Source organism: Pongo abelii, chromosome 13 (assembly GCF_028885655.2).
Source record: "Pongo abelii isolate AG06213 chromosome 13, NHGRI_mPonAbe1-v2.0_pri, whole genome shotgun sequence".
Taxonomy (NCBI): domain Eukaryota; kingdom Metazoa; phylum Chordata; class Mammalia; order Primates; family Hominidae; genus Pongo; species Pongo abelii.
The window spans coordinates 50,797,513-50,869,601 of record NC_071998.2 but is presented as its reverse complement, the minus strand read 5'-3'; positions in this window follow the sequence as shown (position 1 = coordinate 50,869,601).

The following is a 72,089-nucleotide window of genomic DNA, read 5'->3' as shown; positions in this document are numbered from 1 at the left end:
GGTGTGTGATTAATGCCCCTGCTCTCCAATTTCAGCTGCTAAGGAGAACAGATGGGCCCAAATCAGACCTCACTTGATGCTGGGCTTTAAGTGATGTTGGGAAAACCTCATGAATCCTCAGGAATGAAATCTCTGCCACTCATCAGTGAAAGGAACAGGGAATTGGTAAAATGGTGGGAGAAGTTTTGTGGAATTATATGCAGCTAGAGAAGCAAGTCCTAGAAGGGCTATTAGAAAATTGTACATGATAAGAAGAAACAGGTCATAGGGAGGGGAAATGCAATTTAAAAGCATAACTTGCATCTAAGGAAAGTGGATCTTGTCCATCCTTTTACTGCTAAAGGAGTAATCTGTGTACCTTGAAAGGTTTGAGATTATAAAGGTAGTTCAGAATTGGGAGTTTGACAGTGAATCAATAATTCTCAATCCTGATACATTATTATCAGCTAGAGTGCTTTATAAGCTTGAGGAAGCAAGCTCAGATCCTATCCAGAAATTCTGATTTAATATGCCTGGAGTGGGGCTGGAGCAGTTTTACTCAGGCAACTATAACAGTGGTGTTCCTCCTTTATTTGGAATAAGGCCCTTCTGGGGTGCTTGTTAAGAATATGGATTCCAGCGTTTTATACACCAAGCTTGATTTAGGAAAAGGAATATACACAGCTATGTGTTGAAGTGCATGATGGTTAGTTTTATGTGTCAACTTGGCTAGGCCATAGTACCCAAGTATTTGGCCAAATACTAGTTTAGATATTACAGTAAAAGTATTTTTTAGATGAGGTTAGCAACAGTAGACTTTGAGTAAAGCAAATTGTCCTTTATAATGTGGACTAACCTTACCCAATCAGTTGAAGGCCTTAAGAGAAAAAAGACTGACCTCCCCCAATAAAGAGGGAAATCTGCCAGCCTGCCGGCCTACCTTATGGATTTTGGACTTGCCAGCCTCCACAGTTGTGTGAGCCAATTTCTTAAAATAAATTCCTTAGAAAGAGAGATTTATTTTAAGGAACTGGCTCACCCAATTGGCACACACACACACACACACACAATTAATTATATATGTACATCCTGTTGGTTCTGTTTCTCTGAGAACTCTGACTACTACAGAGTAATATACCCACCTTAGTGATCCACACCCTGTCAATAAAATTTTTTCCACAGAGTAAAATAATTTAGTTGAAGCATAAAATCAAAGCTATAGGTGACTATGGTGACTACTCCCCAACCCCAGAAAATGTAGATAAATCCTAGGGAGAACATACTTACCACAAAACATGAAATGGGAGTTCAAGCTAATGCTACATAGATTTTAAAGGGATGGGTAATAATAGCTAACATCTAATTACACCAGAAACTACCATCATCTTTAACTTTTTCCTTAATCTTAGCTTCCTTTTTCTTTTTATGCATAAACCTGTCTTCTGAGATTAGACTTAGTAACAAGATCATGTAATTAAAGGTCCAAGTTATCAGGATTTGCACTAATGCTGCATTCAACATGTATAGAAGATATGTGAATAAAATCTATATAGATACAGACACAGGTATAAGTATAGATATATATTCATCTAGAACTATATGAAGAGCTGTGCGGGTTACTTGAGAGTCATTCCTTGGGATGATCTCTCGCTGTTATTGTTTTATTCTCTTCTAACAAATATCACATTTTTAAAACCTGTCATGTCATGGATGTTCTTTTTCATTCACACAGCACATTTTCACTGGTGCATCCTCAAGTCTGATGCATGGCTTGGCCACAGGGAGGGGTGATGTTACTCTTGCCTGGGAGGAAACCAGGGAATGAATGGAAAAGAGAGATGACATCAAACAAATATTTGCAGTAATATGTGGTAATACGTATAAAAACTGGGAAAATGCCATGGGAGGCAAAGAAAGGAGTGAACAGGGAATATATTACAGAAGAGGTGACTTTGTAAACTGGGTTTTAAAATATGAGGAGTAGTTTTCCAGATGAAGGAGAGGGAAGGAATGACAGAGACAGAGGTGGTGACATCAGCAGTCAGAGGACATTTATGAATTTAAAAGAATAAGACTTGACAGATTCTGGATGTGGATCTGAGGAAAAAGAAAGAGTTCAGAGTGTCTTCTATAGAGACATATATCTTTTGATATTGATTTTAAATACAGGTAACTTTATGGGGTTAAGTTGGTAGAGATGGCATCTATTTCCTTAAATAAGGAGGGAATAATTATAAATTCCCTCCTTAAATAAAGAGGGAATAAATTTTGCTATTTTAATATTCCTTTCAGTTCCACAATCCTATGCCTCTATAGGAAGATAAATCTAATGAAATGAACAAAATTAAAGACTTGAGATAGCCTAGAAGAAATACATGAAAAGAGATCATTTGTTTTCTTGGCATTAACATTAAATATTCCTTAACCAAAAGGGAATTCCGGAAAAAAAGGAAAAAGTTGTATCAATGGTTCCAGTTAAACTAGGAGGAATGAACACAAGGATTTATCATTGCTTCCTCCTGAAAGTCTTTCAAAATAGCTATAATTGAATACAAAATAAAAACTGCAGTGACAAACGGAGCAGCAGAGGGGATGATGGCAGAAGAGGGATGTCAGCAAAGTTTTGAGGATGGTAGGCGGATAAGTCCACGGGAACTGATGGAATGGAGTAGAGAACACAGAAGCTGAGGCCTGAAAAATGTAAAGTGAATGAGAAGAAAGCCAGTCTGTGCCCCCAGAAGTCTGGAAGTGCCTACAAAGTAGGGTTGTCAGGAATTTCTGAAGGCTGGAGTCGGGCTGGAAACAGGGTTGGTTAAAAGTTGTATAAGGAGTTGTTAGAACTCCTATCCACTTCTCTGTTTGTGAGAGTGGGGCTCTTTACTTCCCTAACTAGACAAAAGTTAGTTAACCTCTGACCTGGGGAACCCTAACCACAGCTGTGGACAAGAGTGAGCCACTAGGCAGAAAAACAAAGGAGCATGTAAGAATGACACACCACCAGCCTTCCTGCTTTTCCCCTTCAGTTTCTGGAATGCTGGCATCCAAGCTGATTGCCCATCTCTCTCCTTCCTTCATTACCCTTGTTGCCCTTTGATTCATATGCCCAGGCAGAATATTAGAGAATTTCTCACTGGAGAAATCAATGGTCCAAGGAAAAAGATGTTAAGATATTAAACTGCGGAAGTCTCCTGAAGTCTGCTCACCACCACAGTCTCCTTCAGAGAAACCGACCAGACACTTGCTAAGATTGTCAGTGCCTCAGTGTTAAATATGAACGGGAATAAAGAATTGCCAGGCCATTTTTTTTTTTTGAGACAGAGTCTTGCTCTGTTGCCCAGGTTGGAGTGCAGTGGCGTGATCTCGGCTCACTGCAACCTCCGCCTCCCGGGTTCAAGCGATTCTCCTGCCTCAGCCTCCTGAGTAGCTGGGATTACAGGTGCGTGCCACCACACTCGGCTAATTTTTTTGTATTTTTAGTAGAGACAGGGTTTCACCGTGTTGGTCAGGCTGTTCTCGAACTCCTGACCTTGTGATCTGCCTGCCTCGGCCTCCCAAAGTACTGGGATTACAGGCATGAGCCACCACGCCTGGCTGAATTGCCAGGTTTTTAAGAGAACATCTAACATGAACAACAACATAGGTCAAAAAACATATGTATAAAACAAAAAAGATACAATGTAGCTATATAATATATAATAAAACAACAACAAAATATAGAATACAGAGAAAATGAAGAGAAAAGGGGGAAAGCACTCTAAAAAACTATAATATATTTGGAAAGATGAGGATGCTTCATTCAATAAGTAAAAAAAAAATATTGAGAATGAAAATTCAAAAAATATTCACACATAGTGAATTGGATCATGAAGAAATAAAAGTTACCAGCAATATAAAGCTAACTTTGGCAAAGAGATAGAATTCTTGAGGGAACTGTTAAAGGCATTGATGAGATCCAATGTCTTTCTAATAAATGGCCCAGAAAATGTGAGAGAAGATAGAGGGGAAGAAATAGAAAAACATTTTTCTAGGCTGAGGGGACTCTGAAGTTTTAAAATAAAATTGACTCACTTAGAAGGACTATTAAGGAGTGAGATTTTATATCTTTATATTTTCCTTTTTAAAACTTCACAAACAAAACATGCTTCTGAAAAAACAGAAAAGTGGCCTACACAGAAGGGGCAGTGAGTAAATTAGAAGATGAAATAATGTATACACATTCTGAGGACACGGATTTTGAAGCTGGTGTTCAGTATTCTTCAAAAACAAGAACCAAAATTAAAGCATCATCATATTCAGAAAAATACATGATTCCTATGTGTCCTTTATTAAGTATGCAAGGTGGTGTTTATTAAAATAAGACATGGGATAAATGGGTAAGCAAACCATAGTCTATACATACAATAGACTATTATGCAATCTTAAAAAGGAAGGAAATTCTGATATGTGCTGCAATGTGAATGGATCTTGAAGACATGCAGCGTGAAATAAGCCAGACAAAAAAGGACAAATATTGCATGATTCCACTTACACAAGCTACCTAGCACAGTCAAATTCATAAAGACAGAAAGCAGAATGGTGGTTGCCAGGGCCTGCAGGGAGGGGGATTGGGGAGTTACTGTCTAATGGGTGTGAAGTTTCAGTTTGGGGAGATTAAAATGTTCTGGAGCAGGATGGTGGTGATGATGGTAAGCAATGTGAATGTACTTAATATCATTGCACTGTGAAAACAATTAAAAGTGGTTAAAATGGTAAATTTAATTTTATATGTTATTTCACCACAATGATAGAAAGAATGAAAAAGAAGAAAAAAAAGAGCAAATGAACGCACCTATGAAAGGAAAATACATGTTATAGGGAAAAAATAATGAGTAAAAATGCTAGCAAAACTGATAGTTAATATAATTGCTAGTTTTTAGGTGGTGGAACTTAATGCTGTTCTTTAAAAAATTTTTTTAATAAAAGAGAAATAATTTTTTAAGTTTTATTTTTATTTAAATTTTTTTTAGGCCGGGCGCGGTGGATCATGCCTGCAATCTTAGCACTTTGGGAGGCAGAGGCAAGTGGATCACTTGAGGTCAGGAGCTTGAGACCAGTCTGGAAAACATGGTGATACCCAGCCTCTACTAAAAATACAAAAAATTAGCCAAGCGTGGTGGTGCATGCCTTTAATCCCAGCTACTTGGGAGGCTGAGGCAGGAGAATTGCTTGAATCCAGGAGGTGGTGGTTCCACTGAGTTGAGATCACGCCACTGCACTCCAGTTTGGGCAACAGAGAGAGAATCCATCTAAAAAAATAAAGTAAAATAAAATATTTTAAGAGAAGTCTATTAGGCTATATCAACATGGATTCAGCAGATAGTCTCAGCTGCCTGAAAGTATGATGTGAAAAAGCAGATGGTGGAAGTGCCCCAGGGTTGATCATGAGAATAATAGAAGATCAAGAGAGTGGAAGATTCTTGAAAGTTGGTGAGACCATGTTGATATGGCCTATTAATGGTTCAATTTTCATAGGGTTTCATGAAAAGCTAAAAGACATGGTCTAATTTTAGTGTCTCATGTACTGACTTGGAGGAACTGTTGTATGAAAATGGAGCTAAGGGCAGATCCATTGGGAGGAGAGAGTAGAATAAAGATACAAAAGGTTGGGATCAGAGAGGGACATTTTCTACTTTCAGACCCTGGCATAGAGCAATTCTGTTTGATAATGGGGTCCCAAGTTTAGAGACATGGGAGTTGAGAAAATCAAGAAGCCATGAAAAGATAATGGTAGAAAGGATCACCAATCTTGTCTGCAATGTTCCAGTAGGAATGAGCAGAGATGTGGAGGCAAGGAAGACTGCTGATTCAGAACCCCACATCTGAGAAGGAGGTGGCCGCGTGCCGGAAGATGGAGGAGCATGGCACCAGAGGGGAAAGCAAAGAGGAGTGGAAAGCAAGGGCCATATCAAAGGCAGCCTCCATTCATCTACTTTTGTGGAAAGTGATGACACTAGTGTGGTTTCAATGTCACAAGTAATTTGATAGTATTTGTAATCATAAATGCATATTTCAAAACATATGCATAGTATACTCATGTGTTAGGTTGAGTCATGTGAAATGCCAATATCATATGGTAATCGTAATGGAATTTTCAAGGCTTCCTCAATTTCTCCACCATTAGAGAAAAAAAGGTTTTAGGCACCTTCCACATATTTTCAGTATGTCAATTTAGATATGTGATATGCTCAAATTTTTTGTTCTAGTGCAATATGGGAAACATTTATTTCATGTATGGCTAGTAGTATGCACAGCAAGTGGGGTGTAAACAGCCAGGATTTTTGTCTTGTTTTAGTTCTATATCCCAGCTACTCAAAAGTGTTTTTGGAAAATTCTGAAAATAGGCTCTTCAAGTGGTTTGTTTCTAGACCGAATTGGAAATATAAACAAAGCAGCCTAATGAGAAATATTTCAACTTTTGGTTGAGTTCACTCTCTGTATATCAGACTCAAGTAACATTTATTAAGTACTTGAGCATTTTCTATTAGCCCATGTGCTAGCTTTTTTCAAATACACAATTTCTTTAATCTAACAACAACTCTTTTTGTAGTCTTACACTAGTGTTTAAGTACGATTTCCTCATTTTACAAATGAGGAAAAACGTTCAGAGAAGATGAGTGTGACTTTAGTCACATTATGGAACAGATAAAGAGTGGATCCAGGAATTAAACTCAGGTTTCTACTTTAAGTCTTGTATTCTTTCTACTAGTCCATGATCCTTATGTCTACATTTCTAAAGCAAAGTGAAAAATTACATCTAGGGTAAGATAAAAGCCCTGTGAAGAGAGAGACAGAATAGATATTTGTTATTTAATTAGATTATCATAGATAACATTGCTCTCTTCTGTCATGTAGAAATTAAACTATCTCTATGCATCATATTATACATGTCATAGTTTTGAACTAGAGGACACTGTCATTCAGAGAAGTGGTAAAGAAAATTGTCTCAGTATCTTGGACTATAGGAATAGAGTAGTTTAAGGGAATGGCATAGATGTAGAAGAAATACGAAAGCATGATGCAAGGAGCACATTGTATGACCTCTGTGACCTGTAAGTTTGGGAACACAATAAATGTGTGTGTGTTTCCTATGAATTTTAACGTGTAATTTGATACTAGCTACAAAATTTGAGTTTATGTAAAATGTATAAAATAGATTATGGTCATCTTACTGAAGTATTATTTAGTTTATATAAGTACCATCAACGTTTAAATATTATGTGGCTTATATCTAAATTTTAGAAGCACATCTGTTCTGGAAAGCAGCATGGACTTGTCCTATAGTGATGTGAAGCTACAGGTCTATATAAGCTTCTGGAGAGTGTAGATCTTTCTTATCTATCTTTATACTGAGATTCTTTATATATTATGGATCATGATTCCTTTGAGAATTTGGTGAAAGCTAGATAGACGCATAAACGCAAAGAATCTTGCATTCCAGCCAGGAATTTGTGAACTTATTGGCACCAAGCCATGGACCCTCTGGTTTAGGAACCACTTGGCACCAACCCTGTTGCTTAGTAAGTTTCATAGATATTTCTTTATGCTTCTCAACCTATGAGAATGAGATGTAAGAGTGTCATGTGGAGATGAACCCATCACTCCACAGCTCAACTCCCCCCACTCCTAATTTACTACAACTCTAATCCCATCCAAACCTCTCCTTCTGACTGAAGGTAAGGGGGGGGGTTATAATCTTTGTGAAAAAATTGTCAGTCCCTTTAATGAAACCATTTTGACACAGCTACTCTGGTTTGGAAATTTTTGAATTCGAGACAAGTAATAAAACTTCAAGTTTAAAAATATATCTCCAAGTAATATGAAGGGAGCATTTTCATTCTGTCTTGAACCTCATTGCATCATAAGCCCCATTTGCAGAGAACGGATCAAGATGGGGTGAAGTTTAGATGTGAGTCTGGGATTAAAAAAAATTAGAGCAAGTAGACAAGGTGCAGTGGCTCATGCCTACAATACCAGCACTTCGGGAAGCTGAGGGAGGAGTTTGAGCTCAGGAGTTCGAGACCAGCCTCGGCAACATGACAAAACCCTGTCTTTACAAAAAGTAAAAAAATTAGCCCTGTGCGGTGGTGTGCACCTGTAGTCCCAGCAACTGGGAAGGCTGAGATGGGAGGATCGCTGGAGCCTGGGAGGTAAAGGCTGCAGTGAGCAGAGATAGTGTCACTGCACTCTAGCCTGGGCAACAGAGTGAGACACTCACTGTCTCAAAAAAAGTTACAGGAAGTCTTTATATACATTAATTATGATAAAACCCCCTGCTTTTATATTTTGATATGACTGTGTGTCACAGCTCAAGTTAGCGGCAAGAGGAGTGATGGTAGAGAAAGCCAATGTATTAGATGCTGCCAACAATGTTTCTGGCATCAGAGGCTCACAGAGTGATCCCTTGCAAAGTTTGCTTTCAGGCTCAGGACTTGAACTGGCACCATGAAAAAACTTAACTTGTAAATACAAACTCTGAGGCCATTTTCAGTTTATGCTACATTAGCTCAAATTAATGGACAGCCTTTTGCGTAGTAGTACATCAATTGTTACAGCAGACATTACTATTTTTCACTCATATACCATTTCCCTCTCCTGGGCACAAGAGAGGATTGCACTTTCGACTCCCTTGAAGTTAGTTGAGACCGTTTGATTTTGTTTAGCCAATGAAATTTAAGTGAAAAGAAAACTAACACACATGATGCCCTACCTCCCTTCCCTTATGCCTCATTGACCTATGAAATTTCAGATAATGAAACTCCATCATCTTTGGTCTCCAAGTGAGGATGACATGGAGAAGAAGCCACTGCCAACCTGCAATGGATACATAGCAGAAGCAAGAAAAATACCTGGGTTGTTATATGCCGCTGACATCTAGAGTTACTTGTTACAGCGGCATAACCTAGCCTCTTATGCCTGCTATTGGTATATAGTAAACTTAATGTAACTTTTATTTAAACAATACAAATAATGAGTTGGTGAGTAGGTGGGACAGCATAAAAGGGGGAGCTAGTAGTGCCTTACCTTTAATAGCTTACTTTTAATGTTCCTCCCTAGAAACATCTCAGCCAGTTGTTCTGGGATTCTTGGCTATTCTACAAAGCAAATCTGTGTATGCAAACATATCCACAGAATGATGCCTTGGAGAATTCACAATAGCTAGACTGGCCCAGTGGCCCAGACAAATAAACACCATTTGCTTCCTTTTCTTTCTCATTTTCTCTGGGAGCTGGAAAGTACTCGAGTTTTTCAGCTTCCTCCATTGGGACAGTGGTGACAATGATCCTGTTGTTCTCTGGAGGCTCCATGTCATGGTTAAGTCACTTGAAACTATTTAATAATCTGTGCAGGTCCTGTTGGGTTGTGAAGTCCCAAAGCCACTTCCTTGTGCGTTATCTTCTACCTCCCTCATTTTTTTCCATAAACAGAAAAGCCTCTGTGGACGCTTATAAAGTGTATCCGTTACAGATTTGGCTGCAATGGGAAAGAAGCTGGGGAAAGTACTTTTCCCATTAGCAGACATGAATCTAACAAATCTTAATAAATGACAGCAACAGGTGATGGAGAGCTAATTCTTCGATTCCAACACTTGACCAGTACTGCCTTCTAATTTGACAGATGATATAGAGGTAGGGAGGCAAATGTTGTCATGAGAAGAACTTAGAATTTGGAATAAAATATCTTGTCTGAAAAGCAGTCGCTACTGCTTAACAGCTTTAAATACCTGTTTAAGGTTTCTCACCAGCACCAGTGGGTGCAGAGTCACCTGCCTTCCATGGCAACTCTGAAGATACATTTCGCAAATGGACCCTCATCCAATGCTTGTTTCATTTTCTTTCTTTTCTACTTAGTTGGAAAACATTATGGTAATTTAGGAGTCCAGACTTCTCCAGTCCTCAGGGGTCTCATTTTCCTTTAATGCCCAACTAGTCTTAGTCTGCGCCTCCATTCTTCCATAATTCAGAAAGTCCAGTCTTCCCTGATTCCACTCCTCAGGCTTTTCTAGCAATCCTTGAGGAATGTGTATGTATTTCACACTGCATCCTGGCTATGCTTTTCACCTTAGCCAGCTGTCTGGACCAGATTGCTGTCCTGATTTCCTGTAAGTTCCTCTCACTGTCATAGACCCATCTCCTCCAAGCTCTGGCACTTCATCCCTATAATACCTTTCTCTAAATGTCGGCCCAGGGCTATTCCTTTATTCCCTCAGCAAGCATAGACCAGGTTCTGACAAGATCATCTTGAAGGCTTAAGGACAGTAGGAAAAGATTTCAATATGGTGGTAGGTGGGGTGGTGGGGTGAGGAAGGGCTCACATGCCCATTGTGTTCTCATAATTCCCAGACTAAATCCTCTCCATAGGCAAGACTTTCCAAATTGTCTTTGCAGAAGCACCACCTGGGAATTGTGTCATAAAAACTGATTTGTCTATTAAACACAGACCTAGTGAATTAGAATTTATGAAGATGGGGGCCCAGAATGTATATTTTATTAAGCTTCCTATGAAGAACTTACAGGTTCTCTATTGAAACCTGGAAAAGAGTGTTTGGAAACATGTACCCTAGAGACATGTTGCAGGGACCAGCTTACATCCAACTAAAAATAGTGATTTAGTGATATCTTCCTTATCTACAGTCTGAGCCTCAACTTTTTTGGGATGAGACTAAGGAAACAAATGAAGTGAAAAATAACACTAGCAGCATCAACAACAACTCTTTATAATCCTCAAGTTGGAGCAAACATTGTTATTTGCTTACCCAATATTCATCTCCTCTCGTCTTTGCTCATGGAACCCTATTTGGTTGAGCAAAGGTGTGGCTACCTTCTGTTGATAAATTAGGATCGGTTCAAGTCAACGTTGACCATCCTGTTTCATCTTTGTCAGCCTCCCTTGCAGTTAGGGGTGGCTGTATGACTCAATTATGGGAAATAAGGTGGAAAGGGAAACTTCTATGGGAGGTGGGGAGGTCTCTGGGAAAACATTTGTCTTTCTACCTTGAATGTAGATATGATAATTGGATCTGTGACAATCATCTTCTGACCATGAAGGAAAGGAAAAGAAAATTAAAGAAACATGTCAGATCACTAGGCCAAAGTCAGCAGCTGCCAACCTTCAGTCTTCTTGTGACCAGAGAGAAATGAACCCCTATTTTAAGCCCCTATAGCTGTTGTTTTGTGTGGAAGCTAAAAGCATTTCCAATCTCAGACTATCCTTATAAGGATAATGTCATTTCAATGTTAACAACAATGATGACGGCCTTTTATGTTACATTACCTATTAGCTCCTTATTATTGCAAAATGTTTCCATTTTAGAGGAGAATCTTGGCTTTATCAAAAAATCACTCTTTTTTTTCAAGTTGATAAAAAGGTTTGTCCTTAAGTTTGCTCTGAAAGTGATTTGTCCTCTCCCTCTGCTATCAACTTTGACACAAGCCTTTTCTCTTTACTATTTCTTCTTCCTCCACATACACAGTCCCATCTATAGTTTCAGAAATTGCTGAAATATGTCTCAGACTAAGTATCTTTTATGCAAACATGTAACATGTAAAAATTTTCGCTGGCATTTTCCACAATCTCCTAAGAAATGTTCCCATGTCTATACACATATCCATCATCTTTTCCTCCTTTCCATATTGTAAAGCTAAGAGATCCTACAAACATGTGGGGAATTGGTCTACTTTAGGCATTTTAAAAACAAGTCTGTTTAGGCAGAGTTTAAGACAGCAACAACACATATTGAATTACTCTAAAGAAGTGTTATTCAAGGTCCAATCTAGAGAACATAATTTCCGCAAGGCACTCCTGAAAGAAAAACAAAAGTTTCTAGGACAAATAATGAGCAGCATCACATAATGTGTCTCACTTTTAGAGATTTTTGCAGTTCTTCATGTGTTGTTGGTGACCATGGGTCCTTTGGACCATGTTTCTCTTTTGCCTGGAACTCTCCTCCCCTTTCCTCCTTAACATAAACAGATTCTTCAATTCTCAGTGCCATTATGTCATCCTGATCTTGACTAGATCAAAATCTCTTATTGTGTATACTTCATAGCACCATAGAGATACTCGTGTACCCCTCCAAAACAGTATTACAATTAAAACTGTGCTTATTTATGTAATTATATGTGTCTACTTTTCCCTCTAGATTGTTATAAACTCTATGAAGTCAAGGACCATGCCTGTTTTTGTCCAGCCGAGTAGCTTTAGTATCTGAGGCATGGTGGGCACTTAATAAATAGCTATCAATGGAATGAATGACCACAGGAGACATATGTACATGTTAGTGGCTCAGGAATATCTTACAGTAAAGAAATATGATTAATTTCACTTAACTGTACATTTTCCACATTTGTCTGAACCACAGAACTATTTTTTTTCATGTAACTTCCATTAACATCCTGCAAAATAAGGTTCTGAAAATATATTAATAAACTCTTTTCTAAAGCAAATTGGCCATGCATGTTTCAAAGTCTGAAGGATGCTAAAAATTTATCTAGTTTAAACCATTTATTTGACAGAAAAGGAAAACAAGCCACAGTAATTAAGTGTCCTTTCTAAGAACACATGTATTAGGGTTTTACAGAGAGGCAGACCAGTAGGATGTATGGAAGGAGACTTACTAGGGAGAATTGACTCACAGGATTACAGAGGTGGGGAAGTCTTATGATAGGCCATATGCAAGCTGGAGCTTTCTCTGACTTTCAGAAAAGCCAGTGGCATGGCTAGTCTATAAGCCTTAAAACCCAGGAAGCCCATGATGCAGCCCCCAGTCCAAGGCCAAAGGCCCAAGATCCTCCAGAAGGCCACTGCCACAAGTTCCAGAGTCCCAAAGCCAAAGAACCTGGGGTGTGATGTCTAAGGGCAGGAGAAGGAAAGGAGCCCCACTGCAGAAGAGAGAGAGGGAGAGAGAGTCCCCCTTCTACCCATTTTTCCCAGCTGGGCCCCCAGCCCGTTGAATGACAACTGCAGGCATTGAGGGCCAGTCTTCCTCCCTCAGTGCACTGACCCCCAGTTGATCTCCTCTGAGACACCCTCAAAGACACACCCAGAAACAATGTGTCACCAGCCATCTAGGCATCCCTCAATTCAGTCAAGTCGACTCTTAAAACTTATCTTCACAACACATAACTGGTTATTGGCAGAAAAAAGACTAAGAATTAGCTCTTCTGATGCCTGCTCCAGTGATCTCTTCATGTCCTGTATTACTTTTCTAAACACAGAATTAGGTGAAATTCACTTGTAAAACAGATTAGAAAAAGGAATGACAGGTTGTTAGAAATTTCATTTAGAGCCATTCTCGTTCATCTTCCATTTCATTAAGGCATTTATTTGTTACTTACTCATGTAACATTTATTTAGACTTAGTCATTTAACATTAATGACTGTAGATTAAAATCCAAAGCATTTGACACAGAATTTAATCCTTAGAGAAGATATTCTTCAACATTAAGGAATATCAGCTCCCACTTTTCAATATACTCTTCTTCTTTGATTTCTTCTAATCTTACCAGCAATGAGAAGGCTCAAAGAAGACTCTGTACTTTCTTTTCTTGCCTCACACTGCCCCCGCCACCAATGTTTTTGCAGCAATTCTTTATGGAGATTTTTTTTAGATTAAATTTGCAGGTCCTCAATGAGTTCCTGACAACCTGACAAAATGAGTCAAGTTACTGAGTTGTCCATCAGTGGCACGCTGGTTCTCCAGCAGAGGCTGACTTTGTCGCCTCATTAGCCTGACTCAGATTTGGCAAGGGATTTTAAGTTCACCCACACTCTAGTGATTTATTTCAGAGATCTGGGCTAAAAAATTTGTTTCTCAGGCACTTCTTTCTTTTTTGCTTGTTTAAAAATTTTGTTTTAACTTTAAATTTTTTTTTAGAAATGGGGTCTTTCTATGTTGCCATGGTTGGTCTTGAATTCCTGGACTCAAGTGATCCTCCTGACTCAGCCTCCCAAGTAGCTGAGACTACAGGCATGGGCCACCACACCTGGCTCACAGGCACTTCTTTTGCAGAAAATTTAAAAGGCCCCAAATATATCTTTATTACATTTTATTTTTTATAGTGAGGATTGCTTATAAAAGATAGTATGATACAGAAAGATAAATGAGGAAACAGATAAGAAATGGAGATACAAAATAGTAGGAAGTAAAAAAGGGTCAAAGAATAAATGATAGGAAGTTACTGAAAAACCTCTTACCCCAAATCATAGAGAACATTTGCAGTGACATACGGGTTCTCTTACAATGGGGTCTTCTTCTCCGTTGCATCTAAGAGTCTACCGGTATATGACTGTCAGAGCTACTCTTTGGCCATATTTTAGAGTCTTTCACCCTATCTTAGTGTTCCTTTGCCAGCACTAGGATTTGTTCACCTCTCCATCCTCCACTGTCTCACTCCTCCCAACCCCCTTCATTCCCATGCATTGGGAAGCAGGATTAAGGAACTGTGGAAAGATATCACTCCAGTTTAGGAATCCAACTGTTACTTGAAAAATCATGATCCTCCAACTTCTTCTTTAGATTATAACTTAACTTAAAAAAACCCATTGGAATAATAGAACTGTTAAAAGTCATTGCCTTGACAAAGTCAGATATAATCTACACAGAAATCAATCCAACTTAGCCAATATATGAAGTCACTGCTATGTGCTAAATGGCAGTGAGAGAAACACACACAAGCAAATCAGAGCAATCAGGACAAAGCCTCGGGAGTTTACAATCTAAGGTGAAAAAGAGAGATGTGAACTAGTATTGAGTGGCATCTTCTATATGACGGACTCTAAGCCAAGTGAGCATTTCCTTTAAACTGCACAGTAACTTTTAGTACAGTGTTTAATTCCTAGGACAGTGCCTAGCGGAATATAAACATTTGTAAATATTTTCCAAATGAAGGCACGAATGTATACTCATATAAGGAATCTAATACTCAGAGGAGTAGTATGATTGTTTGTAGTTAAGTAGTAGTTACTATACAAACAATAATGGCTTGTCAATTATTGGGCTTTTTGAATGCCTGCACCTGTTAATACAGAAGTTCGCCCAACACAGCAGTCTGGTGTCTGGACTTTGGTGCTAAGCAGACATGGGTTTACATTTCTGCCCTACCAGAGTTACAAACATGGAACCACAGGACCAAGTGGCTTCAAGTCACTAAACTTCAATTTCGGCATATGTAAAATGCAGATGAGAGTACCTCTATTTCAGGGATTTTATGAGGATTAAATAAAGTAATATGTAAAGTGCTTGGCATAGAGCCTGGCACAGAGCAGTACCTAAATGAACAGATTAAAAGTGGAACCCAGCTCTTGTGGAATGAATAATAGTTCCCCAAAGATGCCTATATCCTAATCTCTAGAACTTGTGAATAGATTACTTTACATGACAAAAGGGACTTTTCCTGTGTGATTAAGTTAAGGCTCTTCAGATAGGGAGACTATCCTGTATTATCTGAGTGGACTTGAGGTAATGACATGGCTCTGGCTCTTTATAAGAGAGAGGGAGGAGGGTCAGAGTCAGAGGAGAGGTGAAAACAGAAGCCAAGGTCAAAGTGACATAGCCACTTTGGAAAAGGAACTGGGCAGTCTCTGGAAGCTGGGAAAAGCAATGAGCAAATTTGTTCCTAGAGCTTCCAGAGGGAACGAAACTCTGCTGACACCTTGATTTTGGCCCATTGAGACTCATTTTGGACTTCTGACCTTAGAATTGTAAGATAATAAATGTCATTACTTTAAGCCAGTAAGTCTGCGGCGATTTGTTACCATAGCCCTAGGAAACTAGTACATCGGCACATGCTCTTCTTTCCTTGACACCTTGCTGCCTTCTGCAAATTCAGAATTCACTAAGAAAGAAATCTGGTGGTCGGCAGCCTGGTGCTGTTTTTCTTTTGAATCCCTGTTCTGTTTCTCCTGCTGTTTGTTTCTCCTCTGGCTGTTTCTCCTTTCATGGGCAGAGGCCCTAGCAGGTCTGTGTGCTCTGTCTGATCGTCCCTTCTATGGCTGCTACTTTGGGAATTACGTGGAAAGAGACAGCAAAGGGATAAGAAAGAAGAAAAAAAAACATTGACAGAAGTAAGGAGATTTTTAATGAAAGGCAGATCCTCTGTATTTGTGGTTAATGTCTCTCTACGTTAGAAAATATATGCCTCCCTTGAAAGAGTTGTGTTTTTCTCCACCATTTTCCAAACATACCTCTCCACACCTTTCCCATCTCTCACTCAGACACAAACACAGAGCAATCTGGAGACTCTGGAAGGTTCATCTAATGGAGGCCTAACTTCTAACTCCCATAAAGATTTTTCTGTTGTGTTTTTTATAAAATGCCTCCTCAAAGAAAAAAGTTACTGTAATGAATATGAGAGGAAAGCTCCAGTCTTTAAAGATATTCATTCACTTATTTACTTATTAACTCAAGAAATATATTTTGGGAACTTCACATGTGCCAAACACTCTCATGAAGAATATAATGGTGAGTGAACGGCTCAGAGGGAGTTCCTTCCCTCATTTGCTTAAATTCTAATGAAAGACAGACCAGCACAAGTGATACACGTTAAATGTGTGTTAAAAGAACTGGAAATTATGCTGTATGTTCCTCAGCAAATGAACCAAGGGCTGATAGCTCATAGAGTGTGTGGAAAGTGGGGAGAGGGAGAGGGCTGCTTTAGGAAAGCTAAGGAAAGGTCTCAGACAGGTAAGCTGAGACTGTCTTAGAGAATGAGTAGGAGAAGCCTTGTAAAAATAAAGGTATTATAAAAAGTATTCCTGGCAGAGTGTAGCATGTGCAAAGGCCCTAAGGTAGATACAAATTTAGAATTTCCGGGAATTGAAAGAAGATGGTACAGTTAGAACACAGAGAGTAATAGCATGTTTTAAGGTGGGTTTGGAGCCATAGCAGTTTAGGTCATGGAGGGTCTTGTAGGCAATGGTAGAGAATTTTATTAATTTTGCATGCAGTAAAAAGCAATTAGATATTTTAAACAGGCAGTGACAAAAACTGATGCATGTTTGAACAGATCATGCCTGGTTGTTTTTTTTTTTTTTTTTTTTTTTTGAGATGGAGTTTTGCTCTTGTTGCCCAGGCTGGAGTGCAATGGCACGATCTTGGCTCACCGCAACCTCCGCCTCCCAGGTTCAAGCAGTTCTCCTGCCTCAGCCTCCCGAGTAGCTGGGATTACAGGCATGCACCACCACGCCCGGCTACTTTTGTATTTTTTTAGTAGAGATGGGGTTTCTCCATGTTGAGGCTAGTCTCAAACTTCTGACCTCCGGTGATCTGCCCGCCTCGGCCTCCCAAGCCTGTGGTTTTTTTTTTTTTTTAGAATGGATTTGAGAGGGACATGACTGGAAATGGGGAGACTAGTTTGCAGGCTGTTGCGGTATTGCAGACGAGCTGATGGAGGCTTGGGCGGAGGTGATGGAAGTGAAATATATTTCAAAATATAGTAGAATTAATTTGCAGATAGATTTGATATGGGGTCTCCTGGCTTGAGTACCAGGGTGGACGGAATGACGTTCTAACTGAGATGGGGAAGATAAAGTTGTAGAGGTGATAATTTTTACAAAGAGATTGGGAATTTTGTGTATTGAAGATTCAGACATCTGGGAGTTATCCAAGGAGAGCTGTCAAATTGGAAGCCGGATGTGTATATAAGCCTGGAATTCAAGGGACAAGCCTAGGCCAGAGAGATAAATGTGGAAATCATTAGCACACTTATGGTACTTAAAGCCAAATTATTTGTGATACACCTGCAGGATATGTGTAGAGCTGGAAGACAACCCAAGATGAAGTTCCCTGGAGAATTGTCACATTGAGATGTCAGGTAGAGGGGGATCACTAGTCATGAGAACAGAGAAAGAATGGTCCATGAGGGTGGAAGACACCAGGTATGCGAGGTAGGAGGCAGTCCAGAGAGCAGAGTGCTGGAGCAGGAGAGAGATGGCAACTGTGTTAGAAGATACTGAAGGATTGAGTGTCACAAGGACAGAGAAGTGTCTCTTGGACTGGCCAATGTGGCAATCATTGATAACCTTGATAAGACAGAGGTACACTTAGGTCGCACAGTAGATTGCAACGGGTAAAGGAGTGAATATAACATGAGGCAGTGCAGACAGCATTTGTATGTAAACAGCTTTTCCAAGAAATTTGATTAAGATAGGGGGAGATAAATGGGGCAGAAGCTGGCAGGGGCTATATGGTCAATGGAGATATTGTGTGTGTGTTTGTGCATGTGTGCGCACACGTGCGCATGTGTGTAAGATGGAAAATCCTAAAACATGTTTGTATGCTGAAGAAAATAAGTAAGCAGATGGAAAGACATTGATGATGCAGAAGAGAGAGTAGGTGACTGAAAGAGCAGAGTTCCTGAAAAGATCAGAAAGAATGTGAACTTGACCTTCATGATTAGGGACAGTAAGCAGGCAGGGGGAAGACAGGTGCCATCGATAGGAAGATGATGTTCCTACTTGATGGTTGCTATTCTTCAATTAATTGTAAAAAAATTATCAACTGGGTATGAGGGTAAAATAGGGTTAGTGGGAGGTTTGAGGAAAGAGGAGAAGAACGGAAATTTGTTTCAGGGAAACTGCTGTGAGACTATCAAAGAATCATAGCATTTTCAAGGAGTACTGACTGCAAATTTCAAGTGTGAGAATGAATTTAGAGTGAGCATGGTTTTACTTCAGGAATGTGATTTTTCTTCAGTAGTGGTCAGGAGGTTTAGTGGGATGTAGGAACAGAGAAGGAGAATGACATAGGTTGTCCCAAGTTTCAGCCTTGCCAGCAGCGTAAAATGCAGAGACATAAGGGAAACGTCGTTAAAAGTTTTTGCCAGGCAGTGATTGAAGAGAAAAACTGACGAATGCGAGCTAAGCAAGGGGGACACAGGGTAGTGATCCAGTGGGGTTGCCAGTGTCCTGCAGATCTTGATGGGCTGAGGGATGGTTTCACTGGGCAGTACCTGAATAAAGGGTGGTAGTTGGAGAGAAGGAAGTTTGAGATTTTAGAAATGGGGCAGTTTGGGGAGAAAACAGGCATGGAAAGGACACGAGTGGTTAAATAACAGTGAAAGGAAAGATTGTTATGGATGAAGAGTTCAAAGTGGCCAGGATGTTGAATGATTTGTTTTTGAAAATGTTGAAGTTATCAGGACACATGAAGAAGTTGGAGTTGAGACTCCTACAAGCTAGGAGCAGATTCTTCGGTCGACTAGGAGGAGTGATGAGAAAATTGACAGATAATGGCAAGAGGAGAGCTTGTAAGTGGTATCTGGATGATATATATGTCACAAAGGAATAGGAGGATATGTGCCTGTCTGCATACATATATATGTGCATGTGCATGTAGACATACATACATATGTGCATGTGTGTGTGTACATACATATGTATGTGCATGTGTGTATGTGTGTGTGTGTACATATATATGCATGTGCATGTGTGGATACAGAATTGGTAAAATAGTCTGGAAATTGTGATAGAGAACAAGCAAGAATTTTATACTACCTCTAATCAGGGCAATTTTTATAGCAACATATACAGAGTGAAAGAGAGTCACACCAACAAATATTGACCGTGCACATACAGATACTCTTCAGTGGCTGACCTATCTGATTTCCTCTGTTTAAAGTACCCACAAGATTCTGAGAACCTGGTGCCATTAAACATTTGAATTAGATAACTAACATCCCTTTAGCTGACTCTATGCTTACCAAGCAAGGTACTTATTATAATTTGACTTCCTAGGGAATTGTCAACAAGGAGAAGATGCACAGGGCAGGGTCTTACAAGTGTTATTCCAGAAGACATTAGCATTCTACCAGTAAAATGTCTCTTGTGAGTGTGTCTATGTAGGCCGACATGGTCAACTCAAGAAGGCAGAGAAGCTCTGATCTACAGAACTTCAGTCTGAAATGTGACAACTTTATCGTCTTTGCATATGGTTTTCCTGGAAAAATCTTTGCCCTACTCAGCACCTTTCTTTTAAACTTCAGTAGGGATTATATTATTTACTGGCATTAAAGAGGCAAGTTAGACTCATTCATTCAGGCCAACAATAGACTGTGTGCATTCTACATTTTACACAAGAGGCATGGAGAATGATCAGTTATGATCATCAACAGTCTTATTGAAACATTATTTTATGACCCCAAATACTTTCACCCTTCATCTTATAATGGCGAAACTTCTGCTGTTCAGTTCTTATAGAAATAAAATGAGTAAGCAAATAACATGGAGAAAGAGGGCAGATCTGTATTAGTTTGGGATTAAGTGAACTTCAGGCTCATGTCAGAGTTCTCAGCAACATTTCGCTTGACAGTTTAAAAAATTACCTAGTAATGCCTGCATAATTACTGTAAAAATAGAGAAGGGATGAAAAAATTGGCAGGGTATAAGAATATTGTTCTTAAGGCTGTAAAAATCCTTGTATGACCCAAGGACTGGCCATCATCCTTTCACTCCCATCATTCAGAAGCTTTTGGTCCCTAAATATTCAAGGAAATGTCATCTTCCAGTATTTTAAACAGAGTACATAGTGACCATTCAGAAGAAGAAACTATAGATTTCGGTCTCAGATTGGATTCTTTTGATATTCCCTTCCATGACTTCTCTTAATAAGTCATTATGGTAATCACATTTTAAAATACTTCTTCATATTTTTTCCTGTCAAAAGGATAGAAATAAATAACTGTGAGTCCTAGACCAAAAAAGAAAGCCACAGTATAAATCTATTATAGCAGCTGTGAGTCTGTGTGAGTGCCAGGGCAGAGGATAGTGGGGAGATAAATATTTTTGTTTTTGTAGTGTTCCCTTGCAAAATGGAGCTCAGAAGAGCCATCAGATCACAAAAACAAAACATATGCATTTATTCCAAGAATGCTTATTGAGCATGCAATGGAGTAAGACACTGTACTGATGTTGAGTATACAACAATACAGATAACCAACTTTGGAAAACTCTACCCTCTTAGAAAATCACATTTTGGTGAATGGCGCTGCTCTCAACCTCACTATACCAATGAGTGTGTATCCTGGAAGTTTCCCATACAGTGCTGTGAAACTCATGGAAATTAAAGATTTTCTTTTTTCGGGTTAAACACAAACTGGCTGTGTACTTTGTCTTTCTAGTTGAAAGACTTAAATGAAATAAGTGACTTTCAGGTTTACACATTAATAAAACTTGTGACCAACAAGCAGAAGGGGGTGATGGTATTATTTACTATAGAAAAAGAAGTGCATCTGGAGAGTAATGTGATTAGATCTATCATGGTAGCATGCAAGTAAATAGAAAGCAGCCATCAAATATGATTGAATCCTTTTCTCCGTAGTGATAACATTCTCTTCTGTTTTATTGAATCTTCCATTTCATTTTCTGAGAAAACAAGTCTTTTCTCTCTCTTTTGAACTTGCAAATTCTCAAACACATATAAGCATTGACTCTTTGTCCCTATTTCTCTGTCTCTGTCTCTTACACACACACACACACACACACACACACGCTTTCTGTTCCAGGCTAGCTACTTCAGTGATTCATCTCAAAGCTGCTATCTGGAAACAAAGCCCACTGTTTCTTGTTCTCATCAATCAACTTAAACTTCACTTTGAAGATAACTCAGAAAGTTCAGTGGAGTCATTTTCCTGGTTGCTGAAAATTCCATCACTGCATTTTAACAGCAGGATTCTCAAGCTGATAGCTTTGCTCCTGCAGTAACATGGGGACTGACTTCTTCTTTTTTCCCTTACTCACATGGTGAGGGTAACACGTTAGGAAATAAGGGAGGATATTGCTTCCACACTGTCTCATTGACATCATTTATAGATTCTGCATCAACACACAAGATTCTCTATGATAATGAAGAAGGTAATTAGTCTATACTTAGAAGTTAATAACAAATCTATAAAAGAAATTTTAGGATATTGACAGACTTTTCTTTAAGTGACATTTCTATGCATAGTTAATTGCTGATCTTGAATTGTGTCACTGGAAATGTATTCTTCTGATCTCTAGTAATTTCTCACCCAGAAACACTTAAAAAAATTAATACTAAATGTCTAGGTGTTCCCAGTGCAGCTGAGCTGTGCTGTAGTGGAAGAAAAGACAAACCATACAGGACACAGTTAACGCAGTTACTAGCAAATTACCACAATGTAACTGATGCACCACTGGGATCTACTTTGTGAGTGACAGGACATACTCACTCATCCTTCTTCCAAAGGCATTTCCACTGCAATTCCTTAAAAAAGTCAGCGAACTGGAAACAGCTCAGATTTCACTGCAAAAATGTGAATTGTGATATGTACCACACAAGATTAACAATGAGAAAAAACAGGAAGCAGGACAGATCCTTTTTTTTACTAAGTATATTCATGTAAATAAATAATGTCTTATATATGCCTGCAAGACTGTACTAAGGCTTGATACATGGCAATTCGACAGAATTTTAATAGAAAAGAATGTAAGGATTGCTATGGAATTACACTGGTATTATATTCACTAATACCAAATGCATTAGTTATGGTTAATATTATTACCATTACTGGCTAAATAGGGGTGCTCACACCTCCAATAATCTGCTTCACAGGTTTCATAGAGACTTTCTATCAAGTAAGAATAAAAAGTGAAATGCTTCCTGAGGCTCCGACTAGAGAGAAAGATAATGGTGTCAGGGATTGTGCATTAAGCTTGCAGCAATGTTCATTTCCTGCATTATGTTCCAGCTCGAATAACACAGCCATAGGCAAGTATGTCAGATGATTTTATTCCACAGCCTGAGCAAATGATGAAGAAGGGTCATCTATATAGTTAGATCGTGGTTGTCAGCCCCTGATTCAGACATAGCTCCGTCCATCCATTGGCTGCCTGCCTCTCCCTGCTATCAGTGGGAAGCCATTTGGATTCTGTATTGTGGTTCTCATGGTGTTAAACATGAGGATCCAGGAAAGGTTCACCACCTACCTCTGAGCTGATGCTTCAGAGCTGTACCTCAGTGCTGGTGCTAATGTTCTGTAGTCCTACCACTGTACCTACAGTCCTTCATTGTCCCCAGGGAAAGGACAAGCTGTTTTTCTGATGGTTACATGTCCCAAGAACCTGAGATTTCTGGCATCATATGATGGGTGTTATTTACTCACCTTAAGTATTGGCAGAGCATTTTTAATCTAAAACTCTGAAATGCAAAATGCTCCAAAATCTAAAACTTTTTGAGCACTGACAGTGCCACAAATGGAAAATTCTACACCTAACCTCATGTGATGGATTGCAGTTGAAACACAATCAAAGCTGTTTCATGCACAAAATTATGAAGAATATTATATAAAATTATCTCCTGTTTATGTGCATGAGGTATATATGAAACATAAATGAATTTTATGTTTAGATTTGGGTCCCATCTCCAAGATATTTAATTACACATATGCAAATATTCCAAAATCCAAAGAATCCAAAATCTGAAACACTTCTGTTCCCAAACATTTCTGATAAGGGATACTCAACTCGTATAAAGAAGCTGAGGCTTGGAAAGGTTTAGTAACATGTAAATAGCAAGTAGATGGCAAAGTTGAGAGTCAAATTCAGACTGATCTAAATATTCACACCTTAGCCACCACGTAATATTTCCTCCTGTATTCCTGAAACTGTTGCCTAGACCGCTGATTCTCATGTCTAACTGTACCTCAGAAACCCCAAGAAGCTTATTAAAAATAGTGATTCCTGAACATTCTTCCCTCAGATATTTTGCTTTAGTAAATCTGGAGTAGAGTCCTGGAATCTGATCTATTTTTAAGCGTCTCCAGATGATTCTGATGGATATCCAAGATCATGAATGGCTAATCTTGATCAGTGCAATAAGCAGGAAACTCAAATTGGTTTGCTTATTGTTTCTTTCAACAAATATTTGTTGAATTTTTACTATACACTAGGTGATATGGTTTGGCTCTGTGTCCCCACCCAAATCTTATCTCAAATTGTAATCTCCACGTGTGAGGGGAGAAGCCTGGTGGGAAGTGAATGGATCACGGGGGCAGCTGTCCCCCTTGCTGTTCTCATGATGGAGTTCTCACGAGATCTGATGGTTTAAAAGTGTGGCACTTCCCCTTTCATTCTCTCTCTTTCCTGCTGCCATGTAAGACATGCCTTGCTTCCCCTTCCCCTTCTGCCATGCCTATAAGTTTCCTGAGGCATCCCCAGCCAGGCGGGACTGTGAGTCAATGAAACCTCTTTTCTTTACAAATTACTCAATCTCAGGTAGTTCTTTGTAGCAGTGTGAAAACAGACTAACACAGAAAATTGGTACTGGGAGAAGTGGGGCATTGCTATAAAGATACCTGAAAATGTGGAAGTGACTTTGGAATTGGGTAACAGGCAGTGGTTGGAGCAGTTTGGAAGGCCCAGAAGAAGACAGAAAGATATGGGAAAGCTTGGAACCTCCTAGAGATTTGTTGAATGGTTTTGACCAAAATGCTGATAGTGATATGGACAATGAAGTCCAGGCTGAGGTGGTCTCAGATGGAGATGAGGAACTTATTGGGAACTGGAGCAAAGGCCACTCTTGCTATGCTTTAGCAAAGAGACTAGTGGCATTTTGCCCCTGCCCTAGAGATCTGTGAAACTTTGAAGATAAGAGATGATTTAGGGTATCCGGCAGAAGAAATTTCTGAACAGCAAAGCATTCAAGATGTGACCTGGCTTTTTCTAAAAGTGTACGCTTATATGCATGAAGAAAGAGATGGTCTGAAAGTGGAACTTACATTTAAAAGGGAAGCAGAGCATAAAAGTTTAGAAAATTTGTAGCCTGATCATGCAGTAGAAAAGAAAAACCCATTTTCTGGGGGAGAAATTCAAGCCAGCAGCAGAAATTTGCACAAGTAAGGAGGAGCTAAATGTTAATAGTCAAGACAATGGGGAAAATGTCTCCAGGGTATGTCAGAGATCTTCAAGGCAGCCTCTGCCATCACAGGCCCAGAGGCCTAGGAGAAAAAAGTGGTTTTGTTGGCCAGGCCCAGGGCCCTGCTGCTCTATGCAGCCTTGGGACATGGTACCCTGAGTCCCAGCTGTTTCTAGCTCTAGCCATGGCTAAAAGGGGCCAAGGTACAGCTTGGGCTGTGGCTTCACAGAGGGTGAAAGTCCCAAGGCTTCCACATGGTGTTGGGCCTGTGGGTACGCAGAAGGCAAGAGTTGAGGTTTGGGAACCTCTGCCTAGATTTCGGAGGATGTATGGAAATGCCTGAATGTCCAGGCAGACATCAACTGCAGGGGCAGAGCCCTCATGGAGAACCTCTGCTAGGGCAGTGCAGAAGGGAAATGTGGGGTTGGAGCTCCCAGAGTTCCTACTGGGGCATTGCCTTGTGGAGCTGTGAAAGGAGGGCTACCATCCTCCACATCCCAGAATGGTAGATCTACTGACAGCTTGCACCAGGCACCTGGAAAAGCAATAGGTACTCAGTGCCAGTTTGTGAAACAGCTGCAGGGGCTGTTCCCTGCCGAACCACGGCGGTGGAGCAGCCCAAGGCCTTGGGAGCCCACCCCTTGCATCAGTGTGGCCTGGATATAAGACATGGAGTCAAAGGAGATTTTGGAACTTTAAGATTTAATGGCTGCCCTGCTGGGTTTTTTCACTTGCATGGGGCCTGTAGCCTCTTTGTTTTGGCCAATTTCTCCCATTTGGAATCAGTGCATTTATCCAATGCCTGTACCCCTATTGTATCTTAGAAGTAACTAACTTGTTTTTAATTTTACAGGCTGATAGGTGGAAGAGACTTGCCTTGTCTCAGATAATACTTTGGACTTGGACTTTTGAGTTACTGCTGAAATGAGTTAAGACTTTGCAGAACTGCTGGGAAGGGATGATTGTGTTTTGCAATGTGAGAAGAACATGAGATCTGGGAGGGGTCAGCAGTGGAATGATATGGTTTGGCTCTGTGTCCCCATCTAAATATCTCAAATTTTAATCCCCATGTGTCAGGGGAGGACCTGGTGGGAAGTGATTGGATCATGGGGAAGACCTTCTGCCTTGCCGTTCTTGTCATAGAGTTCTTATAAGATCTGATGGTTTAAAAGTGTGGCAGTTCCCCCCTCACTTGTTTTCTCTCCTGCCACCATGTAAGACATGCTTTGCTTCACCTTCAGCTTCCACCATGATTATAAGTTTCCTGAGGCCTTCCTAGCCATGTGGAACTGTGAGTCAATTAACCCACTTTTCTTCATAAATAACCCAGTTTCAGTTAGTTCTTTATAGCAGTGTGAAAATGGTCTAATACACCAGGTATAGTTCTGGGTGCTTGAGTTACAGCTGGAAATAAATAAAATTCCTGCTCTTGTGAAACTTATATTCTAGTTGGATGAGTCAGACAGTGAAAAAACTGGCGATACATGCTATGCAGAAAAAGAAAACATGGGGAATAGAGAAGGATGAGGCAGTGTGTATGGAATTTCAGGTGGGATGGTTAGTGAAGGCTTCTTGATGATGTCACATCTGAGCAAAAGCCTGGATAAAGTGAAAGAGTAACTCACAGAGTAACTGAGCAGGTGTCCAGAGAGAACCTCAAGGGCAACAATCCTGAGGTGGGAGCGCACTTGGTATCTATAGGTGATATTAACAATGTGGCCATAATCAGGTGAGCAAGACTGGAGGAAAAATGATGAGAAATTAATCTGGAGAGGAGAAAGAATGTCCTCGCTGATTGAAGAAGTCAGCAGATTCATAGACAGATTCCAAAGAGGTTGCTATAAAAACCCCTTCTGGAAGTGAAACAAGGCTGTTCTATTTTTTTCCTCCAGCTGTTGTGGTGATTATAAGACGACAATTCAATCTGCCCTTTTTCTGAAAGTAGGCATCCCGAAACGTGGAATTCCAGAGCCCACAGGCTCATCTATGCCTGTTTGGGCTGCAAGAGTGAATTAGCTCAGCAGTACTGACAAAGGACCACCCCCTGGAATCATAGATAATGTTTATTGCCCAAGTAAAGATTCCAAGGGTACTTAAAATTCCATTTGAAATACCATTTGATTCTAGGTAGTGCTGAGAATCTTTGAGGGTTCTACACAGCAGTGAAAGAACATCAACAGAACAGTTCACAAATAGATCCTGGGGGATGCTCCTTCTTCCCTGGGGCAAGCTCTATAGCCGCATACACCCAGTCAGCATCTTCTGTCAGCTAGGACCCACTGAGTGCAAGTTCAACACTTCCACATGGCATCTCCTTGGGGGGTACCCATAGTGAGCTTGATGCTTTAAATTTCCACTCAAATTCTTTCAGACATCTTGGGGACTTTAATCACCACATATTACTAGAAGGATTTTGTAAAGTGTGCTTCCTCAAAACATTACAGGTTGAGTCCAAAAATAAACAGATTATTTTAGTCCATACTTACTCAAGGCTGTGGTAGGTACAAAGGCAGCTTCTCAGAGGTACTCTCAGAATTTAAGGGAAGGCTCAGGAAAAGTCAGCCTTTAAGAGTGGGATGGCATGCATGAGAGTGCATGTTTTACTCACAGAAGTGACTCACCCTCACATGGTTTCTATCTATTTTGCTGAGGAGATTCTACAGATTAGGATGGCTAACACCTTGTCCTGGGACTAAGTTGGAATTCCAGAAGGAATTTACCTAAGTACTAACATTACTCTCTGCATGCTTGAAGAGGCAATGCTATGGTGGCTACAGGGTGGTAGAATTCATGAAAACTGGAAAAAGGGAAGAGGACAGGAAGAATAAGTCTCTGTGTATCCAGTCCTGTCCAGAGAAAAGGAATCTAGCTAACTAGCATGAGTGCTCACTTATTCTTTACCTCTCTAGAATAGAAATGAGTATGTCCAGCCTTCAGGTCTTGAAAAGACTTTAAAATCATCCCACTCCCTTGACTCTTGCTCTCAGCCAAGCATGCAACAACTTCACAGAAGTTGGATATCACTGAAAATACACTGAGCAGTTAACCTTGATATTTCAGAGTTTTTGAGGGTTTTTTTATTTTTAATTTTTGCGTGTACATAATAGATGTATATATTTATGGGGCACATGAGATACTTTGATATAGGCATGAAATGGAATAATCACATCATGGTAAATGGGGTATATCCATCTTCTCAAGCATTCATCCTTTGTATTACAAACAATCCAGTTATACTCTTTTAGTTATTTAAAAATGTACACTGAAATTATAGTTGGCTGTAGTCACCATGTTGTGTAATCAAATACTAGATCTTATTCATTCTTTCTATTTTTTTTTGTACCCATTAACTATCGCTGCTTCCCACCCACTCCCCCTCTGCCTTTGCAGCCTCTGGTAGCCATCCTTTTGTGTGCTCTCTCTATCAGCTCAATTGCTTTGATTTTTAGCTTCCAGAAATAAGTGAGAAAATGCAAAGTTGTCTTTCTGTGCCTGTCTTATTTCACTTAACATAATGGCCTCCGGTTCCATCCATGTTGCTGCAGATGGCGTGATCTCTTTCTTTGTTATGGCTGAAAGTACTCCGTTGTATAGATGTACCACATTTTCTTCATCCATTCATCTGTTGTCAAACACTTAAGTTGCTTCCAAATCTTGGCTATTGTGAATAGTGCTGAAATAAATATGGGAGTGTGGATATCTCTTCAATACACAAATTTCCTTTCTTTTGAGTGTATACCTAGCAGTGGGATTTCCGGATTGTATGGTAGCTCTACTTTTCATTTTTTAAGGAAGCTTCAAACTGTTCTCCATAGTGGTTGTATTAATTTACATTCTGATCAACAGTGTGCAAGGATTCTCTTTTTTTTTTTTTTTTTTTTTTTTTTTTTTTTTTTTTTTGAGACGGAGTTTTGCTCTTGTTGCCCAGGCTGGAGTGCAATGGCGCAATCTCGACTCACTGCAACCTCTGCCTCCCAGGTTCAAGCAATTCTTCTACCTCAGCCTCCCAAGTAGCTGGGATTACAGGCATGCACCACCACGCCCAGCTAATTTTGTATTTTTAGTAGAGATGGGGTTTCACCATGTTGGTTGGGCTGGCTGGTCTTAAATTCCTGACCTCGGGTGATCTACCCGCCTTGGCCTTCCGAAGTGCTGGGATTACAGGCATGAGCCACTGGAGGCAGCCTCTCTCCAGTATTTGTTACTGCCTGTCTTTAGAATAAAAGCCACTTTCACTGGGGTGAGATGATATCTCATTGTAGTTTTGATTTGCATTTCTCTGATGATCAATGATGTTGAGCACATTTTCATATGCCTATTTGCCATTTGTATGTCTTCTTTTGAGAAATATCTATTGAAATCTTTTGCCCATTTTTTTCCTTATATACTCTCCCATCCAATCTTTTGCTCATTTTAAAATAAGAGCATTAGATTTTTTTCTTATAGAGTTGTTTGGGCTTCTTATATATTGTGCCTATTAATCCTTTGGCAGATGGGTAGTTTGTAAATATTTTCTCTCATTCTGTGGGTTGTCTCTTCACTTTGTTGATTGCCTCCTTTGCTGTGCAGAAGGTTTTAAACATGATGTAATCTCATTTTTGCATTTTTGCTTTCAATGCCTGTGCTTGTACAGTATTACTTAAGAAACTTTTGCCTAAATCAGTGTCTTAGAGAGTTTCCCCAATATTTTCTTGTAGTGGTTTCATAGGTTGAGGTCTTCGGTTTAAGTCTTTAATCCATTTTGATTTGATTTTTGTATATGGTGAGAGATAGGTGTCAAGTTTCATTTTTCTGCATATGGATATCCAGTTTTCCCAGCCCCATTTATCAAAGAGACTGTTTTCTTCAAGGTATGTTCTTCACACTTTTGTTGAAAATGAGTTCCTGTAGGTGTATGGATTTGTTTCTGGGTTCTCTATTCTGTTCCATTGTTCTATGTGTCTGTTTTTATGCCAGTACTATGCTGTTTTGGTTATTATAGCTCTGTAGTATAAATTGAAGAAATGTAATGTGAGTCCTCCAGTTTTGTTCATTTTTCCAATGATAGCTTTGGTTATTCCAGGTCTTTTATGGTTTCATATAAATTTGAGGATTGTGTTTTCTGTTTCTGTGAAGAAATATATTGGTATTTTGATAGGTATTGCATTGAGCCTGTAGATTGCTTTGGGCAGTGTGGGCATTTTAACAATATTGATTCTTCCAATCCATGATATGGAATATCTTTCAATTTTGTGGTGTCCTTTTCAATGTCTTTCATCAGTGCTCTGTAGTTTTCATTGTAGAGATCTTTCACTTCTTTGGTTAATTCCTAGGTATTTACTTTCATTTGTGGCTATTGTAAATGGGATTACTTTTTAAATTTCTTTTTCAGATTCTTCTCTGTTGGCATGTAGAAATGCTACTTATTTTTGTATGTTGATTTTGTGTACTGCAACTTTACTGAATTTGTTTATCACTTCTAATAGTTTCTCTAGATTTCATTTTCTCTAGACTTTCCGATTTATTGGCATACAGTAGCTCATAGTAGCAACTAATGATTCTTTGAATTTCTGCAGTATTAATTGTGGTGTCTCATTTTCATCTCTGATATTATCTATTTAGATATTCTTTCTTATTGCCTTAGTCTGTGTAAAGATTTGCCAATTTTTTTATCTTTTCAAAAAATCAAATTTTTATTTCATTATTCTTTTCTATTATTTTCTTCATTTCAATTTCATTTATTTCTGCTGTAATATTTATTATTTGTTTTCCTCCACTAATTTTGGATTTAGTTTGCTCTTGGTTTTATAGTTCTTTAAGATGCATCATTAGATTATTTATTTGAAGTTTTTCTTCTTTGACGTGGGCATATATGGCTATATATTTCCCTTTTAGTACTGCTTTCACTATATCCCATAGGTTTTGGTATGTTATGTTTCCATTATCTTTTGTTTCAAGAAATTTTTAAATTTTCTTCTTAATTTCTTCATTGACCCACAATTATTCAGGAGCATATTGTTTAATTTTCATGTGTTGTATAGTTTCCAAAATTCCTCTTGTTATGGATTTCTAGTTTTATACCATTGTGGTCAGAAAAGATGTTTGATTTATTTCAATTTTTGTGAGTGTTTTAAGACTTAGTTTGTGACCTAACATATGGCCTATCCTTGAGATGATCCATGTGCTGAGGAGAAAAGTGTGTGTGCTGTGGTCTTTGGATAAAATGTTCTGTAAATATCTATCAGGTTCATTTGTTCTATAGGGCAGATTAAGTCCAATGTTTCTTTGTTGATTTTCTGTCTGGAAGATTTGTCCAGTGCTGAAAGTGGGATGTTGTAGTCTTCAGCTATTATTGTATTGTCTCTCTCCTTAGCTCTAATAATATTTGTTTTGTATATCTGGATGCTCCACTGCTGGGTGCATATATATTTACAATTGTTATATCCTCTTGCTAAATTGACTCACTTATCATTATATAATTAGGCTTTTTGTCCGTTTTTACAGTTTTTGTCTTGAAATCTATTTTGTTTGATATAAGTATAGCTACCCCTGCTCTTTTATGGTTTCCATTAGCTTGGCATACTTTTTCTATCCCTTTGTTTTCCTCTGTGTGTGTCTTTATAGGTGAAGTGTGTTTCTTATTGGCAACAGATCATTGGGTACTTGTTTTTTTTAACCAATTCAGCCACTCTATCTTTTGATTAGACAGTTTAGTCCATTTACACTCATTGTTATTATTGATAAGTCAGGACTTACTCCTGCCATTTTGTTATTTGTTTTCTGGTTGTTTTGTGGTCTTCTCTTCCTTCTTTCCTTCCTTTCTGTCTTCCATTTAGTGAAGATGATTTTTTCTGGTGGTATAATTTAATTTCTTGGTTTGTGTGTGTGTGTATCCACTGAATGTTTTTCAATCTGAGGTTACCATGAGGCTTGCAAATACTATTATATAACCCATTATTTTAAGCTGATGACAGCTTAACACTTGTTTGTTTGCATAAACAAAGAAGCAAAATAAAATTAATTAAAATTCTATACTTTAACTTCATCCTCGCTTTAACTTTTTGTTGTTTCTCTTTATGACTTATTGTACTATGTTGTGAAAAGTTGTTGTTGTTATTTTTGATTGGTTCATTGCATAATCTTTCTACTTAAGAATAGTGGCCGGGTGCAGCGGCTCACACCTGTAATCCCACCACTTTGGGAGGCTGAGGCAGGTGGATCACAAGGTCAGGAGCTCGAGGCCAGCCTGGGCAAGATGATGAAACCCTGTCTCTACTAAAAAAATAATACAAAAATTAGCCGGGTGCAGTGGCAGTTGCCTGTAATCCCAGCTACTCAGCAGGCTGAGGCAGGAGAATCGCTTGAACCTGGGAGGTGGAGGTTGCATTGAGCTGAGATCATGCTGCTGCACTCTAGTCTGGGTGACAGAGCAAGACTCTGTCTCAAAAAAAAAAAAAAAAAAGAGTAGTTTACACACCACAGTTACAATGTTATAATATTCTATGTGCTATTACCAGTGAGTTTTGTACCTTCAGCTAATTTTTTATTGCTCATTAATGTCCTTTTCTTTCAGATTGAAGAATTCCCTTTCAACTTATTGTAGAACAGGTCTAGTGTTGATGAAATCCCTCAGCTTTTGTTTGTCTAAGAAGGTCTTTCTTTCTCCTTCATGCTTGAAGGATATATTCACTGGATATACTATTCTAGGGTAAAAGTTTTTTCCTTCAGCACTTTAAATATATCATGCCACTCTCTCCTGCCCTGTAAGGTTTCCACTGAAAAGTCCTCCACAAGATGTATTGAAGCAGCATTTTATGTTATTTGTTTCTTTTCCCTTGCTCCTTTTAGGATCCTTTATCCTTGACCTTGGGGAGTTTGATTATTAAAACACTTCAGGTAGTCTTCTTTGGGTTAAATCTGCTTGGTGTTCTATAACCTTCTTGTATTTGGATATTGATATCTCTCTCTAGGTTTGGGAAGTTCTCTTATATTATTGCTTTGAATAAATATTCTATCCCTGTCTCTTTATCTACTTCCTCTTTAGGTCAATAACTCTTAGATTTGCCTTTTTGAGGCTAGTTTCTAGATCTTGTAGGCTTGCTTCATGGTTTTTTATTCTTTATTCCTTTGTCTCCTCTGACTGTGTATTTTCAAATAGCCTTTCTTCAAGCTCACAAATTCTTTCTTCTGCTTGATCAGTTCTGCTATTAAGAGAATCCAATACATTCTTCATTGCCTATTGCATTTTTCAACTGTAGAATTTTTGTTTGATTTTTTTTTCTTTTTTTGCGATGGAGTCTTGCTGTGTCACCCAGGCTGGAGTGCAGTGGCACCATCTTGGCTCACTGCAAGCTCCACCTCCCGGGTTCATGCCATTCTCCTGCCTCAGCCTCCTGAGTAGCTGGGACTCCAGGCACCCGCCACCACGCCTGGCTAACTTTTTTTGGTATTTTTAGTAGAGACGGGGTTTCACTGTGTTAGCCAGGATAGTCTTGATCTCCTGACCTCGTGACCCACCCACCTCGGCCTTCCAAAGTGCTGGGATTACAGGCATGAGCCACCATGCCTGGCCTTGATTATTTTTAATTATTTCAATCTCTTGGTTTAATTTATTTAATAGAATTCTGAATTCCTTATCTATGTTATTTTGTATTTCTTTGAGTTTCCTCAAAATAACTATTTTGAATTATCTGTCTGAAAGCACATATTTGTTTCTTTAGGATTGGTCCCTGGTGCCTCATTTAGTTAATATGTTGAGGTCGTGTTTTCTTGGACGGTCTCAATGTTTGTCAGTGTTTGTAGTGTTTGACCTTGAAGAGTTAGGCATTTATTGTAGTCTTTGCAATTTGGGCTTATTACCTTCTCAGGAATGCTTTCCAGGTATTAGAAGGGACTTCGGTCCCAAGACCAATAGCGCTGTGGCTCCTGGAGACTCATAGAGGTACTACCTTGGTAGTCTTGGACAAGATCTGGAAGAACTCTCTGGATTACCAGGCAGAGGCTTTTGTTCTTTTCTCTTACATTCTCCCTGAAAAATGGAGTCATTCTCTCTATGTTGAGCTGCCTGGAACTGGGGGTGAGGGGACATGAGCACCCCTGTGGCCACTACCATTGGGACTATGCTGGCTCATACCCAAAGCCAGTACAGCACTGGGTCTTGCTGAAGGCCCGTGGTAACTAACACCTGGCTATCACCTATGTTCCCTCAAGGCCCTAGGTCTCTATAATCAGCAGGTGACAAAGCCAGCCAGGTTTTATTCCTCCTTTCAGGGCAGTGTGTTGGGTCCAGAAATGCTGTCCGAGAGCCAGGGATTGGAGTAAAAAGCTGTAGAAATTTACCTGATGTTCTGTTCTACTGAATCTAAGCTGACACTCAAACCACAAGGCAAAAGTTCTTCCTGCTCTTCCATCTCCTTTCTATAGGCAGAGAGGAGCCTCTCCCAGTTGCCAACACTACCACCAGCCCATGAAGGATTCTGCCAGGCCACCACCAGTGTTCACTTAAATTCCAAAGGCTCTTCAGTCAACTTGTGGTGAACGCTGTCAGGACCGGGACTCACTCTTCAGGGGAGTTGGCTCCCCTCCAATCCAGGACAGGTTCAGAAATACTGTTTAAGAGCCCAGACCAGGACTTGAGAAACCCAAGAGTTTGCTTGGTGCTTTACCCTCTGTGGCTGAGCTGGTACCCCAGGTGCAAGAAAAAGTCCCCTTTACTTTCCCTCTGCTTTTCTCAAACAGAAGGTATCTTTCATCATAGCCACCATAGCTGGGAATTTGCTGTGTCACACCTGAAGGCAGCATGTCTCAGAGCCCAAGGCCCACAGTGTACTACCTGGATGTTGCTATTGGTTATTTAGGACCCAAGGGTTCTTTAGTCAGCAGGTGACATATCCTGCCAGGACTGAGTCCTTCCCTTCAAGGCAGCGGGTTTTCTTTTGGCTGAGGGTATGTCTAGAAATGTCCTTGATCTAAGGCCTATAATGGGGGCTTCACAACTCTGCCTGGTGCCCTATTCTACCATGCCTGAGCTGGTCTCCAAGATGCAAGGCAAGGTCCTCTTTACTGTTTGCTCTCCTCTCCTCAAGCAGAAGGAAGGGGTCACTTTCATTGCTCTGTACTCCACTGACTGGGATTGGGGAGGGATGGTGCAAGTACTTCCTTTGCTACTGCATGTGGTATCTTATTAGGTCACGTGTCCCCACCCAAGTCCACCGGCTCTAAGCCCAGACCAGTACTAGGACTTGCCTAAGAATTGCAGTCCTTGTGTCCTAGGCCACCTGTCAATTTTACCTAGAACCTCTGATCACTTTGGCCAGCAGGGAAATTCGAGTTCCACCAGCTGGGATGGGCAATTCCCCTCTGTCTAGATCTGATTCAAATGCTGCTTCTGTGCAAAGGCACTGGCTGAGCCCAGTATGGCTTTGCTGTCCTCTGTGACAGGGTAGTCCTGAGTTCAATGTAATGTCCCCCAGTGACTGTATTCTCCCTCCTGGAAGTGCACAGACCCTCCGTCCTACACTGCTGCTGCTTGGGGGTGGAGGAGGAGAGGTAGTGTCAATGATTCAAGACTGTCTCTCCCAGCCTCTGCAGTGCTTCTTTCAGCGATATAAAGTTGAAGCCAGGTACTGTGATTGCTTGCCTGATTTTTGATTCTTGTGAAAGGGCTTTGTTGTGTGTAGCAGTTAAAATTCTGTAGTAGTTAAGATTTGGTGTTACTGCTGGGGGAAAGATAGCATATGCTTCTATTAAGCCATCTTGCTCTGCCCTCCTGAGAGGTTTTTTGTTTTGTTTTTAAACTGTTAATTTCTTGTTGTAAATTAGTCACTCTGATTAACATGAATTGATCTCAAAAGTCTTGGACTGATAAAATTGAGCTGCTGTACCCCAAGGGGGTGATTCTGTTAGAGGCCAGCTGGTCTGTCTCTTTAATACCTTTCTTCCAAACTTAACCTGGGCAAATAGGTATGACCTACCCCAAGGAAATTTTAGACTCAATTAGAGAGAGAGAGAGAGAATGAATGAATGAATGGGTTCATAATCGTAACCTGAAGAAAAAGTCAACCTCACATTAGAAACTGAAGGGACCACTGATATAGTCAGGGCTAAAACAACTGATTCCTTGATTGCCAATAACTATTATCCAAAGCATAATAAGCACAACACATGTTTATAAGGATGGATATACTTTTGCAATATTTATGTCTCAATGTAATTAAAAATCAGAGATCCTTTATTGGAAGAGACCTCAAGAGGGCATCTGGTCTAGCTCCAGCCCTGAAGCACGTAAGGGTAGAGCTGTGTATTAGTCCATTTTCATGCTGCTGATGAAGACATACTCAAGAATGGGTAGTTTATAAAGAAAAAGAGATTTAATGGACTCACAGTTCCACATGGCTGGGAGGCCTTACAATCATGACAGAAGGTGAAAGGCATGTCTTACATGGCAGCAGGCAAGAAAGAATGAGAAACAAGTGAAAGGGATTTCCCCTTATAAAACCATAAGATCTTATGAGACTTATTCACTACCATGAGGGCAGTATGGGGGAAACCATCCCCATGATTCAATTACCTCCCACCAGCTCCCTCCCACAACATGTGAGAATTATGGGAGCTACAATTCAAGATGAGATTTGGGTGGGGAGACAGCCAAATCACATCAAGCTGAAATAATTCTTAGGATTATCTGGTTTAATATCATGGTTTTATCAGTGAGGAAACCAAGATCCTCAGCTGGCAAATGACTTGCCCATTTCAGTACTATTAGCTAATGGCAAAATTGGTATTAGAATCTAGTTCTCTGGTGATCTGGTTAAGTATCTTTTCCATTACTGCTACCTTATTGTTGCTACCATATCACTCACTTTTACTGATAAGCCCAGTGAGTAAATAGACTCACCCAGAGAGCTATATGCTGCTTTATTACTCTCAGTAATGTAATCTGGAAGTCAGCTATAGTGCGGAATTTATACACTGAACAAAAAAGATTAATAGAGACTCATGAAATAAAGAAAATGACCATTTTTATTTTTATCTTTAGTTCAATCTTTCTATTTTGCAGTTGATTTCTTTATTTTTTCCCTCTAGTAAGCTCACTTGCCAGTCCTATCTTTTGGACAAGTTGCTCCTGCCATCTCTGTTTTTATAAGTTCTCTCAAATCTTTATTACCCTTTAGTGCAGAATTATTTGTCCCTGGGTTCTTTTGGTTATGTATCTAAGCACTTGGGTTATTTTAACGACTTTCCTCTCAGTAAGTCTGTTTGGATTTATGTTAGCTACATCTCTTTCCCAATTAAAATAAGTCACCCCAAGGTTTCTAAGACCATAAGATCAAACTTATTGATGACTTCAATTCTTAGGAGTCAATTTTCTCTTATTGCATACAGAGCCTTAGCTCAGTAACAAGGTCTTATTACAAAGGGAAAGCACAAAGTGTTCATTATAATGGATATCATTGTGATAGGTTATTATCATCCACTGAGAGAACTGCAAGTGAAAACGTTTGCTTGGAGTTCTGCCATCACTTCTCTGCCTTAGATAAGCAACTGATTTACTTGGAATCAAAATATCCAGTACATGGAAGATACAGTGAGTTGCCCCACAAGAAATTGAAAATAAGAATGTGCCTTGAGAGTTCAATAATAAAGTCAACACAATGAATAAGGACAAAGATGTTGGACATCACTTTGAAGATGTGGGGTGATTTCTAGGATGAAGAAAGTATTCTTATTGATAGTGTTAACATATCTGAATAATGAATGAGTCAAAGCAAAGCGGCTTGTTTAACCATAAATGTACAGGGAAGGGAGTGCTCAAAGACAGCAGTGCCTAGGAAGAAGGGCAGGGTGCCTCAGGGAGTAAATGTCAAGTAAAAGAGACAATATCCTGAGACCTTCAATAATCCCCAAATATCATAGAATTCTACCAATTTTTTCATCTGTAATAGAGATTAAAAATATCAACTTCATAAAGCTGTTGTAAAGTTTAAGTGAAATCCTGTATTAAAATGAGAACAAGACCACATGATCTGAATAATGGGATAATCGGTATAAACCAATTTCCTCATCTGTAAAACAGATTTAAAGTGTCAACTTCATTAGCTGTTGTAAAGTTTAAATAAGGTCTTGTATTAAAGTATTAAAGTGAGAAACCACATAGTTTGAATAATGGGATACTGAGTGTACATTCACTCTTCGTGTCAGCACTTTTCCATAAGTCGTTGCAAACCTGTTACAGTTTTTGAAATTTAAAGTACACTTGTACTCATACTTACTTAATATTCATCTTGAAAACAACTCACTTTTTTTTTTTTACTAAAATAGAGTTAGATGGAAGTAATATTGTTACTATAGGTATGCCTATGTAACTTTGATAAATAGAATGTAACTAGAAAATTAAATATCATAGAAATTTTTATCTCCAGTTCACCTGGAGGCCATTTCCATTCTGGTGGAGTGAAAGATTCTAGAATCTTCCTTGCTACCCAAGGCATGGCATTTGGATCAGATCAGTATCATCTGGAAGCTTGTTAGAAATACAGACCCTCAGCCCACCCCACATCTGCTGAGTCAGAATGTGCATTTTAACAAAACCCTCAGGTAATTTGTAAGCTTTGTTCCAAAAATTCTGCTTTCCTGCTCCTAGGGCCTACCCCTTTCCACATTAACCCCTTCAAATGTAACCCTCAACTTCTTCCCTCCTTTATCCTTGACACATATTTTGCTTTCAATCCTTTTGCTTTATATAAGCTGAAATGTTGTATTTATAATTTAAATGCAGGGGTGATTTAAATCCTAAATTGGGTCACTTATGTACACATGGATTTTTATCTTTTACAAGCATTCTGCATACCACAAGTGGTACACATACTACGTTTGGAAAAACAGTGCCTTGCTTCTGTGTCTGTGTTTACCATGTCTCCAGTCATTTATAGGTCCTTGGGGTCAGTCATAAATAGTCAAGACCAGAACTATTAAGTCTATAAGTACCAAGGAGTATTTGTCATATCCCCATTGGCTGGGCTATTCCTATGCCAGAAAAGAGCTTCCAAAGCTTTTTTCAGTTGATGAACTCTTCTTGCATTTGCTCCTCTATTATGATTCTTTGCTCCAGAGGAATCCCAAATAGTAATTTGGTGGAAAATAATGTACCAGTCATGCTACCTGCATGGCCAGAATATATAAATTCCTATAACTTAATAAAATTGACATCCAGGTCTACACAGTAATCACTGGGAACTAGTTAATATTCATATGGGAACTTAGATGTATTAAAGATTTGTTGCCAAATGACAGTTTTGAGCCTACAATGCAGGTTTTACTGTGGACCATAGTAAATGAACCAGGAAAATTCTGTCTGGTAAAAACCTGCTCTAGAAAGATTGGCAGCCAATGTCTCCTGGTGCCAACCTTACCCCAAATGTGCTTTTCTTACAAATGTAAACACCAAATTGAGTTGGTTCCAATATATGCCTACTGAAAATAATAAATAATTCATCATCTCAGTCTCACACAGAAATATTAACTTTCTTAAATTTTCAGTGCTTAGCCAACCCTAAGGTGCTCTGAGGCTTCAACTCACCATGGGGCTATCTAAAAATCTTATACCAGCTTGTCTCAATTTTGGCCACTTAAAGTCATAGGTCTTCATTAATTCCTGACTCCTAAGCAAGCTTCCTTTATTGGGTGATAAATTCTGGGGGCTGGCAGATATTGGAAATCTATCTGGGCTGCTCCTGTGATAGACAGATACTAAAGAATGTAAATTAGGGTAGAAAAAGACTTTGAGGTCAAGAATCAAAGAATCAGAGAACTTGAGAACCAGAAAGGACTCTAGAGATCAGCCAACCTAACCCCTTGGAAAGCTGAGCTACAGAGAGATGAGAATATTGGCTAAGGTCACAGACCTGGTAATTAAGTAGCAGTGGTGGAAGTATAATCGGGCCTGATGAGAGTGCTTTTACTACAGTGCATTCTTCATCACAGAAGTGCTTTGGACTGATTGCTATTAAATAAAGCAGGGTGGTTAGAGAAACAAAGCAGGAAAGAGAAAAAGAGGATAAAATTTCTGAACTTGGTTTTCCCTGAAAAAATCTTCAGAGATTACCCTCACTTTGATAGATAATGTATTCCTCCAGCAATACTCAAGCCTCGCTTTTCCTTTCTCAGCTGCATGTGGTTAAGCTGAAGGCTTTCAGACTTTTCTACAATAACCATGGAACTATTTTCTAATTACCATTCTGCATTCCTTTTCCATTTATCAGATGGTTTCACCATGCATTGTCTGCTTGACACTCGCTGATTTCTTTATCAGCATTAACCTTATTGCCATCTACCTTTTACCATGTCTGACTGCACCATCGCAGTGTTTTTTATGGTTCTATTGACAGTCCTCAGGTGCTTATGTTTCCCACCCCATGAAATCCCTGTCCCAGTCCCTGGTAGGGTGTTATTAGGGGCTTGGAAGAGAGAAGAGCACACAAATGAGAAAAAAAAATCCCCGTAGGTTTTACAGGAAAATTGGAATTTTCTCTAAGATTTTTGTGTTGTATAGGAATAAAGAGTTCATTCCTTCTGCTCATTTTTTTAACGTGATCTAAAATTTTTTAACATCTAAAACTCACCTTTGCAAGGTTTAGATGTATAGATGTTAAAAACCAAAACTCAGTTTCCACTGGGCACAGACTATTCTAAATTCATTTCCATTTAAGGGATTAAAAAGGCAAAAAGAAAACATTAAGTGGTCTAGAGGAATTTAAATCTTCCTCCTTCTCAGAGGATTTAATGCTCAGAGTTCTGTTTCTAAATGTTACAGTCTTCAGTGTAATTCAGGAAATCCAGGACCTATTATGTTTAGCTTTACCAACCTCAAATGACTCCCATTAGGGCTCTGAAGTCCGAAAGAAGTAGATGAAGCCAACCCTCAGAATGGGTTCTATTCTAAAAAACTCTTGATTTATACTCCATCAACTTAAAATAGATGATTTAATTGTTTTTTTAAATGACAGACACATTTTTGGGTTTAGGGGAGAAAGACATAATCACTATGTTATCTCCCATAAAGACTTATCAAAACCCCAGTGGTTAATGTTGCCCTATATATTAATGGAAGAGCCACATCTGGAATATTGGACTCCATGTCATTCTGATCATGGGTCCTCAAGAGAGATCTAATGGCACTGGAAATAGTTAAGATAAATGGCAAGGAAAAATGCCTAAGAAGAAGAAAAATCAAGAAAAAGAGGGCAGACTAAAAAGAAAATAAAAACAAATTAATATACTTGCCTCAAGATGGGTAAGTGTATTTATGTCTAAAACATGATGTGTACAGAGCACAAATACAGATTTGAAAAAGTGTCTTATCTGTCTGCTTGGCATAAGGCTGCATGTTGAGTGATGTGGAGAAAATAGAGATGAGTAAGACAAGATTCATATCACAGAGTTATTTGAATGTTAGCATTTTATGTTTAGAAATATAACTTAAATATCAGTGATGCAAGTAGAACACAGCACATGTCTAAGAGATATGAAGGTAAAACATTAGAGTATTTCAGAAGAAGACTAGTGTCTATTAGAAGGACCGTGGAAGGCATAGTGGCTAAAGTTGTATCTCAAAGGGTGGGTACAACTGGAGAAGCACATATTAGAGACAAGGACATATGATATAGTGGAGCTATAGAAAACCAAAGATACAGCATCAGTATATTAGTTGAGATAAAGTTTGCAGGTATAACAGATAAATCTCCAAATCTCAGTGATTTAACAGAATAGAAGTTTAATTCTTGTTCCCATAAAGTCCAAAATGGAATTTTTGTTTAGTTCTGACTATCTGACTAGCTGTGACTGAAGGACCATCTTTTGGCTTCCTCATCTTTAATACCTCCAAGGTCACTGTGCTCACCTACATTAAGCTGGCAAAAGGAGAAAGAGTATGGAAAAAACAGTTTAGGAAATTTCTGTGGACCAGGCCTGAAAGGTGTACAAATCACTTCTGCTTATATTCTGTTAACCAAAACTTAAGCACATGTCCACACCCAAGTGCAAGAGATGCTGGAAAATGTAGTCTAGTGAGAAGAGAAATGTGTGTACCCAGGAAGAAGAGAATATGGGCTTGATGAATGAATATCCAGCCTGTCTCTTCAACATGTAGGGAGGTCTATATGGAGAAGTAATTCAATTTAATTGAAATAGAGGATGGAAGATGAGGAATCATTTGAGATACAACTAAAGAAATGAGTTGAGAACAGTTTTATTTTTGATTGATAGATTATTTAATTCATTTACTTAACAAAGTTTATTTAGCCCCTGATGCATGCCAAATACTATCCTAGGTGTTGAGGATTCAATACAGAATGTGTTTAGTGGAAAAGACAATTATGAGAGCAAGTATTGTAGGCACTATAATAGAGGTATGTGCCAAATGCCATAAAACGCAAAGGAGAGGCAGTAACTCTGATGGGAGAGCTCAGGACTGCCATTGAATCAGAATGACAGTCTTTATATGAGGAGGGTAGATATTAGGGATATGAAGGAAACATCCCATGAAGAGGAAACATCATAGGCAAACACATGTACAGGTACATGGAAAGACATCATGAAGCCACAAAGTTATAGGGAATATGAAAATTTTCACAGAATCCTACTTTATTAGAAACTGGGCCAAACCTATGAACCTAAAATTGTAAATTCAGGACAAAAAGAAAACAACAACAACAAGAAGAAATGCTACATTTCACAGTGAATCATAAACCTACAAAACTTTTTTTAATTTAGTGTTTTACTAATAGTGCAAGCTAGTGATAGTCACAGTTACCACTGGGTTAAAGAGATCAAGGTTGAGAAATTCATATGTCATTCAGAAAAGTAGGAAGATTTTAGGGGTATATTTGTGGTTCTTTGCAATTAGTGGTTTGCTCAGAATATATTGTTTGAGATTGCTGTCAAAGGCAGGGGCTTTGAAGTCAGATAGATTTGGGTTTTAATCATAAATGCAGCCTTTGTTAGTTGTATAGCCTTGAGCATTTTTCCTCTTGGTTTTCCTTGCCTGTAAAATTGGGACATGGATATTATACATTCCAGTTTATCAATTAGTCTTTGTTGACCATAGTTTAGGGGATTAAAGATAATTTAATAGCTCATGGTTCTAAGAGCTGACAATTTGGAGTTGAGTTCAGTGAGATAGTTTTTCTGCTGGTTTCACTTGAACTCATGGATGTGGCTGCATGCAGCTAAGGGTTAATTGGGGACTAGTTGGTCTACAATGGCCATATGTCTTGTGATTTGTGCTGGCTGTTTGTTGGTACTGGTTGTTTGTTAAGGTCATGGGGATGAATATACCACATGTCTCCAATGGGCTAGTTTGGGCTTATTCATATAGCACCAATCTCAACATTCCCAGGAGCATCAACATAGGACACCCCCAGTGGTCAAGTTTGTTACAAGCCTTTGCCTGTATTATGTTATTGTTCTACTAGCCAACACAAGGCACATTGTCCCATTGGCCAAGCCCAGAGTCAGTGTGAGAGTTGACTACCCAAAGGTGTAGATACAGAGAGACAAAACCAAATTGGGACTGCAACAATCTACCATATCCAATCATAGAATTGTGTAGATCAAATAACATAATGTACATAATGATATGTTTATCAAATTTACTGCCATGAAGTAAACATTCAATAAAACAGAAATGATGAAGATAATGCATGGATCACTGTGAATGTGGCATACCTAATTTTCATTTATAGTTGAAATCACTATCTCACTGGGGATAGGAGATCTGGAGGCTAGTCTAGCTTTGTGGTTATATAATCTTTAGTAGGACTACGGGTTGTTTAGCCACAGCAATGCACAAATGGAAAACACTTTTTGCTAACTGCCTGTCTTTGTTCACATAATTCTGGAAGCTGGATAGTCAAAGATCAATGTGCCAGGAGATTCGGTGACTGATGAAGGCTCATTTCATATATGGTGCCTTTTTACTGTGTCCACACATGGCAGAAAAGGCAAACATGCACCTTCTGGTCTCTTTCATTAGGGCACTAATCCCATTCATGAGGGATTTCCTCTCATGATCTAATCACTTCCGAAGGTCCCCAACTCTTAATATGATTGCATTAGAGATTAGGTTTCAACATATAAATTTTGGGGAAACACAAACATTCAGACCATAGCACTGCTGCTCCACTAAAACTCTTCTAACCACCGCTTCTGTCTTCCTATCACATCCTACCCTTCTATCCTGTCGGTCAATGTCCTTCCCTTGTCCAACCCACCACAGCCACCTTTTTCTACCTACCATTACAATCACTGCACATATGACTTACCATAGGACTGTTTAGACCATGTCAGATTGCCTGGGTACTTTTTTTTCTGAATCTGTAACTAGATTTGTTAAAATGCTTATAGATGCATGTAATTAAATAACCAACTGACACAGATTAAACTCTGAGGAATTATTACCTAATTTAACAGCTCTGGGAGAAGTAGTCCCTGAGTTGATTGACTAATGCGAGGTTCGATAAATGATGTCAGGACTCAGAGATGGCTTATCAGAGATTTTCTTTAGTTTCTCTCACTGTTATTGAAGATGGCAGCTGCATTTCCAAGCACCCTGCTCTCACAAGACAACATCTAAGGGCAAGAGAGAAAATGCATTTCCTACTTTCCTCTGCTAGCTCTCATTCACTTTATCAGGGAAGTACACTTCTCTCAGAACCTCCTGATATATTTCTCATTGACCAGAATGTAGTCACATGATAACCTCCAAACCAATCAGAGGCAAAAGAGAATAATATTACTTTTATCATAGCTGTAGCAGATTTATCATGATTTATGTCCTAGAATTAGGAAGGTGCCTATATTTCCTGGGTATACTGTTGCAGAATACATTGTTACAGGATAATTATTTTTTAAAGGTTTAATCATGACTGTTATGAAGATATAAAATGAATGTGTGTAAAAGATTTTGTTTAATTCATTAATTAAAGAGGGAACCACAAAAAAGTTGCAACCAGTTCCAAAAAAAAAAATCCAGAGAATGTGAAAGTAGTCCAAGATGACCTAATAGGAACAGCTCCGGTCTGTAGCTTCCAGCGTGATCGATGCAGAAGACGGGTGATTTCTGCGTTTCCAACTGAGGTACCTGGTTCATCTCATTGGGACTGGTTGGACAGTGGGTGCAGCCCATGGAGGGTGAGCTGAAGCAGGGCAGGGCGTCGCCTCACATGGGAAGTGCAAGGGGTCGAGGGATTTCCCTTTCTTAGCCAACAGAAGCCATGACAGACTTACCTGGGAAAACGGGACACTCTTGCCCAAATACTGCACTTTTCCCAAGGTCTTAGCAACTGGCAGACAAGGAGATTCTCTACTGTGCCTGACTTGGCAGGTCCCACACCCACGGAGCCTTGCTCACTGCTAGCGCAGCAGTCTGAGATCAAACTGCAAGGCAGCAGCCTGGCTGGGGGAGGGGCGTCCACCATTGCTGTGGCTTGAGTAGGTAAACAAAGCGGCTGGGAAGCTCAAACTGGATGGAGCCCACTGCAGCTCAACAAGGCCCACTGCCTCTAGCCTCCACCTCTGTGGGCAGGGCATAGCTGAACAAAAGGCAGCAGACAACTTCTGCAGACTTAAACATCCCTGTCTGACAGCTCTGAAAAGAGCAGTGGTTCTCCCAGCATGGCAATTGAGCTCTGAGAACGGACAGACTGCTTCCTCAAGTGGATCCCTGACCCCTGTGTAGCCTAACTGGGAGACACCTCCCAGTAGGGGCCGACAAACACCTCATATAGGTGGTTCCCCCTCTGGGACAAAGCTTCCAGAGGAAGGATCAGGCAGCAATATTTGCTGTTCTGCAGCCTCTGCTGGTGATACCCAGGCAAACAGGGTCTGCAGTGGACCTCCAGAAAACTCCAACAGACCTGCAGCTGAGGAACCTGAATGTTAGACGGAAAACTACCAAACAGAATGGAATAGCATCAACATCAACAAAAAGGTCATCTACACCAAAACCCCATCTGTAGGTCACCAACATCAAAGACCAAAGGTAGATAAAACCACAAAGATGGGGAGAAACCAGAGCAGAAAAGCTGAAAATTCTGAAAACCAGAGGGCCTCTTCTCCTCCAAAGGATCGCAGCTCCTCACCAGCAATGGAACAAAGCTGGATGGAGAATGACTTTGATGAGTTGACAGAAGTAGGCTTCAGAAGATCGGTAATAATGAAACTTCTCCAAGCTAAAGGAGCATGCTCTAGACCATCACAAGGAAGCTAAAAACCTTGAAAAAAGATTAGGCGAATGGCTAACTAGAATAAACAGGGTAGAGAAGACCTTAAATGACCTGAGGGAGCTGAAAACCATGGCACGAGAACTTCATGATGCATGCACAAGCTTCAATAGCTGATTCAATCAAGTAGAAGCAAGGGTATCGTGATTGAAGATCAAATTAATGAAATAAAGCAAGAAGACAAGGTTAGAGAAAAAAGAGTAAAAAGAAATGAACAAAGCCTCCAAGAAATATGGGAAAAGTCTAAATCTACATTTGATTGGTGTACCTGAAAGTGATGGGGAGAATAGAAACAAGTTGGGAAACACTCTTCAGGATATTATCCAGGAGAACTTCCCCAACCTAGCAAGGCAGGACAACATTCAACTTCAGGAAATACAGAGAACTCCACAAAGATACTCCTCGAGAAGAGCAATCCAAAGACACGTAATTGTCAGATTCACCAAGGTTGAAATGAAGGAAAAAGTGTTAAGAGCAGCCAGAGAGAAAGATCAGGTTACCCACAAAGGGAAGCCCATCATGCTAACAGTGGATCTCTCAGCAGAAACCCTACAAGCCAGAAGAGAGTGGGGGCCAATATTCAACATTTGTAAAGAAGAGAATTTTCAACCCAGAATTTCATATCCAGCCAAACTAAGCTTCATAAGTGAAGGAGAAATAAAGAAAAGAATTTTCAACCCAGAATTTCATATCCAGCCAAACTAAGCTTCATAAGTGAAGGAGAAATAAAATCCTTTACAGACAAGCAAATGCTGAGAGATTTTGTTAGCACTAGGCCTGCCTTACAAGAGCTCCTGAAGGAAGCACTAAACATGGAAGGGAACAACTGGTACCAGTCACTGCAAAAGCATGCCAAATTGTAAAGAACATCGATGCTAGGAAGAAACTGCATCAATTAACAGGCAAATAACCAGCAAACATCATAATGACAGGATCAAATTTACACATAACAATATTAACCTTAAATGTAAATGGACTAAATGCCCCAATTAAAAGACACAGACTGGCAAGTTGGATAAACAGTCAAGACCCATCAGTGTGCTGTATTCAGGAGACCCATCTCACATGCAAAGACACACATAGGCTCAAAATAAAGACTTAGACTCCCACACAATAATAATGGGAGATTTTAACACCCCACTGTCAATATTAGACAGATTAGTGAGACAGAAGGTTAACAAGGATATCCAGGATTTGAACTCAGTTCTGCACTAAGCAGACCTAATAGACATCTACAGAACTCTCCACCTCAAATCAACAGAATATACATTCTTCTGAGCATTACATCACACTTATTCTAAAATTAATCACATAAATGGAAGTAAAGCACTCCTCAGTAAATGTAAAAGAACAGAAATCACAACAAACTGTCTCTCAGACCACAGTGCTATAAATTAGAACTCAGGATTAAGAAACTCGCTCAAAACTGCACAACTACATGGAAACAGAACAACTTGCTCCTGAATGACTACTGGGTAAATAATGAAATGAAGGCAGAAATAAAGATGTTCTTTGAAACCAGTGATAACAAAGACACAACATACCAGAATCTCTGGTACACATTAAAGCAGTATGGAGAGGGAAATTTATAGCACGAAATGCCCACAAGAGAAAGCAGGAAAGATCTAAAATTGACACCCTAACATCACAATTAAAAGAACTAGAGAAGCAAGAGCAAACAAATTCAAAAGCTAGCAGAAGGCAAGAAATAGCAGAAGGCAAGATCAGAGCAGAACTGAGAGATAGAGACATAAAAAACCTTTCAAAAAATCAATGAATCCAGGAGCTGGTTTTTTGAAAAGATCAACAAAATTGATAGAGTGCTAACAAGAATAATAAAGAAGAAAAGAGAGAAGAATCAAATAGATGCAACAAAAAATGATAAAGGGGATTACACCACCAATCCCACAGAAATACAAACTACCATCAGAGAATACTATAAACACCTCTATACAAATAAACTAGAAAATCTAGAAGAAACAGATAAATTCCTGGACACATACACCCCCCAAGACTAAACCAGGAAGAAGTTGAATCTCTGAATGGACCAATAACAAGCTCTGAAATTGAGGCAATAATTAATAGCCTACCAACCAAAAAAAGTCCAGGACCAGACGGATTCACAGCCGAATTCTATCAGAGGTACAAAGAGGAGCTGGTACCATTCCTTCTAAAACTATTCTAATCAATAGAAAAAAACAGAATTTTCCCTAAGTCATTTTATGAGGCCAGCATCATCCAGATACCAAAGCATGGGAGAGACACAACAAAAAAAAGAAAATTTTAGACCAATATCCCTGATGAACATCAATGCGAAAATCCTCAATAAAATACTGGCAAACTGAATCCAGCAGCACATCAAAAAGTTTATCCACCAAGATCAAGTGGGCTCTATCCCTGGGATGCAAGGCTGGTTCAACATATGCAAACCAATAAACGTAATGCATCACATAAACAGAACCAGCGACAAAAACCACATGATTATCTCAATAGATGCAGAAAAGGCTTTTGACAAAATTCAGGCCTTCATGCTAAAAACTCTTAATCAACAAGGTGTTGATGGAACATATCTCAAACTAATAAGAGCTATTTATGACAAACTCACAGCCAACATCATACTGAAGGGGCAAAAACTGGAAGCAGTCCCTTTGAAAACTGGCACAAGACAGGGTTGCCCTCTCTCACCACTCCTATTCAACATATTATTGGAAGTTCTGGCCAGGGTAATCAGGCAAGAAAGAAATAACGGGTATTCAATTAGGAAAAGAGGAAGTCAAATTGTCTCTGTTTGCAGATAACATGATTATATATTTAGAAAACCCCATCTTCTCAGCCGAAAATCTCCTTAAGCTGATAAGCAACTTCAGCAAAGTCTCAGGATACAAAATCAATGTACAAAAATCACAAGCATTCCTATACACCAAGAACAGACAGAGAACCAAATTATGAGTGAACTCCCATTCACAGTTACTACAAAGAGAATAAAATACCTAGGAATCCAACTGGCAAGGGATATGATGGACCACTTCAAGGAGAACTACAAACCACTGCTCAAGGAAATAAAAGAGGACACAAACAAACAAAAGAATATTCCATGCTCATGGTTAGGAAGAATCAATATCATGAAAATGGCCATACTGCCCAAAGTAATTTATAGATTCAATGTCATCCCCATCATGCTACCAATGACTTTCTTCACAGAATTGGAAAAAACTACTTTAAAGTTCATATGGTACCAAAAAAGAGCCCACATTGCCAAGAGAATCCTAAGGAAAAAGAACAAAGCTGGAGGCATCATGCTACCTGATTTCAAACTATACCACGAGGCTACAGTAAACAAAACAGCATGGTACTTCTACCAAAACAGAGATATAGACCAATGGAATAGAACAGAGCCCTCAGAAATAACACCACACATCTACAACCATCTGATCTTTGACAAACCTGACAAAAACAAGAAATGGGGAAAGGATTCCTTATTTAATAAATTGCATTGGGAAAACTGGCTAGCCATATGTAGAAAGCTGAAACTGGACCCCTTCCTTATACCTTATACAAAAATTAATTCAAGCTGGATTAAAGACTTAAATGTTAGACCTAAAACCATAAAAACCCTAGAAGAAAACCTAGGCAATACCATTCAGGACATAGGCATGGGCAAGGACTTCATGTCTAAAACACCAAAAGCAGTGGCAACAAAAGCCAAAATAGACAAATGGGATCTAATTAAACTAAAGAGCTTCTGCATGGCAAAAGAAACTACCATCAGAGTGAATAGGCAACCTACAGAATGGCAGAAAATTTTTGCAATCTACCCATCTGACAAAAAGCTAATATCCAGAATCACCAAATACTCAAACAAATTTTCAAGAAAAAAACAACCCCATCAAAAAGTGGTCAAAGGGTATGAACAGACACTTCTCAAAAGAAAACATTTATGCAGCCAACAGACACATGAAAAAATGTTCATCATCACTGGTCATCAGAAAAATGCAAATCAAAACCACAATGAGATACCATCTCATGTCATTGTGGAGATCATTAAAAAGTCAGGAAACAACAGATGCTGGAGAGGATGTGGAGAAATAGGAACACTTTACACTGTTGATGGGAGTGTAAATTAGTTCAACCATTGTGGAAGACAGTGTGGCGATTCCTCAAGGATCTAGAACTAGAAATACTATTTGACCCAGCAATGCCATTACTGAGTATATACCCAAAGGATTATAAATCATTCTACTATACAGACACATGCACACGTATGTTTATTGTGGCACTATTCACAATAGCAAAGACTTGGAACCAACCCAAATGTCCATCAATGATAGACTGGATTAAGAAAATGTGGCACATATACACCATGGAACACTATGCACCCATAAAAAAGAATGAGTTCATGTCCTTTGCAGGGACATGGATGAAGCTGGAAACCATCATTCTCAGCAAACTGTCACAAGGACAGAAAGCTAAACACCGCATATTCTCACCCATAGATGGGAATTGAACAATGAGACCCCTTGGACACAGGGTGGGGAATATCACACGCCGGGGCCTATTGGGGGATAGCATTAGGAGAAATACCTAATGTAAATGATGAGTTGATGGGGGCAGCAAACCAACGTGGCACATGTATACCTATGTGTCAAACCTGCGTGTTGTACCCATGTACCCTAGAACTTAAAGTATAATAAAAAAAATTAAAATATATATATTTTTTAAAAATCCAAAGAACAAACAAATACAGAAGATGACTGCTGAGGCCCGGCACCGTGGCTCATGCCTATAATCCCAGCACTTTGGGAGGCTGAGGCGGGCGGATACCTTGAGGTCAGGAGTTCGAGACCAGCCTGGCCAACATGGTGTAACCCCATCGCTACTAAAAATACAAAAATTACCCGGGCATGGTGGGCGCACACCTGCAATCCCAGCTATTTGGGAGGCTGAGGCAGGATAATTGCTTGAACCCGGGAGGCGGAGGTAGCAGTGAGCCGAGATCACAGCACTGCACTCCAGCCTGGGCAACAGAGTGAAAAATAAAAAAAAAAAAAAGATGATTGCTGAAATGAATTTATTTAATCAATGTAAAATTAGCTTCTTTTTACTGTGGGGAAAGAAAGTCAATTGAACCTCAATTGAATATAATTTATTTGTATATTTACAAAGAAGAAATATTTGTCTTTCACCAGTTTTCTACAAATTAATGTCTATCTCGGCAGGATTGTAAAATAGCTCAAAGATGATGAAAGGCACAAATAACACAAAGTAGATAGGTGGAAGAGTAAGCGCCAAACAACGCTTAGTTTTCAATAGAAAGTCCCTCGTAGTCTTTTGATCCACTTAAAATTCTTTCAGTTTATCCTTACAACACAAACAAAATCAGATTTTCTTAACAAAAAATAAAGGGGAAATGACTGCGGTACAGACAACCCACAGTGTCTGCCACAAACACATTGCTAGAAATTAAGAGAGAAATAAACACATCCTAATTTGCGGTGAGATTTTAACACCTCCTTAGACAGATCACATTGGCGACAAATGATAACCAAGCAATATTGGTTGAGGCAGAGAAAGCCTGGCGATTGGCCCTGAGTTTAAGCCTGAGTTTGCAGCACGTGGGGCAGCCGCTTGCTATCTCTACCCCTGAGGACTTGACTGAATTGCACGATAGGAATTGTAGCCAGAGGTACTTCTGCCATGAGGGACAAGACCATGGGTGATTCCCTTTTGGAAGCCGCAAGATTTAATTTTTCTAATGTATATGACCATTCTGTGTTCTAATTCCCACCCCCATCCTTGGCTCTTTGAGCACTTAGTATAAATTCAATTCCAAGGAAATTATACCAGGGATCACATACTATTCATTTCAGTCTGTTGACAGGCAATTTTTCTGTAGTACCCTGCTGGGGGATTTGATAGTGAGAGGGGGTGGTGTGAAAATGTGATATCTGATATTCTTACAGCTTTTGTCCCCAATCTGGTGTTTATGGGCTGTTTTCTTCCTATGTCTTACACAGTTTGGGATACTATATTTTTGTACCTTAATTAGTTTCAAAATTAATAAACTATGTTTTTTTCCTTTAAAGTTCTAAGCCACACACTGTACTTGCCAGCACTGCTTGTGGCACTGCAAGCCTGCCATATGAAAGGAATCTAGTCAGGTTTTTGCTAAACACTACATTTCACGCACACACTTCTGATTTTTGTCTGTGAGTAAATTGCTCCTTGATAAAAAATTGCTCATATTTTAGAGTAATAAAAATTCTTTTGCATTGTTACATTGTAACTATATACATGCCCATTGACCATTTCCAAGATGAGGTGCAGTCCTACCTTTGAAGCACTGCTTTTTCTAGGCCAGTGGCTCTAAACCTCAAGTGTGCATTATAATCTCACAGGAGGCTCATTAAAACACAGATGGCTGGGCCCCACCGCCAGTTTCTGTTGTAGAAGTCTGGATGGGACCAACAGTTGGCATTTCTGACAAGTTCCTAGGTGCTGCTGATGTTGCTGGTTTGGGGTCCAGAATTTGAGAACCACTGCTCTGGGCTATGCACCTTCAGGTCTGAAAAGATTGTCTCTGTCCAGAAGACAGCCACAAATCTACATATCAGAGAAAAAAGAACCAATTGGATTATCACTAGGGAGTATTTTCAGGCCTTCCAAAGAAAGCCTATTTGTCATCCCTCCATTATTTCATTCAATGCAAATATTGATATGAATAGTCCAAAATGGCAGATCACTGATAATCATCATATTGGAATCACTCTAGGGCTTCCAGCTAATTGCTGATGCATCATATGGACAGGAGAAAGTATCTGAGCTGAAGACCTGCAGACCCATAAACCTATCACTGTTATTAGTTGCAGGTTGCTTTGAGCCCTAATCTTCCATGAATCTGATTCTATTCAGAGGTTCAAATGGTGTCTCAGGCCCATCTGCTGATGTGGACCTCTAGAGTAAAAGGGCCTACCAAGAAGAAGGGACCATACCTACCTCCAAGGCCACGGCTACAGTTTTGTCAACCATGACGTCAAAAGATGAAAAGAAGAGCCAAGTAACATTTCAAGGGATTCAAAACTGCATGACTGGGATAGGATTAATCTGATTAACAGGGTGTTAACCTTGTCTCTTGACAGAGCTGCTGTGGGCTTACTAATGATCTCCAGCTGCCAGACCCTGTTTTACATGCTTTCACACCTGTGCCATCGGCATTATTTCAGCACCGAAGTTCCTCAATTGAAGGATAAATGCTGTCTCCACCTTTGCAGTGGAAACTTGGGGGGCTTTCCTAGGAAGTGTTCCATCTGTGTAACTAGGAAACCTGCCTCCGCTTAACCTTAGACATCTGAAAGGGTCGCAGAAGAAAGGCAGAATACTTTAGGTTTCACCACAGAGCATTAGAGGCCCATGCCAAGTTTATGGCAAGCAGACAGGAGAGCAGAGACCATTTGAAGTGGAAGCTGTTGCCTCCTGTTGTGGTCAGTTGCATATGTGTGTATATCTGTCTCCTTTCCAAGGCTGAGCTCTTAAGCTCAGTCTTCCAACTTTGCCTTATTGATTTTATCTATAATGATATTTTGTCTTCATATTGACTTATAAAATAATAAACCCATAGATTCATAATAATCTGTTTCTTTTTGCCCTTCTCCCTCCTTTCTAGATCTTTGTAGACAGGACCTGGAACAGAAGAGGTGTTTTACGAAGGTCTTCTGAGTGGATAAATAAATGGATGGCTGAATGCTGTTTTGAGCATTAAGGTAAATATAAGAGCTATTCTGTTGGTTTGCCTGTCTTTCTCAGAAAACTCCCTAGAATCAATAAAGTTGTTAATAAAAAGTGAATGAATGACTTACGTGAAAACGGAAAGTTGTATGAAGGCTCGGAAACTCCATTGCCTCAATAAAGAGCCATTAAATGGATGGAAAAACAATTTCTTCTGTAGAAGTTTCAGTGAAAACAGAATTATTTTGTAGCTGACAAAACTAATGTCAATTTCTGAGTCCTGATAAATTTTCAGTGCATCCCCAAAGTAACTATGCAGTAAAAAAATAAGTACACAGCTTCTCCTGATCTTGATTTTATGAGTTATACATGTTTAATAATAATAATAATAGCTAACCTTGATTGAGCACTAAAACCCAGACCCTGTTCAAGCTTTTTAAAAATTTAATACTCGACATCAATCTGAGATGTTACAACAATTAACCTCAGAAATAATGAAGAATTTACTGAAGGGCATCTAGTTGGTGATGGCTGGAGGCAGGATTTTTTTTTTTTTTTTTTTTTACTGTTATTTTAAGTTCAGGAGTACACGTGCAGGATGTGCAAACTTGTTACATAGGTAAATGTGTGTCATGGGGGTTGGTTGTACAGATTATTTCATCACCCGTGTATTAAGCCTAGTATCCATTAGTTATTTTTCCTAGTTCCCTCCCTCCTCCCACCCTTTATCCTCTGATAGACCTCAGTGTGTGTGTTATTCCCCTCTATGTGTCTGTGTGTTCTCATTATTTAGCTCCCACTTATAAGTGAGAACACAAAGTATTTCATTTTCGGCTCCTATGTTAGTTTGCTAAGGATTATAGCCTCTATCTCTATCCATGTCCCTGCGAAGGACATAATCTCATTTTTTATGGCTGCATAGTATTCCATGGTGTATATGTACTACCATATTTTCTTTATCCAGTCTATCACAGTTGGGCATTTAGGTTGATTCCATGTCTTTGCTATTGTGAATAGCGCAGCAATGAACATATGTGTGCATATATCTTTATAATGGAACGATTTATATTCCTTTGGGTATATACCCAGTAATGGCATTGCTGGGTTAAATGGTAGTTCTCTAGGTCTTTGAGGAATTGCCACAATGTCTTCGACAATGGTTGAACTAATTTACACTCCCACCAACAGCAAAAAATTATTCCTTTTACTCTACAACCTTGACAGCATCTGTTTTTGTTTTTGTTTTTTTTTTGACTTTTTAGTAATAGTCATTCTGACTGGTGTGAGATGGTATCTCATTGTGGTTTTGATTTGCATTTCTCTAATGATCAGTGATATTGAGCTTTTTCACATGTGATTGTTGGCTGCATGTATGTCTTCTTTTGAGAAGTGTCTGTTGATGTCCTTTGCCCACGTTTTAATGGGGTTTGATTTTTTCTTTTAATTTTTTTTTAAGTTCTGGAGGCAGGATTTGTGCCCCAGTGTCATGCTCCATGTTACCACATAATACCAGAGGCATTGATGGTGGGGAGCCTTTGGGGAAACAGCTTGAGGTGGGCTGAATAATGGCCCCCTAACGATGTATGTTCTAATCCCCGCAGCCTCTGAATGTATTACCTTACATGGTAAAGGGGATTTAGGAGTCGTGATTAATTTAAGGCTTTTGAGGTAGGGAGATTATCCTAGATTATGGGGAGGGGCCCTCATGTACTCACAAGGGTCCTTATAAGAGTGGGGCAGGAGGGTCAGAGTAATGAGAGTAAGAGAAGGCCATGTGATGACAAGTAGGGGGTCAGAGTGATGTGGAACCATGAGCTAAGACATTCAGGAGGCCTCTGAAAGCTGAAAAAAACAAGGAAGAAATGCTGTCCTAGCTGGCCCATTTTGGACTTCTAACCTCCAGGGCCGGCCATAAGATAATAAATTTGTGTTGTTTTAAGCTGCTAAATGGTGATTTATTACAAGTATTTATTTTGGGTAACATGTTACAGCAGTCATAGGAAACAAATTCACAGCTGATGTAACCTGGTGATGGTCACACTCTGCCCTTGGTATGAAGATGCTAGCACAAGGCCCCAAATCTCCTGCTGCAAATGCTTCACAGACCTTGTTCTGGAGAGAAATACCCTGTTGATTTCGAGGCTTCCCAAATTTGCCTGCTGCTTTATTTATCAGTACATAAATACATGCCATTTCAGAAAGTAGATGCCATTCCCCAGCATATTCACAGCAATCAAAATAGCAAACAGACTGAAAATTGCCATAATAGCACTTATTCTTGTCCTCACTTTGACTTATAAAATGACATGCTCAGATTTGTGAAAATCTCTGCTTTTCTTTGCTTCCTCCCTTCTTTCTGGATCTTTCTTTTTCCTCTTCACTAAGGAATTAAGCCCCTTAGCAGGTTTATTCAGTGACAATACTGTGAACATCATTTTTTCGTTTACCATAGAGCATGATTTTTTCCCTTTTAATTATTGTGATACATGTGTTTGGTTAGAAACAGATATAACTCTGAAAGTGGCAAACATAAACATGAGGAATACAACTATAAATTAATTTTTCCTCTAATTTAGGGGTAAAATGGTTGGACTCTATTTGAGTATATCACAATTATGCAGTAGAGAAAATAGGATTGGTTTAAGCTTAAAAAGAAGAGAAGAAAATTAATGTATCTGGACATTATTATACATCTACTGTTTTATATATACTATCATATTACTTCTCACAAACTGGAAATACTAGGTTTTATGCCCACGTTTTGGATGATGAAACTCAGAAAGTAAAATAACTTGTATGAGACCTCACAGTGCCAAAAAGAAAAGCCAGATATTCACAGATGCCTCGATTACTGAAAACCCCATCAAGAACTGGTTTCTGTCCTATGCCACCTGCAAGATAAAGAGTCTTTTGCTCACTGGCCATCACCGGGTAATTTTCTGAGCTCTTCCTGACACTTGGGAGCAGGTGGGGCCTTTAGAACCATGGAACCTTCTTCTGCTGCTTCTTCTATTCATGCCATTTTCCTCCTAGTTGGAAGTTATATGTCTGCCTTCCCCGTCACTCTGCCATTTCAATATTTTCTTCTGTCCTTTAAGTTGTAGAAGGTGGCCTTGCTCATGGACTCAAACTCCTGCCTTCATCCTGTGACCTTGTGGACATGTCCTGTTTGGTAGAGTTAAATATTTTGTGCAGAAGGCCTTTGTGGTATTACCAGGGCAGACCTTGGCCATGTGCATTATGGTACACCCAAAAATATGGTGGTCTCTCATCTGTTGCTGAAGTCAGATTGTTCCCCTTGGTATTCCTTGATATTCACTTGAAACAAATATATCTGGTAAGGATGATACTTTTATAATGCCACCAGATTTTGGTGCATACAAAAAGGCAGAGTATAAATTTGGTTAAGCCAGTATAGGGGGAGAGAAGAAGAGAAATAGTGAGATGAGGAGCAGGCACAACAGGGGGTTTTAGTAGGAAAAAGAAAAGCTTCATGATTTCATGTTTAGCAAAGTTAGTTAAGACTAAGTACACTTGGAAGTGCAGCAAATACGCAGTTCCATTGACAAGCGTGGGGTTATATTTTCCACTGCCCTTTGCCTGTATAGACCTCAATGTTGTCTAAAACCAAAATGCAAGCCTGCTGAAGACAGGAGAAAGAACACATGGCAGACAAGTCAAGTAGGCTGTTTCTTCACACTGGGTCTTCCTCTTTCATCCCACACCCCACCACCCCTAGCTCCTTGATTCATTTTTTTTGCCCTACTCTGAATTTCACAAGCCTGACCTATGGACCACTTTCTCCAGGCTCCCTTGAACTCATCTCACCTGGTTTAGCCAGTGAAAGGCACCAGTGGGAGGATAGAGAAGTTGAGGCATTTATTTCCTGCTCCCTTCCTGTTCCATGCTATAGTTCTGGTGATGTTTCTATTCTTCAGTTAATATAGATATTAGTCCCTCCCCCACAGATCTATCTCTCACTGGGCTTCAGTAACACTATTTCTTTCCTTTGTCCCTTCATGTATAGAAAAAGTAATGATTTTCCATGATTGCTAATCTCTGGGTGTGTCAGCTTCCCTCGTTGCTCACCTTAACTTGCTGTTAATGCAAATAGCCCTCCATTAAAATTTCTTCAGCTGAAGCTCTGTATAATTCTGCTTCTTGCTGATACCGACTGAAGCACAAGTAATTCTTTTTCTCAAAAAACTACCCAGAATCTTCTGAAGAGTTTCCCAGCAACCATGATTGTTTCATTTTTCAGTTTTGTCCCAGTTTTAGAGCTAGTTATGTTTTTATACATTTTTTTAACCAATCTTGTTTGCTTATTTTCCTTAGTTTCTTTTTTGCTCATTTTTTGTTGTAAATGAAAAAATAACTTTGCCTGTTCCACAGGAAAAACATAAGGCAAAACAGAACTTTGTTAAAAGTGACATGGATTTTGTTCCCCTGAAGGGTTAAATCAATGACACCCCTGGAAATAATCTGTGCCTGTTCACAGCCCTGTGTATACAACTCTCTTGCCGTAGGGCAAAATTTCTGTGACAGGAGTTTTCCTTGCCATATAACATCAGGGTCACAGTGGAGTTCCACTGTGCTTGTTTTAGGTCCTACAATGTCATTTTTATGGCTTCGCAATACCCATGTCCCTAAATGTCCCAGACATCTTTGGAGAATGTAACATAGCCATCAGCAATAAAGTGTTATAAAGACTTGGACTCTTACCTCAACCAGGCAAAAGCTTGATTAGAAAGATCTTGTGCTAGCTCTGAAGGTCAGTATTTATGGCACTGTATTATTTATAAATAATGTGAGAATTATGATAGTAATAAAAGCTGGCATTCCAAAGAATGGGCATATTAGGGATGGCTAAATTATGGTGACATTGAGATCATAGGTCACATCTGAAGTTTCATTGCAAACCAGTGGAAAATTACCACCAACTTGACTGCAAAGCTACAGGAAAATCTTGAAAGACATAAAGAGCAGTGGGAAATTCCTAAGCACAGGAGAAACGAGGAGGACTAGGCTGATCCAAGGAGCAGGGAACATCTTATCTACAGACTTGAATAAGTCAGAGGCCTTTCTCAAACCCAACTGGCGACTTTTCTGCCTCTTTCTTCTCTGAAGCTGAGTAAATTTCTGCTCTAGTCAGAATTCCAGAATCTCAAATAAAAATATACAATGGAAGAAACACCTGGAAGAGAATGAGATTGGATACCCTATGTTAAATCCTGCCAAAAGAGAAATACTGGGTTAAATTGGACCACAGCCCATAAACCCCTTCTCCTCTCTCGTACAAGATCAGACAGCCCTATGGTGCCCTGTTCATACCATGGCATGGCCAAGGCTCAGACAGGTTTATAGGACTGATACAGGAAATTCTCTCTATTCTTGAAGGAATGCTTTAGAAGCACAGAATTATTAGAACACTCTCAGGCACTATCCTTGTGAAGATGGGGTCCACTTAATTGCAGGAGAACTCAGTCTAATTACAGACCTATCAGTTTTTAAAGAAACACTCACTTGGAAAGATTCTATTTTACATAATGCCTCTACTTCGCTCTTTCTTTGATTTACATGCCTCAAAACCCGGGATCAGTTTTCACTAAAAAAAATGAAATAAAACAAAACAAAAAAACACACGAAAAAAAACTGTGTAAGCAGGTGTTTATTACTCTAGGAATCATACCAGTTTTAAAAATTCAATGCAACTTTTAACTGATTCTGAAATTTCTGAGATGAAAAAGAGCTCAGAAAGTGATTTTTATAACCAGTCTCCTAATTTTACTGTTTCTGGCCATGGGCAAGAAATTGATTTAGTTAAGAAACATCATTCTTGTGGCATCTGTAATCTAAGAACCACCAGGAGGGTCTCACTCTGCTGGAAGATCTCCTGCCCAAAGAGCATCAGAGACGCAAGTGAACATCTGAGAAGCAAAATGAAGTAAAATAAACCTCCAGTCCTTTGATAGACAGTTCATATCTTTATTTTATTTCCCCTATGTTTTGGCTCTCTGAATAGTTATCCTCTTTTTTTGGGGTTCATTACACAGAGTGTAAAATTTTTGTAAATATTTTTTCTTTCTCTAAGAAAAATCCTTTCTTCTAACAGGTCTGTTAAAGTTCTTAAGCAACTTTCAAACTACTAATTATGTAGAGATTGTACTGAGGAGGAGGTAGACTCAAGTCAAGGATGAGTACCGTGTAATCTAGAGAGCATAAATAATAATCTACTTTGTGCAGAATAGTTTGCAAAATGAGCAACCATTTCTTGGCTATGTGTGCCTGGGGAAAGAATAAGAAACCAAATGTTTGTTATGATTCATTCATCTCTGTTGAGAGTTGTCATATATATTCTTCTAATCTTTTCATTATGGAAATAAAATAATCTTCAAAAGTGTATGTCTTCCTCTCTTGACTTTCTGCGTTCTTAGGGGCAGAGTCAGGCTGCTCCACCTTGGACTTTGCAGGACAGCATGGTGGAGAAGCAGAAGCAAAGCTTCTAGACTTGGTTGGCTGAAAGAAAGTCATACCCTTTATTTCTATAATCTATATTCTAATATCATTTGTAGGTTGTTCTACACAGTTTTGCACTATGGAAATACAGAAAGCTCTGGTTTTTCAGGTTCAGGACATAAGGTTTCATTGTTTGATTATTCACTGTGTACCTTCTTGTGGTTTCAAGTCAATTCACTCTTAAATTAATAGTGGATTGGAAGGTACTAAGGAAAGGTATTTAAAAATTCGCATTTAATTGAGACTTTTCCGCCAGTGGAATATGAAGAACTCCAAGGCTCTGCAAAGAGGAAATTGGCATCTATCTCAAGTATAGACCAAATTTTTATGGATCCGCTGGTCTTAATAAATCTAAATAGTCTATCCCATCTCGCTCAAATAGGAGGGGTATAACAAATGCTGTATTACTATTCTATGGTGACATTTAATTTATCACAAACATGTAGATTGTTTCCTCAACCACTTCATATGTTTATTAGCCACATGGGCCATATCTTTGAATATTTTTGTCTCCACCCCAGTGTGTGCACATATGCTTACATAGATAGAACTCACACAAACTGCTGAAGCCAAATTATAGTTCATTTATTAATTCAAGAAATGCATCATCAGTCAAGATAGGCTAGGATATGCTGCAGCAACAAATGACAGCAGCTTAGAATAACAAAGGCATATTTCTTTCTCTTGCTGCATGCTCATTTTGGAGGTCATCTGGAACTCCCCTTCATTTGATCTTCACCCTGAATTCAGGTTAATGGAGCAGTCTCAATAAGAAATACTGCTTGTATTATGGCAGAGGAAAATGAGAGATACTGAACCATGTGTAGGATTTTAAAGCTTCTGCTTTGAAGGAACATGCAGCACTTTTGGTCACATTTCATTGGTCAGAGAAAGTCATGTGGCAACTCTAGAGTTTAACGGGGTATGGTCGTATAATCCTCCTGCAGAGAAGGGCACTGAAATAAAAGAAAATCCTAAGTGAACTCTAATACAATCTTTCACAAGAGACATAGAGTTGGAAGGGAGATATACCGGGGAAGTACTAAGGTTGTATATAGCCTCCTAACCTGAGGCCAGGGGCTTAGCAGCCATTATTCACTACTTTCCTGTCTCTCCTAACCTTGGGTGTGATTAAATTAATTGGTTAAGGAAAGCTGGGATGTATTTCATGTGATTAATGCCTTGGAAAACAATTGCAGTAGATTGCATTGATTCATTTCATTTTACATACTTGAAATTAGAGGCTTATGAAGTCTACATGCAAATTTATGCAAAGTGGGATGCAAATTCATATTGTGAACCATGAGTCCTGGCATTCCCCCTCCCTTTAGAAGAAGAACTGCACCACTGAATATGCATGTGCTGCATATGGTGCTGCTCGTTTCAAATAGCAACTCAAAGCTGGCAGCCAAATAAATCCCAGTGACATCTACTGAGCAACAAACAAAAGTTTAAACTCATTTACAAACAAAAATTTAGCACTAAAGCATCAATATTTTCAGGGTCACCATCTTCATTCTAGACTTAACACAAGTGAACTGTCCCCTGGACTCCAAGCTCTGTTATGGACAAGGCTGAGGTACACTGTTGAACAAAGGAGGTACTGGCAGAACCCACCCTGGAATTTCATTCTCTTTATTACTTGCTCCTGGTGATCACTTGGCTGACTAGATCAAATAAATCTTCATTGTCACGAGCCAGTGCCCATGTGTGCTGACATATTTCTCTCTCATTTGTACCCATCAGTGGGGGATTCTGGTTCCAAGATTCAGATGTAGAGTGATTATTAAGATGGTCTCAAAGACAGGAACAAATTTTGCACCTGAGTGCTTGCAAGTCAGGCATAGGGAAAAAATTAACCACTTGTAGGAATACCAATTAGAAGCAATAATATCTTGATTGGCCTGCAGGTACTCAGACGATTCACTGAGCTCATTTTACTCTTATGAGACCCCAATTTTGCACTGATACTAAATGCATGTAAAATATTTTTGGTGAATGTTTATAAACAAACAGATATGGAGTGCAGTCTCATGAGGGTTTTTCTAAGTTGATGCTAATTAATTTAGCATTTAGTCATTTATTCATTTATTAAATATTTTTTGATTACCCTCAAAGTACTGAGTAGACATCTGGGGGTACAAAGATGAATGAAATGTAGCCCTTACCCTTCAGGAGAACCAAACCACAGAGTAAACCAAAGTTTTTCTCACTGTCTCCTGATGACTCTTACAAGTAAGTGCTTATGAATCACATTGAGGGAATACACCAGGTGGAAAGAGGAAGCAATGAGATAGTCTGTTGCGATGGTTATAGAACAACCCTTCATTACTGCAACTGCTTTGATACAAATCTACTCAGGAAACTATTTTTCGGCCATGGCTTAAGTTTCAAATAACAGCACAACAAAATTTTAGTACAACAAATATGTTTCAAATGTCCCCTGGAGTTTGTCATAATGGCACTTCATGAATTTTTTAAAATATGCCTAGTGGTTTGTGTAGATTTTACTTGTAAAACTTTCCTGGAGCAAAGGAAAAAAGAAATATAGATACCGTGTTGGAGCCATAAAACGGCCAGAGGGTTAAAGGACCTATATCTGTTTCTACCCTTGGACTGTCACCTTCAGACAATCAAAATTGGCATGTCAATGACAATATGGCAGGGATCCCCACAGATATCAAGGCAGGAAAGTCAAGTCGCCATAGAAGCTAGAAGGCAGTCTAATGAAAGCAACAATCCAATAGTCAAAAGATGGCCATTATTCAGGAAAACAGTAATAATAATGGCCATAATTCAAAAAAACAGTAATAATAAATACAAGGTCATATTTACCAAATATTAAAGTATTCAGTAAGTACTGGAATAAGAGTGTTTAACTGTTGCATCAACTCATTATACCCATTTTATAGATAAGGACACTTTATATACCTGAAGGCAGGTATATAAAGGAGCCAGACTGGCATTCAGTTTGACTCCAGAGCCTCCTCTTTCCCCAAGTGTTAAATCTCTGCCTGAAGAGAGTCTCTGTTCTTCAGCTAAGACCCAGGGTGGCTGTCAGAGTGGGAAGGTCTACATCAGTTTGACCTCAGAGAACAGCTTGTAGAACGCTGTTCATGTCAGGCGTGTTCAATGAGCACAGCTGATCCAACTCAAGGGCCTAAGAAGCCTCTTCCTCTTTTATTCCTTTGACTAGAAAAAACCTTGGAAGCAGTGGAATGAAAGGGATCCCTTATGACTCCCAACATCTTAGCATTTTCAAGTTTGTGGATAGTACATAAAGTGGGTTGAATTGTTCAAGTCCTAACTTTGGTACCTGTGAATGTGACCTTATTTGGAAATAGAGATTTGCTGATATAATTAATTAGGGTGTGGTCATAGTGGATTAGGGTGGGGCCTAAATTCAATGGTGTCTTTATAGCAGAGAGGAAAAGGAAATTGGATACAGGGACACTGATTCGAAGGGAAGAAGGCCATGTGGAGATGGAGTCAGAAAATGGAGTGATGCAAGCTCCAACTAAGGAATGCCAAGGACTGCTGACAACAACCAGCTGGGAGACAGCAGACCCTTCTCCAGAACACTCGGAGGGAACATGGCTCTGCTGACAACTAGATTAGGAACTGCTACCCTCAGAACTATAAAAGAATACATTTCTAATGTTTTAAGACAGAACTTTTGCCCACTACTCACTAGCCACTTGGTGATCATTTCTTATGGCAGCCTGGAAGGTTAAAACACCACCTTTACAACTGTTTTTTTTTTTGTTTTGCTTTGTTTTGTTTTTGTTTTTGTTTGTTTTAGCGTGGCTACCACCCTAACTCAGGCCTTTGTCTTCATCATTAGAATTCTTGTAGTGGGCTTTTCTCTGGTCTGGTTATTGTTAGATTAAGTTTAGCCTAAAGCTGCCTCCTTACATAAAGGATTCAGCCTCACATAGAATAGTGAACTGTAACCTATTAATAAATGGATATGTAAACAGACTATAACCTACTCTTGTACCAATCACAGATTTCTAGCTAATCACAGCCCGCCAGCTGTTTAAACCACGTTTGAATAAGGCAAACACCAAGCTCTAGCCAATACAGTTGTTTCTGTGCCTCACTTTCCTCCTTCTGTCCCTAAACATGATCTGACCATGCGGCAGCTCTGGAGTCATCTTGAACTTCTTCTGGATCCTGGGGCAGCCTGATTCATGAGTTGTTCTTTGCTCGATTAATCTCTGTTAAATTTAATTTGTCTAAAAGTTTTTCTTTTAACATTATCAAAGGATTCTTCCCTTTTGCAGGGCCTCTGTGATGGTTAATTTTAGGTGTCCACTTGACTGGATTAAGGAATATCCAGACAGCTGGTAAGGCATAATTTCTGGGTGTGTCTATGAGGATGTTTCCAGAAGAAATTGGTGTTTGAATCAGTGAAATGAGTAAGAAAGACCTTTCTTCACCCAATATGGGCTGGCATCACTATTAGGCTGAGGGCCTGGATAAAGCAAGAAGACAGAGGAAAGGTGAATTTGCTCTGTCTTCTGGACCTGAGACATCCATCTTCTCTTGCCCTGGGATGTCAGTACTCCAGGTTCTCCAGCCTTCAGACTCTAGGACTTGCACCAGCAGCCTCCCAGTTTTTTATGCTTTTGGCCTCTGACGAAGAGTTCCATCATCAGCTCCCTTGGTTCTCAGGCCTTCAGACTTGGACTCAGCCATGCTACCAGCTTCCTTGATTCTCCAGTTTGCAGATGGAAATAGTGGGATTTCTTAGCCTCTATAATTGTATGAATCTATTTCTCTAGTAAATCTTCTCTCATCTGTCTATATATACAGTTGTACCTCGGTATCCATGGGGGTTGGTTTCAGGACCTCCAGCGGACACCAAAATCCATGGGTGCTCTAGTACCTTATAGAAAATGGTGTAGTATTTGCATATAACCTATGTACATTGTCCTGTATACTTTAAATTATCTCTACCTTATTTATAATACCTAATACAATGTAAACACCATATAAATAGTTGCTATAATGTATTGTTTATGGAATAATGGCAAGAAAAAAGTAGTTAAATACAGCCACAACCATTCTTTCATTTAAAAAATTTTTTTGATTCATAGCTGGTTGATCCATGGATGCAGGACTTAAGGACATAGAGGGCCAGCTGCGTATATCCTATTGGCTGTGTTTCTCTGGAGAACCCTGACTAATACAGCATCTTTCCCTTCAGAATCAGAACCATTTTCCAAAATCCCAGGTCCAGTTATGCTATATTTTCACTGTTTGAAGTTTTCAATATTCCCCAACATACAACACCCACAGCCTGGAATTCTATACCAGTCATTGGATGGCTCTGACTTCTAACATCAGAAGAGTTGATGATGTAACTCTCAGTCTGAGACCAAAGGCATAAGAAACTTCTCACCATTATTGCCTCCCACTTCTCTAGAAGGCTTGCCATGATGAGCCCACAGTAAATATTTGTAATTACTGTTATCCCATCATCTTAATTCAAATAACATTTAGAACAACAAAATTCGAGTACAACAAAATTTGAGTACAACAAATGTGTTTCAAATGCACAAGGCCATTCAGCATTCTTTACCTATGAGCTCATTCTTTCCTTCTCATTGTTTTTGCATCTTTCCATACTCCAATCCTGCTATTCTTTCCCAGTCTTTTCCCTCTGAAGCCCATAGTTCTCCTTCTTCATGCTTCACAAATGCCATTTTTTCACAATCTTCCCCAGTTGCACTAACTTATCAATTCCTTTCCACTCTCTAAACTCCCATAATTTTTTCCTCTATTAATATTAATTAACATTTACTGAACTCTTCCATGTATCAGTCACTGTGCTGAGTGTAATTTGCATAGATTATCACATTTCATCCTCACAGCAATCCTACTTGTTAATTTGACAGAAATGAGCTTTAGAATTAGAATGTATCTTGCTGAAGGTTCACAGATATGAAATGGTGAAGTTTGGCTTAAAATCACAATCCCATGTTCCTCACCACTCTACAATGTCACCTCTGTGTTAGTCTCTGTGCTCTTGAATTATAGTGATGTCCTGGCTCTTCTTAATGTCTCATATTTTCTACTGGATTTTGAGCTCCTTTTGGGTGGGGTCCGCATCTAACTAAACTTTGTTTCCTTTGCAGGTTTTAGTGTAGTGAGAAAGACTCTGGATTAGGAGGTGGAAGACATGAGTTTTAGGCTTGACTTGGCCATGAAGCAATGATGTTGTTTTTGTCAATCAGATTATTTCTGTAGATATCTCTGTGGGCCATTCTGACTCTAAGGTTTAACAATTATCATAGCTTAGAGTTTGGGCTGTATTAGGAGAGCAACATGCATTGGTTTCCCTGAAATTAATTAACAGCAGGTCAAGCAGTGGCTGAGAACTTGAGACAAATTAGAAGGCCAGAGCCCTTGGATGAAATGCATATTTGACCAGTTCTTTTGTCCAGAAACACTACTTAATCCTTAAGCCAAACATTACCATGAAAGATTCCCTTAAAACAGAGATAGATTATTTGCTAAAGGCAAGTCTGCTTATTTCTTTCTATTGTCACTTTAAATCAGATGGATCTTCTATTTTTAACAAGTCTTATTTTATTAAAATAAACTCCCAACACATGATGTAAGGCGTAAGATTTAGCAGTAGATTTTAAGGCCATTTTTAAGGCAGCTAGAGCACTATCAAGATGTTTGAAGAGTATAATTAAAATAAGACATTAAAAACAAAATGATTTCACAGCTTTTCAACCATCAAAACATTTGGTGTCCCTTTTCTTTGCTAGGCTCCAAATAGCCATGTGATCATCAGTCTGTGTTTTACATGCAGTTCTACAGCTAAGTACATCATTATTTGGACTCCACAGATTATATGGTAATCAAGGATTTACTGTAAACCCAATTTAATTTCTACAGAATTACTGACTTTAAGGTTGCAAAACAATATTGTTTACAAGGCAGTATAATAGCACTCAGAATGAATACTGATTAAATAAAAAAGGAATACATAGCTTTCAGGACTAAGCCTAAATAGCTATAGTGATCGATATAGTAATCAAGCTCCTTTAAGTGAGTAGCTGTTGAACACCTACACTGCATTCAACAAACAATACAATGAGGTTATCAACAAGAACCAAAGACCATTTCAGTATAAAATTCAAGGATAATCCTTATAATGAGCAACCTCATTCATTTCTTTGCCTAGTGTAACTATATCCCACATTCGGGATTTCAATTTTTAGTTAATTACCACGGTGTTGAACACTTGGATCAGTTAGCATTTGAAGTATCTCCTCAAAATCTAAACGTTGCACATTTAATCTATTACACACTAAACTTGTTCTTGCCATACTTTTTCTTGCAATCCATTAAAAATGATTTAGATGCGCATGTGGAAATATAATTAACAAATAGATACTTCCAAATTCAAAAAACTTCTAAATATATTGGATTATAGGAAAAATATAGCTAAAATATAGTGGTGCTTCTTGGTCATGATCTCTGGTGATTAAATGTTAATTGCAGCACAAAGATGAAAATTAGCCTAATATATGTGTCATGCTGTGCAAGTCTTGGTTAAGTGTAGGGTAGGGAATACATAGGGAGGACCCATGCAAATCCTCCCTGCCAAATAAAATAATAGCAGACTTTAAGAATACCAGATTCTAACCTAAGGAAAATATAAAGGTGGCAGTCTATAAAAGAAGGGAAAGGGAGCATATTCCATATTTTTTGAATCTACTTTATGATAGAAATTATATTTGAAAGCATTAACAACTAGAAAATTTAAGACTTTTTAATTTAATAAGGATTGTGTATGCTAGAAAGAGGTTACAAAGTGGTCACAAGTGCAAAAGAGAGGAATTAATTACAGGCATACCTTGCAGATATTGTAGGTTCTGTTCCAGACTATTGCAATAAAGCACATATCACAATAAAGCAAGTCATACAAATTTTCTGGTTTCCCAATGCATATACAAGTTATGTTTCCACTACAGTCTATTAAGTGTGCAATAGCATTATGTCTAAAAAATCTATGTACATAATTTTAAAATACTTTTTTGCTAAAAAATACTAACAATCATCTGAGCCTTTACCATGTCATAATCTTTTTGCTGGTGGAGAGTCTTACCTTGATGTTGATGGCTGCTGATTTATCAGGATGGTGGTTGCCAAAGGTTAGGGGAGATGTGGCAATTTCTTAAGACAGCAATGAAGTTAGCTGTATTAATTGACTCATACTTTCATGAAAGACTCCTCTGTGGCATGTGATGCTGTTTGATAGCATTTTAGCCACAGTAGAACTTCTTTCAAAATTGGAGTCAATCTTCTCAAATCCTGCCACTGCTTTATCAACTAAGTTGGCATACAATTCTAAATCCTGTGTTGCCGTTTCAACAATGTTCATAGCATCTTCTCCAGGAATAGATTCTATCTCAAGAAACCATTTTCTTTGCACATCCGTAAGAAGCAAGTCTTAATCTGTTAGGTTTTATATTGAGAATACAGCAATTCAGTTACATCTTCAGGCTTTACTTTTAATTCTAGATCTCTTGCTATTTCCACCACATCTATGGTGACTTCCTCTACTGAAGTCTTGAACCCCTCAAAATCATCCATGAATGCTGGAATCAACTTCTTCCAAACTCCTGTTAATGTTGATATTTTGACTTCCTCCCGTAAATCACAAATGTTTTTAATGGCATCTAGAATGGTGAATATTTTCCAGAAAGTTGTCAGTTTACTTTATCCAGCCCAGATTCATCAGGGGAATCACTATCTATGAGAGCTACAGCCTTATGAAATGTATTTCTTTCTTTTTTTTGAGATGGAGTCTCCCTCTGTCACCCAGGCTGGAGTGCAGTGGCACCATCTTGGCTCACTGCAGCCTCTGCCTCCTGGATTCAAGCTATTCTCCTGCCTCAGTCTCCTGAGTAGCTAAGATTACAGGCATGCACCACCATGCCCAGCTAATTTTTGTATTTTTAGTAGAGACAGGGTTTCACCATGTTGGTCAGGCTGGTCTGGAACTTCTGACCTCTTAATCTACCTGCCTCGGCCTCCCAAAGTGCTAGGATTACAGGTGTTAGCCACCGCGCCCAGCCATGAAATGTATTTCTTAAATGATAAAACTTGAAAGTCAACATTTCTCCTCAAGCCATGTGCTGCAGAATAGATGTTGTGTTGGCAGGCATGAAATTAATCATTAATTGTATATGTCCATCAGAGGTCTTGAGTAACCAGGTAAATTGTCAATGAGCAATAATATTTTGAAAGGAATCTTTCTTTTCTACATAGTAGGTCTCAACAGTGGGATTAAAATATTTGGTAAAATCGTGCTATAAACAGATGTGCTGTCATCCAAGCTTTGTTGTTCCATTTATAGGGCAATGGCAGAGCTGATTTAACGTAATTCTCAAGGGTCCGAGGATTTTCAGAATGGGAAATTAGCATTGGCTTTAACTTAGAGTCAGCAGTTGCATTAACCCCTAACAAGAGAGTCAGCCTATCCTTTGAAGTTCTGAAGCCAGGCATTGTCTCCTCTTTAAATATGAAAAGCTTAGATGACATCTTCTTCCAATAGAAGGCTGTTTTGTCTATACTGAAAATCTGTTGTTTAAAGTGTAGCCACCTTCATCAATTAGCTAGAGCTTCTAGATAACTTGCTGCAACTTCGACATCAGTACTTGATGCTTTGCCTTGTACTTTTATGCTATGGAGAGGGCTTCTTTCCTAAACCGATCTCTGCTAGCTTCCAACTTTTCTTCTGCACCTTCCAAACCTCTCTCAGCTTTTAGGAATGAAATAGAGTTAGGACCTTGCCCTGGATTAGGCTTTGGCTTAGGGGAATGTTATGGTTGGTTTGATCTTCCATCTCGACCACTAAAAAGTTTCTCCATATCAGCAATAAGTTTATTTTGCTTTCTTATTATTCATGTGTTCACTGGAGTAACACTTTTAGTCTCCTTCAAGAAGTTTTCTCGTTTTTTCCATTTGTTAACTTGGCTATTTGGCACAAGTTTAGCTGAAAACCTTTAACATACCTTTTCTCACTACGCTTAATAATTTCTTGCTTTTGACTTAAAGCAAAAGATATACAATTCTTCCTTTCACTTGAACACTTAGGCACCACTGTAAGTTATTAATTGGCCTAATTTTAATATTATTGTGTCTCAGGGAATAGAGAGGGTATGGTTCAAGGCACCCAAAACAACTACAACAGTAACATCAAAGACCGCTTACCACAGATCACCATAACAAATATAATAATAATAAAACATTTGAAATATTGTGAGAATTACCAAAATGTGATACAAAGACACAAAGAGAACAAGTGTTCTTGGAAAACTGGTGCCAATAAACTTGTATGCGGGGTTGCCACAACCCTTCGATTTATAAAAAATATAATATCTGGGAAGTACAATAAAGGGACGTGCCATAAAATAAGGCATGCCTGTACATCTCATTTGGAAACAAGTACACTCTAAAATCCTTTTACTTTCCAGACTAAAATATTCCTGGAAATCAATGTCAACCATCTAATTACATTCAGGCAGTCTATTTATTTTATTTTTTCACTAATTTATTCAACCAATATTTAATGAGCTACTACTACTTGCCAAGTTTCGTGTTAGATGCTAGGGATATAAGATTCAAAAGACAGATGTGATGCCCTACTCCACATCCTTATACTATTCAGCCTCATAGAGAAGACAAATATCTAACAAATTATGTCCAAAAGCATGATAAATGTTGTTTTAGTCATAATTCTTTTGGGTATAAGAGACAAACCCCCCACCCCCAAAACCCTCTATTTGGCTAAATTAAAAATGAGTGATTGGTTTACAGTTCAAAATGGTCCAATGCACTCGTCATGACTATAAACAGGTTCACAGGATCTCTTCTGATTCATCTTATTGTTTTTCTCTTTCTTCTGTAATGGTTCCATACTCAGGCATACTTTCTCCTTATGGTGACAAAATGGCAGCCAGCAGCTCCAACAATGGCTTTTAAGTTTTTAGTATCTTTATAGAAAGAAAATATCTCTTCTCCAGCAAAATTGCACAGAAATTATGAGCCTGATTTGTATTGCTTAGCTTACTTCAGGCCACAGCCCCATGCCCACCCTGCAGCTAGGGTATGACCATCTCCAGTGAAATCACAGTAAGGGGGAAGAGAAAGAATAATTGTGTTTTTAAGAGACAGGCTCACTGCAGTGTCAAACTTCAGCAATTGATCCTCTAGCCTCAGCCTGCCAAGTAGCTGGGACCACAGGTGTATGCCACTTGGCTCAGATCACCCATATAATGGAAAATACAGGGCCCTTCCCCCATACACACAAGGAAGCATCTTTGCAGTGATGGTTATATTAAAGTCATCTTAAAAGGTATTTTTGAGCATCTTGTATAGTCAGAGTATTATTTTGAGATACCAAAGAAATAAGAGCCAAGGAGATTGGGGTCTATTTTAAACACAAAATATGGCCAACTGAAACAATCTAAGAAGTTCTAATATATGTAAATTGATACATTATAATTTAAATGCTTAAGTGCTAAGTAAGGCACAAAGACTCTCTACACTCTACCATAATAAAAAATTACAACTACCATTTGTCCGATATTTCCTGCTTTAAAAGCGTTTTCATGTATTTTATCTCAGTTGATTTTAAAATCATCTGTGTGAGGCTGCAGGGGAATATACTTTCATTT